The following is a 72,089-nucleotide window of genomic DNA, read 5'->3' as shown; positions in this document are numbered from 1 at the left end:
AATACTATGACTCCATGAAAGACATGAATCTGGAAGTAGATGTATCACAAAAGCAAGATGTAAAACCTACCAGTTCTGACTTAAAAGTTTGGTTATCTACACAAGCCAATGAGTCTGACATAGAGTACAAGACAGTAGCCCTGGCATTTGACATCATATTATCTTACACCAAATTATTTGCTAGAAAATTCACTGTTGAGATGGACATTAAGCTACTGGAAATGAACCGCTGTAACCCACTGGTGCCACATTTACAGCCTTTACTTGTCAAGATGCAAGGATGTAACTTCAGAGTCAGATACAAGCTAAGTACCAGGAGCAATTACATTTGATACATTGAGCAGATTGCTCAAATCACACAAAGACCAGGGTGTTCCTATTGCTTTATTTTTGAATACCCTATAAAGAGTATCTGTGAGATTGAAGGTGTTCTCAAGATGAACTTGCTACACTTTGGGTAAAGCTCATGCAGCTGCCAAAGGTGAACAACTACACAAGTTGCAAAAGGCTGTTATCCAAGGGTAGGCTCACAGTATTAAGGAAGTTCCTGAGAAACTTTATTGATTTTGGCCATAAAGACAAACTTGATCTATCATGGTAAGTCATTTTCAAGGACAAGCAAGTCCTAATACTAAAAGCACTATATCAAGATATCATTACCATGTTTCATGAAGGACAAAAAAGTGAGCGTGTGTGTACTAGCCAGGGATGAACCAAGATAACCAGTGACTCAAGAAGCAGGTGAGGCAAGACAACCATACTAATCCCAGCAGCAGAGGGAGCCTTTACATCTCTACGTGGTGTTTCTTCTACTCCTTGGAGAAAAATAGAATGGACTTATTCATGTGCCTGAGAAAAATTGTGTCTTTGTGACAGCTTACTTCTCATACTTGCCCATTTTTCAACAAAGTAGCAACACAATGAGAGCAGCCATCACTGAAACAATGGTGCCATTTTTAGCTTATTCTGAAGACTGAAGTGTATATTATCTAACAATGGGCCATAGTTCACTGGCAACCATCCCAAGACTTAAGTGGTTCATGGGCTGTGACTCATTTCATGTTGCCAGCCTAATATGCATGCTCAAGTGGTCCAGCAGAAATGTAACATAGCACTGTTACATTTTCATGTAACACTATTGGAGAAGGGATACCATCCCAAACACATTATTATGGGAAGGCAAGTGTAAATTACCTTGTCTAACAATCAATTGCCTAACAATTTAAAGACGCAAGACATTTTTCTTCAAGGACAAAGGAAAATAAAAGGCATGCATGACCGTGAGCCGATAGAGAGATAGAGAACAACCACAACTATGCACTGGACAGAGAGTGTGAGTTAGAAATCCAATCATAAATACCTGGATGTGAGCAAGGATTTCTAATAAATCCAATCAGGCCAGGCCAATTGAAACTGTTACTAAGTGTAGTACTACAATGAAAAGGAGTAGAAGACAGATCAGACCAATGTATGACATTCTAATCATGTCCACACAGAGTGAGGAAGAAAATTCCAGTGACAAAGATTATGCAATGATTTTGAGCATTAGCAACCAGCAAACCACGTTGTCAGCCAAGTGCAACTGAGAATAATACCTTCAGACTGTTATATTGAATTATTAACCTTGTTAGGAGTAATCTGTGTTTTTCGACATCTGTATAACTGTTGATTTGACAATGCCTCCATATATATAATGATGTATACCTATTGAGGATTTATTTTCTTTGAATAAAGGGGTATGTTGACTTGGGTCTCACAACAGATGTGCAGTATACTTTTAAGGAACATGTCATCGCTGCATCAGGGCATTTGACCTCATGCAATTAGTCTCCATTTTACTGAGATCTGCCCTCTTGCAGCATGACATGCTGAGGGAAACCAACTATTTTTAATCCAAATGGCTTAGATTGAGCCCACGCGTGAAAGTTTTATCTGTGATTGTTGTGTACATATGCAAAATACCAAGAGCTTTAATAAAAGTTCATTGAATTCTTCAGTTCAACATGGCCCATGCCTTGACCTTAACGTAGGTAATACATAAGTGTGATAGATGCTGATTTTCAGTGTGTCTCACCACTTCACATCAAAGAGTACCCTTTCTGTCCTCAGTGTTTCTTTCAACTGGAGTTTGGCAGGGAGGAGAATTGATCCAGCAGCAAAGGGTGGGTGGTAGCTATCAATTAATAGAAGGTTTCCCTGCCCATGTGTGACATGATGTCATGAGACTTCATTGAGCCAATATTGAGGACTCTCAGGACAACACCCTCCTGACTGCATACCACTGTGCCACCACCTGTGCTGGGTTTGTCCTTCCAATGGGAGATGCCATATCTAAGAATGTTGCAGGTGGTTTCTGAATTGTCAGAAAGTTCTGATTCGGTGTGTTTTTTTTCTCATGCTGTTGCTTACTAGTCTGCAGGACTTCCCTCTCAACTTTGGCATGTCTACAGATAACAGTACAGAGAACTTTCCAAGGTCAACACTGTTCAGTGTCTCTTTGTTGTTTCCATTGTCTAAATTGGTGCTAGGCAGTCTGTCTGTCTGGTTTTATTCCTTTTTGACTTTGCAGCAGCATGGTCTGACTGGGTGGCTTGCTGTACCATGTCAGAGAGCAAATAAAAGTCAATCACATTGCGGTGGCTCTGGAGTTATATGCAGACCACACCAGGTCTGTAGCAGATTTCCTTCCTTGAAGGACATTTGTGAACCAGAAGGGCTTTTCAGACAGTCAACTATAGATTCATGGAACTATCACTGAGACTAGCTTCCAATTCCAAATCCGTTATTAATTGATTAAATTCATTATATATTGAATTAAAATTCCTTTAAAGCAGTTTTGTGGAATTTGAACATGTGTCGTCAGGGCATCAGCCTGAACCTGGATATGGGTTATTAGTCCACACCACTGTCGCCCCGTAATATAATGGTGTAGAATCATAGTTTTGCTTACATTATAGTGCCTTCGTTAAATCATAATGTGGAATTTAATGCCCACCCCATGACAAACTTGATAGCATCTTTCACATCTCTGCCCTTAAAAAGTCCATACAGGAAAGCTTATGGATCGGTTTCATACCCCACCCACCAAATGAGGCACTCAAGTGGGCACTTAATGCCAACTCAACAGCCTGATTCTGCCACCGCTGGCATCTGCCCAGCAGTGGATGATGTGGGATGGAGGAAGCCTAAAAAGTAGACCGCACCAGTTTTGAATGCAGATCTCTGAGGTCAGGACATTGAGCGTGTTGTGGGCAAGGGTGGTTTCATCAATCAATCCCTGCTCGAGGCATGAGGAAGGATTGCCTGCTGGGAGTTATCACCATGGCCTTTTTGTTGGCCCCTTCCTCCCCTCTGCATGACCCTCAGCCTGCAATCTTTCTCCTGCCATCGCTCACCTATGTCTGGGATCATCGGTGACCATGGACAAGTGTAAATGAACCACCTCCATTAATCAACATCCCATAATGTTTTGGTTCAATGTCTGACTTTGTCCTATTTTGTGTTTAATTAATGGTGCTGTGACACCAGATAACACAATAAAGTGATTATGTGGAGCACTGACTCACACTAAATTGTTGGAAATGAAAACCCCTTCAGGGACTTTGTGCATCACTGTTCTTTCTGTGCAATCCCTTGAGGTTTACACACTGGTGAGCCATGTTATTTCATTCTTCTGATGAATCATTTGCTTTAATTATTATGACTAATATATAAAAGTTGAAATTTTGGCCATTGATCAATGAAGGCAGGTAAAAATGATTCCTCCATTATCAGCACCTTTTGGTTATATGACTCATTCTCTGTGCACAGTGATTGAAGACCATTATAAAACTGACTCAGAGCTCTCTAGCTAGTTGTCCTCATTGGAGTTATTATGTATTTTAAAACCCAATTATATCACTTAATTTTAAGGTTTTTGAAGTGCAGCTCTTTTGCATTATAAGCTGCACCCTGTCCCTTTTTGTACATTAGTTGCAATTTTTTTCAATTTTAAGTATTCAGATATGAGTGAGCATGCCTGTACCTTCAGATATTCATTATGAGTCAAGAAGAATGGGGCTGAGCTTATAAGAATTCAAGACCATAACACCATAAAATATAAGAGCAGAATTAGGCCATTCAGCCCACTAAGTCTGTTACACCATTCGATCATGGCTGATCTGTTTTTCAACCTTATTCCCCTGCCTTCTCCTTGTAACCCATGATCCTCTTACCAATCGAGAAACTATCTATTTCTCTATTAAATGCACAAATAACTTGGCCTCCACAGCCATTTCTAAACAGTGGCATTACATTAGGCCAATTCACAATCCCGTGGGACCCTCCCTGATCCAGCAATTCCTAAAAGATTTTCATCAATGCCTCCACAATCTCCACAGGGAATGTCACAGTGTAAGTCTGTGCAGAGACTTCATGATGAGAATCACGCAGTGGGTTTATACTCCTCCAAAAGGTAGAAAGCTGTAGAGTGATCGATGATATTGCCTGCTGGCTGGAATGCTGGTGACAGGCCCGTGATCCATTTTCTTTTTCGGGAGCGTCCACAGAACAAAAAAGTAATCAGGCAGCGACACGGCCACCAATGGGTCTTCTGTTGGAATCACGAACCCAGGCGAGGAGTCTCGCCTACATCAAGCTGCTGGAGAATCAGATGCTGGCAGCTCTTGGCCCTAGCAATGTCACTGGGTATACCATCCCTGATGCCAGGATGGCAGGCTCCAGAAGCCCCAAGGATCACACAGTGATCGCAGGCCAGAGGTAATACTGTCAAGAGGGGCGTTTACAAGGTGGGCACCACCTGCAGAGAGGTGCGAGGAGTTCAGCAGCAAGGGAAGGGGGCGGCTCTCAGAGGGCCCTGTTCATTGTGTCGAGTCCTTGGATCGCGTGCCTTTAATCAAGGAACACCCTGTCCTTGGGGAATGTCAGGTTAGCTGCACTGTTGTAGCTGTTGGGCAGGCTGCATGGCAAGATGCCTGTTTGCACCTTCAGTGGAGTGGGCTGAGACCCTCATGTTGCCTTTAACAGGAAACTTAAAGGCCTCAATTGGTGCAAAGCTGGAAACTGTGACCATAGGCCTTCCCAGCCAGAGCATAATTCAGATAGAGACAGAAAGATGGCAGGGCTCAGTTATGCTACCATCCTGCCTAACTAATTGTCCTTCCCACCATTGTGCTTGCAGAAACTCCAAAGAGAGAGTCACTGGGTAAAATTATTGCCACTCTAGCAACACATTGGAGATAGAGGGGGACTGTAATCATATGGGAGGCTGTGGGGTGAGATCCGCACCACCATTGCACTTCAGCCCAATAATGTTCAGAGTGGGCAGGTTTGTGGGCGGCCCTCTTGCCTGGGTAATAATTAATGCCCACTTAAGAGCCTAATCCCATTGCTGCCATATATTTCAACAACACCTTCCAACCCATAATCTTCACTGTCACTGGGTCGAAAGGATATGATAACTAACATTTTGAATAGAATGGCAAATTTGGGTGGTCAACATGGATTTATGAATGGGAAATCATGTGGACAAACTCATTGAAATGCTTGAGGATGTTACTTATGGATTGGACTTTCTGTAGGCTTTGGATCATCGAATCATCAATCATCAATCATCGAATCCCTACGGTTTGGAAATAGGCCTTTGGTCCAACAAGTCCACACTGACCCTCTGAAGAGAATCCCATCTCCCTACCCTATCCCCGTAACCCAGAATTTTCTATGGCTATGGTCCCACGTAGGAGGTGTGTAATGAAATAAGGGCATGAGAGTGGGGGGAATATGGATTGTGAATTAGTCTACAGGCAGAAAGCAGGAAAAGATGGATCATTCTCAGGCTGGCAGGCTGTCGCTAATGGGTTGTTGCAATGGTCAGTACTAAATCCACATTTTGCAACCTATACAAAAGATTTAGATGTGGGGACCAATTGTAATATTTCCAAATTTCCTGGTGACTCCAAACACTTTGGGATACGAGTAGTGAAAGTGATGCAAGGATGCTTCAAGAGGGCTTGGTCAACCTAGATGAATGGACCAGAACATGACAAATGGCAGATGGAATATAAATCAATGAGTGTTTGGTAGAAACAAACAGAAAAGCAGAATATCTCTTATATAATGAAAGTTTGGGAAGCAGGGTGTCTAAAGGGATCTGGGTGTCCTTATCAATGGGTCATATAAAGTTAGCTTGCTGATGCAGCAAGCAATTAGGATTGCAAAAGGTATGTTTGCTTTCATTTCAAAGGAATTTGAGTGCAGATGTGAAAAAAATGTCTTACTGTGTTTGTATTAAGTCTTGCTCTCACCTCACCTCAAGTACAATAAGGAAGGCTATATTTGTCACAGAAGGTGTTCAATGTGGGTTACCAGATTAATCCTTGGAATGGCATTTTTTGAGGGGAAATTGTGAGAACTAGGTCTATTATGAGAAGCGATCTTATTTAATCTAATGCAATTCTTACAAGTTGGGACAGTGTAGATGTCTACAGGATGTTTCTCCTCACTGGTGACTCTAAAGCAAAAGGACATAATATCAGGATAGGGGGTAGGCCATTTAAAACTGAACTGAGGAATAAGAGAAATTTGTTCACTTGACGAATCTTTGAAATTCTCCCTCTCAGAGAGCTGTGGAAATTCTATCATTAAGGATGTTCAAGTCAGAAATCAATAGGTTCCTGGAGACTAATGATGTTAAGGGATAAGGAGGTTATGCAGTTAAATGGCATTGAGGTGGAAGGTCAGCAATAATCAAGTTGAATTGTGAGGTAGGTTCAATGGGCTGACTGTCTTACTCCAGTTCTATGTTTCTATATTCTCAAAATCCTGGAACTTGTGTCCTAACAGCACCATGATGTACCTAATCTCCATAGACTGCAGCAACGCAAGACAGCAGCTTATCAGCACCTTTTCAAGTACATCCAGGGGTGAATAATAGATAATGGCCCATAAACTCTATGATGGACTACCTAAAAAAAGTCTTCATCTGACAAATGAGCGGCTCTCCAAAAGCTGGTGTTTTCAAATAAACCTGTTGGACTATAACTTGGTATTGTGTGATTTCTGACCTTAGCCACCTCAGTCCAACGCCAGCACCCCTACATCATAAAAAAAATCAACCAGCGGCTGATGGGGAGTCGCCACACGCATTTGCTTTCAGACAATGGGAGAAGCGAGAGGTCAGTTCAAACACATGCAGTGCCTGAATGAGGGAGTCAGCAATGCAAAGCTGGAGACCAATGATAGCCATTCTTCTGCTCTTGCTATTCCTACCTGCCAATTCCTACAGCAGTGTGTGTGTGTGAGAGAGTATGTGAGAGAGAGAGAGTGTGTGTGAGAGTGTGTGAGAGTGTGTGTGAGTGTGTGAGAGTGTGTGTGAGATTGTGTGTGAGAATGTGAGCATGAGTGTATCTGTGTGAGAGAGTACGTAAGCGTGAGTGTGTATGTATATGTGTGAGTGTGTGTGTGTGTGTATGTGAGTGAGTGAGAGTGAGAATGAGAGTGAGAGTGAGAAAGTGAGTGTGAGTGTGAAGAGGTGGAGGGTGTTCTGCCTCTGGGATCTTAAATCTCAGGAAAGAGCCCAGCTCTGGCTCTTTAAATGCATGGTTGCCGTTTAATTTCAATAGGCTTTCACCAATGGAGATAATGAAGGGCTTCCACTGACTCTCCATCCTGGAAATAAGCCCCTGTTCTTAACATTAAATTTTGCCCACAGAGTAGGTCTGTACTTATATAGATTCTACTCGGGGCATCAGAGAGTTGGTCGAGCATCCCACCTTATGCCCCAGCGAAATAACTGGTGGTGTATTTAATTATGGATTTGAAACCACACAGCTAATTAAATAAGCAGTCAGCTATTTGCAAGTAATTTTCAGATGATTTAAAATTTTAGAAAACTATTTGTTTATATATGGTCTTTTGGTTAATTAGGCAGAAAAAGAATAGAGCACAAGACATTTGAATGCATTTCACTCTTACCAGAGAATGAAAGGCCAGTTAGCACAGAATGTGTTGACCTCAGTGGATTGTGAAGGTAATGTGCTGCTCTCTAGCCCAAGTGTGAGGTACCTCTTCCCTGGATCTTCCTCCTCCTTTTCTGGTCCATCCTCTGCCTAAGGAATGCAGCTGCCTGCTATCTGATGAGGACCGTCCCTGTCTCTAGTGCACTTGTTAATATACTTTATTTCTAGGGCAGATATTTCATCCTACTTCAATCGTCTTTCTAACTAATCTGTTACTCAAAATGTCAGATTAGTCACCCCCGTCTTTGTCTGTCTTCTAGCTAGAGGTCAGTTTACATTTTGCCAGGAGTGTCTCCTGGCTGTTTCTAAACACTTGCCAACACCCTGGAATGCCAACATGGAAGCCTGACCCGAATGCTTCCAAGGACTGTTTTAGATTTGCAGAGCAAAAAAATTCAATGCTGTATCAGCAAATTTCAGAAGTTCTTTACAATACTGAAAATACCAATTTTTAAGTGGCCCAATTTCTTACAACCAAACCTTCCCCAAAAATTGTTACTAATGCTTATGTTGGCTCACGCTTTCCCTTTTACCCATGATGCCCCCATATGTCTGGTGAGAGCAGACGATTTAATTCAAATAAGCAGCAATGGAGATAGAAAGCTTAATAACGGCTGATTTTTCCTCAAATTTGGCCCCACTCACTAACCTTTGGGGATAATAGTTTCTTGCAAGGCCTTATAGCAGGGTGGCATGATGGCTCAGTGGTTAGCACTGTTGCCTCACTGCACCAGGGACCCGGATTTGATTCTGGCCTTGGGCGACGGTGTAGAATTTGCACATTCTCCCCCAGTCTGTGTGGGTTTTCTCGGGGTGCTTCAGTTTCCTCCCAGATATCAAAGATGTGCACGTTATGTGAATTGACCAGGGGAAATGCAACATTACAGGGACAGGGTAGGTCTGGGTGGGATAGTCTTCAGATAGTCAGTATGGACTCGAACGGCCGTATGTAAGGATGCTATGATTACATATAAAAATACTAGGATCACAATGGTTCTGCTGTTTAGGATTGTTTACCATTTGAAACATCCCTTTTGTCATGTTTCAGTAGTGCCTCTGGAAAAAGGAGTTCAACTGTGGCAGAGTCAGAAGATTGGTGGAAAATTTGTTGAGCAGAACTCTCCCATGCTAAAAAGAAATTCCAACCCTAAGCAGCATTCCCTCTAATTTTCTTTCCAGCTGTGTGGCCTCGAAGGCCCATGCTCGGAAGCAATTTCCAGAATCGGAAGTCAATGCTATGATCAGCATACCAACACCAATTAGAGGGAGTGTTGATCTTAAGTATCAACCTTGTACTTTGAGTCAGGAGTCAGATGGAGGCCAGAAGGGGTATCCTGAAGAGCAGTAATGTCCCTATTGTGAATTATGACAAAATGGCATTTATAGCAGTTATTTAAATGTTTCCTGTACTAGCTCACAAATTCCCAGATTCATTATTTCAATTTCATAACTAGTCATTGGTAAGCCATAATACCAAAGTCAACCCAGAATCATAATCATTAGATTAGCATACCCTACACAGTTCACCCACCTTTAAATGTCAAGGGATTTAATGTCAAGAGTAGAATTGTGTAATGTCCAGAGGGACTTTTGGTAAGAGACAAGTCAATATGACTCAGTGCTGTTTAAGATTAGTTTCAAGATCCTCTTACAAGATGTTGAATCTGTCTGAAATGTGGTCATCCTAGGTGGAAGAAAGGATCTTTGGATTGCTTCAACCCAAATTATGTTAGATTTTTATTTAAAACAAAAGTTAGAACCAATTTGAAATAAGAGCCCCTGAAATTGTAAGCTTCTGTTCCCAGTGAAGCTTCCCATTTGGCAGGGCATGTTTAATTCATGATTCTCCTGATTTTCCTCTCATTGACTCCTTTCCTGATTTAATTGAGCTAGGCTCCATGCCTGCAATTAACCAATATCACAGCACAATATAAACCGATAGAAAATGCCGCTGCAGGATGGTTGTTGCTGATTTTGTAAAACCTTACCATTACACAGCATCTTAACACATTGGGATTTAGTACACATACTGTAATCACTATCTCTACTGGAAGTAAACCATTTAAGGTGCAACAATCAATGAAAACACAAAAATTAGAAACAGGAGTTAGAAACAGGCCCCTCAATCCTAATTTACCAATAGAAAAGGTCGTGGCTGATCTGATTATGACCTAAGCTGCCGTTTTCTGTCTGTCCCCTTTTTTTTAATCCATTGGATGTGGATGTCACTGTTATTCCAGCATTTGTTGCCCATCTCCAGTTGACTTCAGCTGAGTGCCTTGTTGGATTATTTCAGAGGGAACTTAAGAGTCACCAACATTGCTGTGAGTCTGAAGTCACGTGTAGGCCAGACCAGGTAAGGAGTGCAATTTTCCTTCTCTAAAGGACATTAGTGAAACAGTCATATTTTTAAATGACAATTGATAATGGTTTCAGAGGCATCACTAGACTTTTAATCCCAGATTTTTATTGAATTCAAATTCCACCATTTGCTGCGTGGGATTTAAACATGAGGACACTACAAACTTATGATCTGTAGCTAGCATTTAAATAGTTTTTGTAATATGCTATGAATTAAAACAAATAAGTAAAACAAGTTTCTTTCGGCCTTTGACAGGATAAAAAAAAGTTCTACAAACTGCTTAGTTTCCTGGGAAATCACTTCCATCTACCTTGCAGTGTAGCTCCAAAGAGTGGAAATACAGGGAGCTCCATGCACCTTGCCGGTGGAGTGGAAATTTTAAGTAGAATGAGTTTGGTGAGTGATGAGTGTAGAGATACTTGGTGCCTTTTATCCATTTTCTGCTTTTTTAAAATCTATTTTCACCATTGTGGACTATTTTGCTCAGCACAGCAGTAGGAACTGGGTGGTGAGTGACTGGTAAGCCATTTGTAATAAGTGGTCAGTAAAGTTAGAAAATGACAGGGCAGCTAGGCCCAGTGATATGTACGGCTTGTGGAATTTTTAGGAAGTCATGGATGCACCCTGTGTCCAAAATAAACACATTGGCAGGAAGTGTCACCATTTGCACAAGCTTGAGCTCCAGGTTGCTGAACTTTAGTGGCAGATAGCTAGAGGCAGAGGATTAGGTGCATAGTACATTTAAGGAGATAGGGTCACCATAGCTTGGGGAGGGTGTGGTGGGGGGGTTGAGGTTGCAATCTAAGAGAACTAGGCAGGTAGTATTGGAGTCCCTTGAGACAGTCTCACTGAAGATTGGTTTGCTGCTTTGGATGCTGGTGAGCAACGTTCCCTTTGATGTCTCTTTCCATTGCCTGGACCTCCAAAGTCTGTGCGTGGCAGCTGCTTCGGGAATATGAAGCCAATGCTTCACCTTGGCAATCAGCATGAAAAAGAATTCATTATTAACCTTGGTGTAAAGGAATATTTGGGAAATAGTGATTGTAACATGATCCAATTTTACATGGCATTTTAATGTGATGTAGTTCATTCTGCACCTAGAGCCATACAAGTGAGGAGGTGGTGGAATAATGGAACCTCTTGGCAGATGCACTGTCACACAGTTTAGAGGGAACATTGTTGGGAAGGGTGATGCTTCCTCTAAGGTGTGCAGCCAGAGCCAAGTCAATGGTACCTGTTGTAAAGGAGGGATGAAAGAAGAGTGGAAGGTAAGCACAGATGGGACTCTTCAGTTAGGGATAGGTTTCTCTGCAGTGGTAAACATGACTGCAGGATGTTGTCTTCCTGTGCCAGGGTTAAGATGTCATAGAATGGCATCGAGACATTCTCCTGAGGGAGGTTGAACAGGCAGAGGTCGTGATTCCATGTTGGTGCCAAAGACTTGGGTAGAAAGGGGAATGAAGCCCTGAAGGCAGATTTCAGGAAGGAGATTGAAAAGCAGAACATTCAAAGTAGTAATCTCAGGATTGCTCGCAGTCCCAAGTGCGAGGGAACATAGAAACAGGAGAATTAAGCAATTGAACACGTGGCTGGAAGATTGGTGCAGGAGGGAGAGCATAGATTTCTGAGATTCGGGACTGGTTCTGTATCAGATGGAACTTTTACAAAATGTACAGGCTGCATTCTTGGCAGATCTGGAACTCCTTGAAGGGAGATTTACCACTGCTGTTGAGGAGGGTTTAAACTAGAGTGGCAGGGGGATGCGACCCAAAGGATGAGGCGAGATCCAAGGGAAGCAAAACTAGTAAAAGGAAGTAGGAGAGCAGTAAGCAAAAATAGAAGATGAAGTAACGGAGAGCACGAAACGGGATCAAAACAGAGTCATTTTAGGAAGCGTGAATTAAAGGCATTCTTTCTGAATGTGGATCACAAAAAGGTTGAGAATTTGAATGCTCAAATTGAAGGAAATGAATATAGCTATAGAATAACTGTGATTGGAAACTCCATTTACAAGGCAATTCTACTTTTAGGAAGGACAGGCAGAAATGAAATGTATGTAGGGTAACAATCCAAACAAGAGATAATACCAGTATATTTATAAGAGAAGATCTTAGATGAGAGGACCAAGATGAGAAATCAGTTGGCTGGAGCTAAAAAAAAAATGACAAAGAGACGCAAATGGTGGTGGAACTGTTTTTATAGAGCAGAAAACTGTATGACTAACGTTAGGTACATTATACACCAGGAAATTAGAGATTTATGTAAAGCAAGTAGCACAGTAATGGTAGGTGACATGAATTTGCATGTAGACTCAGTTAACTAAGTCAACATGATGCTGTGGTTGATAAATCCCTAGAGTGTATATGAGTGAGTTTCTGGAACAGTGCGTTGAGGAGTCAATGAGGGTTCAGACTATTTTGGATTTGGGGCTGTGTAATGTAAAAAAGAGTTCATTATTAAGCTGTTGTAAAGGAACCTTTGGGAAATAGTAATCAAATATAATAGAATTTAACATGACCATTGTAAATGTTCATTCTGACACCACAGTCTTGCAGCAAGTGAGGAGATGGTGGCATAGTGGTCATGTGACTTGACTGGTGATCCAGAACCTAAGACTAACTTTCAGGAATGTGTGTTTAAATCACACCATGGCAGATGGTGAAATTTACATTCAATATTTTAGAAAAAGCTAGTCTAATGATGACTATGTAACCGCTGTCAATTGTCATAAAACGCATCTGGTTCATTAATATCCTTTAGGGAAAAAATCTGCCATCCTTACCTGTTATGCCCTATATATGACTCCAGACTTATTGCAATGTTATTGACTTTTAACTATTCTCTGGGTAAATAAGAATGGTCAATAAATGCTGGCCTAGCCTGTGGCAACCATACCCTATGAATTAATAATTGAATGAGTAAATAAATCTGAACAAAGGAAACAATGACAGTATGATGAGCAAGTTGGCTATTGTGCATTTAGAAAATAAAAATTTAATCCTACGCAGGCAATGGCAAGAATTTATGGAAGTAATTCAATAGATATACATTCCTCTAAGGCACAACATCCAAGTGGAAATGTAAATTAACCATCATTAACAGAAGAAAATAAAGATTTTGTAAGGTCAAAGGAAGTGCCTCTTAAGAATGTCTGAAATAATGGTAAGCCTGTGAATTAGAAGCTATTTATTAGGCAGTAAAGAAGAGTCAAAACACTGATAAGAAAAGGGAAAAGAAACTATGAATGCAAGCTAATGAGGTTCATAAAGGAGGGCTGGATAAACTTCTAACAATATATGAAAGGAAAAAGATTAACAAGTTCAAACATTGACCATTACGGGGAGGGAAGGAGAATTTATAGTGGAAAACAGAGATTAGAAGCTAAACAGTTACTTTGTGTCTGTCTTTAGAGAGGAATATATAGAAAATCTCCCTGGAATACGAGGCATCCAAGGGACTTGTGTAACTGAAGATCGAAGAAGAATGAGTATTACCAACAAGTAATATGTGAAAAATTGGCTGGATTGAAGGTTGACAAATTTCTTGGACCAGAAAAGCTTCATCCCAAAGTGTTGAGGGAAGAGATAGTGCATTCATTGATGACTATTGCTATTAATTCTATACATGCTGGAAATCTCCCTCCTGGATGGAAGGTGACAAATGTAGCCCTACTATTTAAGAAGGAGGGAAGGGCGAGAGTGAAGAACTATGCCATATTGTTTGATATTAGTAATAGGATAAATGTTGAAATGTATTGTAAAGGATGTAATAACTGAACATTTAGGAAAAAACAGCAGAATTGGACAGAGTCAAATTGCAGTAATAGTTTACAAACTTGGAGATTTTTGAGGAACTCAATTATGTCATTGACTAAGGAGAGCCAGTAGAAAAGGCAGGGCAAACAAAGGTAAGCAATTTCAATTGACTGGGCATTCAAGAAGTAGAGGGTGTAAAAATTAGTTGCAGGCTGTTCAGGTGAAATGCTAGGAAGCACAGCTACACACAAAGGATGGGAGAGGTTTGGAACTCTCTTCCAGAAATGAGAGGTAATGTTAGAGCAGATGTTCCTTTTAATCTGAGATAGATAAGTTTTTGTTAAGCAAGGTTATTAGGAGAATTAGACTACAGACCAGCCACTGAATGGTAGAACAGATTTAAGTGGCTGAATGGCTTATTTCTATTTGTATGTTCCCACGGATGTTGTCTATTTGGATTTTCAGAAGTTTTTTGACAAGGTTCCACATAGGATGCTATTTAATAAATCAGAGTGAATGGGATCAGGAGGAATCAATGAGCATGGATTGAGAATTTGATATTTAAAACATAGATACATTGAAGGTAGGAGTAGGAGTCGGTCATTGGACCCTTTCAGCCTGCTCCACCATTCAAAATGATCATTGCTGATTATCCAACACAGCTTTCTCCCCATACCCTTTGATCTCGTAAGCTCTGAGAACCATATCTAAGTTTGAGTTGAAAACATTGTGTTGGCCTCAGCCACTTTCTTACCACTGGCTTACCTCTCTCCGAATGATGAGACTTTTCCTCATGTCGTTCCAGACTGGCCTACCCTGTATCCTTCAACTGTGACCCTTGGTTTTGGACTTCCTGGTAATCGGAAACATTCTTCCTGTGCTTACAGTGTAGGAAGAAACAAATCCTCTCAGGATGGCAGGCTCTAGCAGTGGGGTAGTGTAAGGGTCAGTGCTGGGTCTACAATTTTCTAAATTTGCTGAAGGCATCAACCTAGGAAGGAATGTGAAGTATGCAAGGAGGGTTTAAGAGGAGCTGCATAGCTAAGTGACTGGACAAGAACATGGCAAATCGAATATAATGTCAATAAGTGTAAAAGTTATTCACTTTGATAGAGAAAATAAAAAGATAGAATATTTCTTGAATGATGACAGTTTGGGAAGTGGAGGTATCTAAAGGGATCATATCCTTGTCCAAGAGCATTAAGTGATAGCATGTAGCTGCAGCAAGTGATTAGAAAAACAAATAGGATGTTGGTATTCATTTCAAGCAGATTCAACTATGAGGAAATGATTTTCCCAATGACAAATGTTAGATATTAGGCTAACTGGTTTATATATTCATAGTTCTTGTTTCCTGTTCTCCCCAAACCCAACATGCCAACCTTTCTTGAATAGAGGCGTCAGATTTATAATATTCCTGTTGGACTACCATTTCAGAATCTAATGAATTTTGGAAGATTACAACAACAATCTCTGTTATCAGTCAATAAATGTGGAGCTGTGGTTTCTGGGAAAGGTACCGGGTGTGGAGGAGGGATTGTTGGGGAATGTGGAGCTGTGGTTGCCGAGAAAGGTACCGGGTGTGGAGGATGGGTTGTTGGGGAATGTGGAGCTGTGGTTGCCGGGAAAGATACCGGGTGTGGAGGAGGAATTGTTGGGGAATGCGGAGCTGTGATTGCCGGGAAAGGTACCGGGTGTGGAGGAAGGGTTGTTGGGGAAATTGGAGCTGACGAGGGAGTCACCAAGTGAACGGAAATCTCTCCACCTCCACTACATCTGGTCCCAGGGTGAGGTGTTCTAGTCTAGGACTTCCCAGATATCCTCCTGCTTTAGGGGCCATAGTTTCCCCTCCTCTGTTATGAACTGCATCTTGCCCGTTTCCCGCACTTCTGCCCTCAAACCCTCCCCCCTCAACAAAAATAAGGATAGCGTCCCTCTAGTCACATACCACCTCACAAACCCCTGAATACAACATATCATCCTCCGATATTTCCGCCGCCTACAATCAGACCCCAACGCCAAAAAGATATTTCCCTCCCCACCCCTGTCCGCTTTCCGCAGGGACCATTCACTCGGCGACTCCCTCATCAGCTCTACACTCCCCACCAACCTCTCCACCACACCCGGTACCTTTCGCTGCAACTGCAGGAAGTGCTACACCTGCCTCACACCTCCCCTCTCACCTCCGTCTGAAGCCCCAAACAATCCTTCCTAATTCGGCAGAGATTCACCTGCACTTCATTGGACCTCATCTACTGTATCCGTTGCTCCCAATGTGGTCTCCTCTCTATCAGAGAGACCAAATGCAGACTCAGGGACCAGTTCATGGAGCGCCTGCGCTCTGCACACAACAACCAACATGACTTTCCATCCACTTTAACTCCGCCTCCCACTCCCCTGGTGACATATCCACCCTTGGCCTTCTCCACTGTCAGAGTGAGTTCAAACATAAAGCGGATGAACAACAGCTGATACTTTGCCTAGGGAGCTTACAGCCTAAGGCCTGAACATTGACTTCACTAGCTTCAAATTTCCACCCCACCCTCCCCCTCATGACCTGACCCAACCTGTCTATCTTCCAACTCACCTATTCGCTCCACTCTTCCCACTGACCAACCATAATACTCTCCCTACCTGCATCTACCTATCTCCATCCAAACTACTCTCCCCCCAGCCCCACCCCCTCCCTCTATTTATTTCTGGGATTCTTTTCCCCTCCCCAGTCCTGATGAAGGGTTTAAGCCTGAAACGTTGACTTCCTTGCTCCTCAGATGCTGTCTGACCTGCTGTGCTTTTCCAGCTCCACATTTATTAACTCTAGCTTCCAGCATCTGCAGTCCTTACTGCCTCCATAGTTCTGTAGTCACTTCTTCATAACCGTAGAATACAGACTATATGATCCTGTGGACCTGCCAGTGTTTAGTTCTAATAGTTTGAATGGTACATTTGCCCTTGGGATTGTGATTACTTTAGGTTCATGTTCCAGTTTACCCTTTGATTTTGATATATTCTTGTGATGGTTCTTATGTATTCTACAGCAAGGACAGACAAAATACCTGTTCCACGCTTCCACTATTTTAAATAAAAACCAAAAGAACTGGAATGCAGTAAATCAGGAACAAAAACAGAAATTGCTGGAAAAGCTCAGCAGGTCTGGCAGCATCTATGAAGAAAAAATCAGAGTTAACGTTTCGGGTCCGGTGGTCCTTCTTCAGTTCTTCCTCAGTTTCCAGCAACTTTGTTTTTGCTTCTACCATTTTGTTGCTTCCCATTATTTATTCATTAGTCTCACCTTCTACAGAGCTACTCTTTCATCCTTTTAAAGTATTATTAGAATCTCCTATTATCCATTTCTATATTTTTAAGTAGCTTTCTTTCATATTCTAATTTCTCCCTTTTGTTTAGTCATTCTTTGCAGGTTTCTAAAATTTATCTAATCATTTACTTTATATAATCAAGTAATTGTCAAATTCATATAAAAGTTGACCCCCTACTTTTGGCCAAGAAATCTGGAAATTTTCCATATATCTCATGTAAATGTCAACCCCAGTTCTTCACAGATAACAAATCAACATTTGTTGATGGCCTTCAGTCCACAGGCCATCCGCTCCGCTCTGGGCCTCCAGAATTATTGTAATTTGTTGTGTTTTTTTTTTCCATTCATTTAGATGTCACTTGGGCTTCTGCTAATGATATGGTATGAATTTTGACAGGCATGAATTTCAACCCCTCAAAAGTAGCATCCATGTAATAGTCGGCCTAATAAATTAAAACATAGTCTAAACAAATTCGACTTTTACACAAATATATATGGTAACATATTATTAAATCTTGATCTGTTGTATTATTTTTCTTTCAATTTGACACAATCCTTATTGTTCTTAGTTAGCCATGGAAAGTGCATTACTTTCACAGAGTCTTTCATATTGGAAAATATCTTCGCTGAGTTACAAGATATCTCCTTAACTGTCTGTCACAGCTCCTCTACTATCATACCTTTTAAACTAATTTTCCATGTCAGCCAGCATCTGTGGAGAGAATGTTTACATTTTGGGTCCAGTGATCCTTCTTCAGAATGGTCTGAGTTCTGACAAAGTGTCACTGGACCCCAAAAGTTTAACTCATCTTTCTTTCCATAGATGCTGCCAGATCTACTGACTTTCTTCAGTGACTTTTTGAGATTCCCAGCACCCACGGCACTTGGCATTCCCTTTATTTAAGTTGAAGGTGCTAGTCTTAGACCCACACATATCACCCCCAAGCTGAATGTAATATTCTGTCATGCTTAGAACACTGTTGCCTTCAGGCTCCATTACTATGAAGTAATTAGTGAATTTTGTTTCATTGCACATTATCCAGTCAAAAATATCTTAGTGCTCATCTCTGTGCTAACTATCCAATCTGTTAATCTGCTCCTTGTGACATTATTTGAGGTGACAACTCCTTGCTCTTGCAGAAGAAGATTGGCTAGCTCACATGAAACAGGGTAGGCATATGTAGAGCATTTTCTGTTTGACAAGTTGCAGCAACTGTTTTGCCTTAGTAATCATGATTGAGGACTCAAATTTTTACAGATTATATAAATAGCTTGGAAGAAGAGACCAAAGGTATGGTTGGTAAAATTGCTGATGACAGAAAGGTAGCAAAGAAAGTAAAGTGGAGAGTACATAGGAGACTACAAAGGAATATAAAATAAAAACTGAAAGAACAAAAACAGAAGTTGCTGGAAAAGCTCAGCAGGCCTGGCAACATCAGTGAAGAAAAAATGAGAATTAACGTTTCAGGTCCAATGACCCTTCCTCAGAACTGATGGTAGCTAGAAAATGGCGGTTTGTATGTAGAAGATAGGGAGGGGGAGGGGGTAGAGAGTAAACAATAGGTGGGACTAGAGCTCAAAGAGAGAAGAGCAGTTTGATAGACAAAGAAGTTGATAACGGTCTGGCTAGGAGAGTGAATAGCTGTTAGTGACGAACAATAGGTAGTGCGTAATGGCAGGCTATGTGATAACAAGGCCTGGTGTTTAGGGTAGGGGGCTAGGACATGGGAGAGTTTAGGCCCTAAAATTATTGATCTTGATATTGAGTCCGAAGGCATTTCAGCCAATTAGGGGTAGTGTGTGGGGTCAGGGAAATGTCATTGAACAGCTAAAGAGTTTCATTTTGGGTCAGGCTTTAAGGAGTTTAAAATGAAATCCATAAATGTACATTTGCCTGAAAAAGCACCATTGGTTAAAGCTGCACAATTTCTGCTGCAATTTTTTTTCCCTCTTTATTCATTTATGGAATGAGGGTGCCACTGGCTAGGCCAGCATGTAGTGCCCATCCCTAATTGCCCATTGGGCATTTATGAGTCAACCACATTGCTGTGGGTCTCGAGTCACATGTAGGCCAGACCAGGTAAGGATGGCAGTTTCCTTCCCTAAAGGACATTAGTGAACCAGATGGGTTTTTCCTGACAATCAGCAATGGATTTGTGGTCATCATTAGACTCTTAACTCCAGATATTTATTGAATTCAAATTCCACCATTTGCCATGGTGGGATTTGGACCCTTGTCCCCAGAACATTACCCGAGTTTCTTGAAAAACAGTCCAGCGATAATACCACTAGGCCATTGCCTCCCCTAACACTAGCATGTGTGGTACTTGCTGCATGCTCCAACCAACTGTACATTAAAATTCCAAAATTGTAGGTTCCTACAGTGGTATTGAATCAAATTTGCAAATCTGAACATCTTCCTGATCAAAATACCCCTTTGAACTTCTGATCAATCCTCTTTCATAGCACTGCTCCTCACCAGGAACATTCACACACATGGCATATGACTGAAAAGATAACAGACTGCATGCAGATCTCACACTTACAAGAGAATGTTGTCATCCTGTTGCCACTAGATGTCCCGTGGCCACCACAAACCTAACCTTACAGTATGTGCTGTGTGATCTTATAATCATAGTTGGACAGTCCAAAAGACGTTACAAACCCATAAGCAAAACGTGAAACCATAATTACTAAAAATCTGAAATAAAAGCAAAGTAATAAAATATAACAAATTCGACACTTTTTCCCTGGAACATGGGAGGCTAAGGGGACCTTGTAGAAGTTTATAAAATCATGTAAGGATATCGTTAAGGCGAACAGCCAAGGAGAGAGTCCAAAACTAAAGGGCATAGGTTTAAGGTGAGAGGGGAAAGATTTAAAAAGGGATCTGAGGGGTAAATTTTCCACACAGACAGTGGTACGTACATGGAATGAGCTGCCAGAGGAAGTGGTAGAGGCAAGTACAATATTTAAATGTACACTTATGACGCCAAGGCTATGGGCCAAGTGCTGGAAAATGGGATGAGAATAGTTAGGTGGTTACTTTTGACCAGTGCAGACCTCTATGATTCCGTGCTAAGGGGAATGATGAATCTTTTCATATGTCAAGAGAAAATATTAAAGAACCAGCAACTTTAAATCCTAAATTCTTGCTGGTATTTGATTTGACAGAGGCAACCCCCTGTGAGCAGGTCAAATATCCAGCCTCAATATTAAAATTAGACAGGAGAAGGCCACTTTAATAAAGCAATGCTTTGGAGATATTCACTGACTCTTAAAAAGACAAAACTAGAATCATTCACAGTCTCAAAGTAAATAGATTACAAATGATCAGTAAAGACTTTCAAGATATGCTTCCATCATTCTTGTATCTTGAAGTATGCCATCTGCAGGTTTTATTTTGTGTTCAAAAGTGTATAAAGGATTTTGTTTTACCTGCTTCACTGCCAGCCTATTCCTTCACCTTCATCTGTTGCCCTTAAACATGACAGAGCAGCTCAATGCAGTACCCAGCTGAATGTGAAACATATCAGAAATCAAAAACAGCTCCGTATACAGCATTCCTGTAGCTGCAGAGGTTGTTTGCCAGTGGAAGACTTTACTCGAAGTAACAGTTCAAATTCTCTCAGTGTGTTCTCAGGGAATTCACAGCTGTTCTCAGCCACTGAGACTTTTAAGTGCAATATCCTCAGTTATGACCTTACAAACAGTCTGCCTTTTTCTTCAACTAAGAGGAAAGAATGAGCAACTCAAAATTCCCTGATTGTACAACAAAGAGAGGCCCTTAAAAGGCTCCTCTGCCTGTTAGATGTTATTTAAGACTGTGCCATTTCATTTCATTTTGGTCCTCACTCTGAAGCTGCCTTTAACATGTAACTGTGTACCACTAACTTGGCACAATTCCTCTGAAATGCCAAAGAGTGGCCGTGGGAGAGGGAAGAGAATCTTGCAGCTGGACCATTCTGTCCTGAGCTTGGGATTGAACCCAAGTATTGGGGTAGAGTGGAGAAAGCTCACCTATGAATCCATTTGCTCAAGTTTGATGGTTATTAAAAAGAGAACACTATTTATTGAACACCATCAGACCTGATTTTAACTCAGTAAAAGTGAATGTGTTTCAAGTCGTATTGCAGTAGCCCCATCCCCAAACCAAGGCAGGTGCAACTGAGAAACACAAAGCAAGAGAAAAACCCCTTACGTTATCTTAGCTGGATCTTTAATATCTTGGAGACAGCTTTATTATAGAGGAGAATCTCCGCAGGTCTGGCAGCATGTGTTGAGAAAGGAACAGATTTAACGTTTCGAGTCTGGAGTGTGCATTGTTTTGCCTTTATTCTTTATTTAGTTTCTGCTGAGTACTTGTTGTTTCTGCACGAGCACAAGAGTGAAATTAAACAATGTTATTCTCATCATCCACTAAGTGACAGCTACAAGTTTAATTCAACACATTCCAAGAGGCTATGTATTTACCAATGACATCATTCACCAACAAAGCGAACCTTTGATTCAGTAACAGCCTCACACTCTAATCCACTTGGACAGACCAAGCAGCCTCAGGGACAGTGAATGTGCAGATACCCACAGCCCAATGTACTCAAGCCCAGTCTCTCAATATGCAGGTAACAGAATTGGCTGAAAGCACATGATAAAGTGTAAACTATTCAATTAATGTTATATTGGGCTTCTACTAGGAGCTTTTAATTGAAAAAAACTGAGAAAGAGAAGCAGCCAGAAGTATCCTCTATAAATTATTTAGCAAAATAAAACAAGATTTCTTTTTAACATAAATCCTAACTCCACAAGAAATTCCAGATGTTAATCAATTGCATGTTTAATTCCATTTCCTCGTTCCTTGCTTTTTTGTTTTATTTCCTTTCTTGTCCATCTATTGGCCTGCTGCCTGACATGATTCAACTTCATAATCTTCAACACTCTTACCAAGTAACAATCTTTCTTCCAGCTTCATTCCCTGCTCCTATGCTGAGAGTTTTCTCCTTACTGTTTGTGACTGATTTGTGCAACATTACAGTGAGCCTCTCCTTGAATAGTCATATCTCATGTGTCCCAGCCTGCAGTCCAGTAATGTAAAAACAAGCCAAGAATATATATAAACAACTTACCTGAAAGGCTAACTTCTCTCCAGGTCCTGTCTGTTTTCTTTTAGAGTGCCCATCAGAGGAAAAAATGGGTGGAGACCCATTGACCCAGTATTTGCCTGGGGGACAGTTGCACAGGTTCTATTAGGAATGAGGAATGCATTCACTGGAATAGGTGACCTCCCACCCACAGCCTCCAACCTCATCGTTCCCCAACCCCGCACCGCCCGTTTCTATCTCCTTCCCAAAATCCACAAACCTGACTGCCCTGGTCGACCCATTGTCTCCGCCTGCTCCTGCCCCACCAAACTTATCTCCATGTTTCTCGACTCCATTTTCTCCCCCTTGGTCCAGAAACTCCCTCCCTACGTCCGTGACACCACCCATGCCCTCCACCTCCTCCAAAACTTCCAATTCCCTGGACCCAACACCTCAACTTTACCATGGATGTCCAGTCCCTATACACCTGCATTCCCCATGCAGATGGCCTAAAGCTCCTCCGTTTCTTCCTGTCCCGCTGACCCGACCAGTCCCCCTCCACTGACACCCTCATCCGCTTAGCCAAACTCGTCCTCACCCTCAACAACTTCTCTTTCAATTCCACCTACTTCCTGCAGACAAAGGGGATGGCCATGGGTACCCGCATGGGCCCAGGCTATGCCTGCCTCTTTGGAGGTTACGTGGAACAATCCCTCTTCCGTAGCTACACTGGCCCTAAACCCCACCTCTTCCTCCGTTACATTGATAACTGTATCGGCGCCGCCTCATGCTCCCATGAGGAGCTCGAACAGTTCATCCACTTCACCAACACCTTCCACCCCAACCTTAAGTTCACCTGGACCATCTCTGATACCTCTCTCTCCTTCCTGGACCTCTCTGTTTCCATCTCTGGCAACCACCTGGAAACCGATATCCATTTCAAGCCCACCGGCTCCCACAGCTACCTAGGGTACACCTCCTCCCATCCACCTTCCTGCAAAAATGCCATCCCCTATTCCCAATTCCTTTGCCTCTGATGCATCTGCTCCCAGGATGAGGCATTCCACTCCCGAACATCTCAGATGTCCTCATTTTTCAAGGACCGCAACATCCCCCCTCAGTGGTCGGGAACGCCCTCAACCGTGTCTCCCGCATTTTCTGCAACTCATCCCTCACATCCCCACCCTGCAATAACAACCAAAACAGAATCCCCGTCATCCTCACATACCACCCCACCAACCTCCAGATCCAATGTATCATCCTCCGACACTGCCGTCATCTGCAATCCGAACCCACTACCAAAGACATTTTTCTCTCCCCACCCTTATCTGCTTTCCGGAGGGACCACTCTCTCCGTGACTCCCTTGTCCGCTCCACACTCCCCTCCAGCCCCACCACGCCCGGCACTTTTCCCTGCAACCGCAGGAAGTGCTACACCTGCCCCTACACCTCCCCCCTCACCCCCATCCCAGGCCCCAAGAAGACTTTCCACATCAAGCAGATGTTCACCTGCACATATGCTGATGTGGTATACTGTATCCACTGTTCCCGTTGTGGCCTCCTCTACATCGGGGAAAACAAGCGGAGGCTTGGGGACCGCTTTACAGAACACCTACGCTCGGTTTGCACTAAACAACTGCACCTCCCAGTCGCGAACCATTTCAACTCCCCCTCCCATTCCTCAGACTACATGTCCATCCTGGTCCTCCTGCAGTGCCACAACGATGCCACCCGAAGGGTGCAGGAACAGCACCTCATATTTCGCTTGGGAACCCTGCAGCCCAATGGTATCAATGTGGACTTCCCAAGCTTCAAAATCTCCCCTCCTCCAACCGCATCCCAAAACCAGCCCAGCTTGTCCCCGCCTCCCTAACCTGTCCTTCCTCCCACCTATCCATTCCTCCCACCTCAAGCCCCACCCCCATCTCCTACCTACTAGCCTCATCCCGCCCCCTTGACCTGTCCGTCCTCCCTGGACTGGCCTATCCCCTCTCCAACTCCCCACCTACACTCACCTTTACTGGCTCCATCCCTGCCTCCTTGACCTGTCTGTCTCCTCTCCACCTATCCTCTCCTTTATCCATCTTCTATCCACCTCCCCCTCTCTCCCTATTTATTTCAGAACCCCCTACCCCTCCCCCATTTCTGAAGAAGGGTCTCGACCTGAAACATCAGCTTTCCTGCTCCTCTGATGCTGCTTGGCCTGCTGTGTTCATCCAGCTCTACACCTAGTTATCTCATCTATAATAAGTAAGGGGAAAAATGAGACCTCCTCTTACTGTGGAGCTGTAGACTGATACATTTAGTTTGGGGTGCATAGCAATCTGCAGTTAAGAAATTGTCTGCACTTCTGAGCAGTGTAAACATGCAAACTGATGCCAATTGGACTAATTTCAAATTTCATTTCGTGAGTTCTGCTGCAGGATTCAGCAAAAATCCCTATCATCTAAAATACTGGACAAGACCCTGGACATTTCTACTATCTAAAATACTGGGCAACTACCTCAACTGAACAACAAATGCACACAGAGCCAGAATAATTTCAGTCTGGGACTCTTGTTCAACGTGGAATTCCAGTATACACCTCTGCTCGAAGAGAACAATCAACCAAACCTAACACTCTAGAGTGAAACTAACTTTTACTTCTTGGGCTACCAAACACACGAACCTATACAGTTCTGAGGAAGGATCACCGGACCCGAAACATTAACTCTGTTTTTTCCTCTACAGATGCTGCCAGACCTGCTGAGCTTTCCCAGCAACTTTGTTTTTGTTCAAGAACTTATACAGATACTGGACATTCAACTTCAACCAGAACCCATTTATACATACACTTAACTATCAGGAAGCCAATTGACCTCAGAAAGTAGCACCAGAAACTCAATGGACAACACAGATGAGGGGAGATAATGGGGTACACAGTCTGTTTAACTATTAGCTCCGATCTGACCTGGAGAGAGAGAGACAGAGCCTTTTAAACAATAAGTTTCTGTAGAAAAAACTTCCCACAGGCTCCAGCCCCAACAAGCAGCTTTGGAACCAAGAATCAAATTAGGCCAAACAGAGAAGTTGAATCGCGAAGACAAACCAAGAGCACCATCTCAACAAAGAACATCTGAGAGGGGGGGAAGCCAACCAAACACTTTCCGAACAGGAGCTTCCAGACACAGGCCTGTTCCGAGCCAAGAGAACCGACGGCAAGAACTTCAACCTGACTCATTTCAAACTTGTATTTTCAGGTTAATCAGTTGTGTATTTAATGTTTAAATTACCCAAAAGTGGTGTGGTTTGTGTATCTTTATATTTCTGTATCTTTTTGTATGACTGAAAGTGTTGTGACACATACTAATCACATTGCACCTTATTTTATTGTCCATTTCAAAGCATTGCATGCATTCTTGTAATTCCAGTTCACTGCATTACATGTATCATTTTACCAAAGATGATGCTGTTCAATAAAGTGAAAGTTAGGAAGACTATGTTGGGCATTTGGAAAAAGTTTGATTTTCTTCTAATCCACCATGGACTTGTTTCACCTCCATGAATCCTAATAAATTGTCCCAAGAAATGGTGACTGAAAAGTGATTGGACAAATTTAGGAGACAAAAAGCACTACCTACATAAAATAGCACATCATTTATGTGTGCTATAATCCTGAACCTTCTTAGGACCAGAATTTGTACTGACAGTAACAGTAATGATTCTAATAAATGGGCCAATTGTATATTTTTAAACAAATATTTGTGAAATCATATTGTCATTGGAAATGAATTACAAATATTAACAATTTGTTGGGTGCTTTACCAGCTGGTGGATGGATCCGTGTGGGTTCCGTGCCAAGTCTAATCACTACATTTTTCCTCCCACACAGATGAATGAGTGGCTTTGTACTAAAGACCCAATTAACTTAATAAATGTCAAATCGTCCATTTGCTCTATGCTGCAGCTGATGACTGTTGACACATATGCACAAAAATTAAAAACTTGCATAGCGTTTGTGTATGGCTCACTTAGTAACTTCCACAATTTCAATTCCTCTTTCCCTGAAGGCTGACCATCCTTCTCAGAATTGCAATGTTATATTTCTGAATGAATGACTATTTAACTAAGGAGGGATTTCGGAGAGCTTTATTTTTGTTGAGCAAGATTTGTTGATAAACCCATAAAATACCATAAAATATCCATTCTGGAAATATTACTTGAACTGCGTCAAAGTATCTGACCACAATGTCTCCTGTGTACTATATCAGTGTGATTCAATGGAGGCTTATTAAGACAGTCCAGTAAATATTTACACATTCTGGGTGAGATTTTATGGTCTTAATTCAAGACTACACCCAAATTAGGTGGGATACAAAATGGTGATCAAAGTGTGGATCGAGAAGTCCCATCCCACTTGTATTTCAAGTGATTTTCAGTTGTAGGGCAAGAAACCCACATGCTACTATTTCAAATTTATAGACACAACTTGGAAGTGAACATTTCAGAGCATGTAAAATTTCCTTGGATAAAACCTTGCTTTGAAAGGCTCTAAAATCATACCTGGTGAGTGGACAAATTAACCACAGATTGGAGGCAGGGCTTTTATAAAAGGTGAGCAAAAATGGTATTGTCCTATTTTCAGTTCATCATTCAGTGTTGTAAATTGGTGGCACGGTTACACAGTAGCTAGCATTGCTGCCTCAAGGTGCCAGGAACCCAGCCTTGGGTGGCTGTCTGTGTTGACTTTGCTTGTTCTCCACGTGTCTGCATGTGTTTCTGTCAGGTATTCTGGGTTAGTCCCACAGTCCAAAGATGTGCAGTTTAGCTGAGTTGGCCATGCTAAATTGTCTAGGGATGTGCAGGCGAGGTGGATTAGCCATGGTAGATGCAAGGTAATGGGGGTGGTGGTGTCTGGGTGAGATGTTCTTCAGAGAGTCGGTACTAGGTTGAATGGTCTCTTTCTACTCTAAGGATTCTTTAGAAATTTCTACTTTTACTGCTGTTGATGACAATAGGTGATTACAAAAGGTATGGTGGCCATTAAATAATGTGTTTGCCAAGTTGTTACTTGTTAATTCTGAGAAACAGCAATGTGTCCTGTGAACAGGACTCTAAAAATGGCAAAATTTTATTAGATCACCAGTGGGATGAAGTGATATTCTGTATTGTACAACATCGAAAGTATAGGCTAATGAGAGTTTAGTTGTTAACTGTTCACATTTCTCCCATAGCTATCAATCATTCTTCACAAAACAGCTCAGCCATCTGTTTTGCAGTTTGAATTATTTGACAGATTTGAGACTTTGGCTATCTTCAAATGCACTGACAGATTCTGCATCACACATTTATTTAGAGAGCCAGCTTGGCAATAATAGTTGATGGCTTGGCTGCTTTGAAAGGTATGAATGGATTTTGCACTTAAGGGTTTGATTTCACATTTGTCTCGGGGAAATATAAGCTTGTTTATTTTGACAAATTTATGATCTAAGAGGCTGATTTTTTTTAAGTATCTCTTCAAATGTTTTGGTAACTTTGAAAGAATTAAGGTTTTTGAAGAGTTACAGTTTTTAATAAAGGGCTCCTGAGTTCTATCTCTAAATTGGACACTGGGTTTGGAAGTTAAGAATGGTGAGGGGTTAAAAAGATGAATTGAGGCAGGAGGTGAAGGGAAGGCTGACAGAGGTGAGGATGAGGGAATAGAGTGAGCAGGACTTATACAGAATTGAGCTGATGTTGCAGTGCCTGGGGGTCGAGGTTTTAGTCTGGCCCCTTCAACATTAGCAGGGTTATGGTTGCATGCCATGTATCTGAAAACTGAAATGTAGGCCTCTCTCAAACCTGTTTTCCAGGATCTCCAAATCTCCAGTTAGTGTTTCTGCTGGAGAAAAAGACCAGGAAGCTACTGGATGTGGATTAAGGGAGAGTTACAGCATGCAGGAAGTTGCCATCTTTATCTGCAACAAATAAAAAAGCATAAGTGGTGTGTATGCAGATAGAAAATATTTAAAAATGGGAGCGCAAGATGAGAGCAAAGGCACATTATCCTACGTATTATAAATAGTAATATAGGGAACAAAAGCAGGGCCAATTATGTGCTTTTACAAATAATTGTTTATAAAAATTGCAGTGAGGAAATAAAATCAGGCAGATAATGGAACAGGTGACTGGTTCACTGGTACAGTGTTCACTACCACCCAAGATGTAAAACCATGAAAAGAACATTATGTAAACAAATTATTTGCTTGTCTGTTTCAACTCCAGAGCATCTTCCCTGCCTGTCATTTTCAGTTGCTGCACTAAGCATGGGCTGATGAGGGGTATGTTTTCTGTGAGTGCAGGAGAAACATCAGTTGTCGGTCTGATTATGTAAGCGCCCTTGAGCTATTTATCTTCAAACAAGTGGAAGTGGAGAGCACGAGTTCAAGTCAGACTGCAGTGCCAATTGCACGCACAGTTCAGAAGAAGCAAGATGATGAGCAGAGAAGCAACTGTGATAGCTCTGCTCCTGCTTCTTTGTGCAGCTGCTCAAGGTATATGGAAACAGTTACATTCCCTTTCAGAATCAGGAAGGATCATTCTCCGTGTGATGAATGGAAGTTGATTGTGAACCTAAAAATATTTTTTCAGTATTCACCTTATTGTTTGATATAAGGCTTGATTGAAGGTTGTGAAAGCTACAGTTCTTGAGATAAATCTAGAATTAGAATTTTACCCTGGTTGTGGCAGACAGGCAGGTAATTTAGGGTGGCTGCGGTTTTGACGCTATAATGTATGTGATCCACATGTTTTCATGCCACAGTGAATGCAATCTTTTATCCAGGATTCCTAACCCAAAAGTGCTGATAGATTTAACTTCCAGTTAAATAGGGAGAACCCTACAGTAGGCCATAGCACCTACATAGTTCCTGTAGGGAACCTACAGCTGCCACTGAACGTGTGGAACAGGGGTCCATTCTCTGACCTCAAGGCTCCCTAATCCCTGACACCCAAGGGATCTTTGTTTTGTGGGAGGGTTGGGTCACCATCTGAGGGAGGGTGGGTTGTGTTCCTACATTCCAGAAACATGAACCCTTCCCTCCTATAGTATCCAGTTATTGCCTCATTTGAAAGCTTGTATATCCAAAATCCATGGATATCAGACCCACCTCAGTAGTCACACTTTCACTTTTGAATCAGAAGGTCTTAGATTCAAGCTCCCCTCCTGAGATTCATGTCTGTATCTAAACTAAGTCTAATGGAAAACTGAAGGAATCATGCACTGGAAGAGATGTCATCCTCCCAATGAATCCAAATCTGGAGCATCCTCCTGTTATAATAGTCAATATTAAATAAAAACATTTTAAGAAACAGATTATCTGAAGACGTCTCGTTGTAAATTGTAGGTCTTAGTGAGGGTAAGTTGGCTTTTCCAGTTTCCTATATTGCAACAGTGACTGAATTTCATTGGCAGTAATAGCACAAAATGTTCTGAAATCATGGCAGGTTGTACTTACATTAAGGTTTGTTCTTTTGTTCCTATTTATCATCTAGAATTTTTAAAACGTGGGTGGGTAGACTTCCAGCACACTCAGTGTCAGTGAGATTAAATTTAAAGCTTGCATGATCTCTGTGTCTGCTTTGGAGAATTTTATTCATGTGTCCACGTGGCTATTCTCAATGATATCAGTGAAAAAAGTCGGGTGATTCATATAGGTAGCAGTCTACAGTGCCTCTTATACTCAGGCAAATGATGTAAATCTGTTTATACAAATTACATTCTTCTCTGTTGACTACTATCCAGATAACCGATATATACCAACGATAACAGGATTTTCACAGAAACCAAAATTTCAGGATTAGCTTGATTTTTTTTTGACCAATATGGAACCCAAATCCAATAAGATAGATGAGAGTGAACTAAATTTACTGCTGGGGCACCAAACATATGGAACAGATTGCCCACCTTTAAGGATTGGTCTTATCATAATTTAATCTCCAAACATAGGTGAATAAACTCCACAAAGGCCAGTAGCCCATCACCAAGCCACATTTTATTTGCATCAGATACTGGTGGCATGTACCAGACTGTAACATGCCTCTTGCATCCAGAGCAGTTTGGCAGAAATTCATCTTCAGGTAGTTACTGTGTCAAAGCTGCGACATCTGCCGTGTCCATCTAGTCCTCAGAGGTTTCTTCAATACTAGGCAGAGGGGGAGGACCCATGGGTTCTGACAGCCTTGCATGACATTCTGACGGACCAGGTATGTTTTGCTCCCGCCCCGTTTGCAAGGTTGCAGCTTTCATGTGGCCTACATGCTTGTTCAGGGCCACCTCTCCTACCTGAACTTTGCATGTCACCTTGCATTGAACATGCCCCTTACCCATACAGGGCCATTCCCGTAGTTTTGACACCAAACTTTGTCCCCTGAAGTAATCTGCCTCTCTAGCTTAGAGGAGTCTTGTGTCCAGCATTGGCATTCCCGATGCTGTTCCACCCTCCTCCTCGCAGGTCTGGGAAGATCAGGTTTAACTTGGTGCAGAGTCTTATCCCCATTAGCAACTCTGCTGGAGCTGTCCCTGTAGTCGCATGAGGGGTGGTCCTATAATCAAACAGGAACTAGGACAGTTTGGTATCGAGTGAAGATGTAGAATGTTTCTTTAAGCCTGCCTTCAAAGTTTGGACTGGACTGCTCTTTCCACCAGACTGTTGGATGATGGATGATGTAGAGCTGTCATTACATGCTGAACGCCATTCGACTTTGGGAAATACTTGAAATGCTTGCTGGTAAATGATGGCTCATTGTCTGAACCAACAGCTCCGGGAGTGCGTGCATTGCAAAAGATACTCACAATGTTTCAATCGTCATCCCCGCATTTGACAAATAAACTCTATGCATATCCAACCACTTTGAATGGGTGTCCACAATGACTAAAAACTTACAGTCCATGAAAGGAACGGCATAGTCAATGTGCAGTCGAGTCCAGTGTTTACCCAGCCATTCCCACAAATGTGGGGGAGCCCTTGGTGGTAATTTTTGTCCATTAGAACTGGATGATCATTTAACCAGACATTTATTTTGATTGAGAGAGATAGTAGGAACTGCAGATGCTGGAGAATCTGAGACAACAAGGTGCAGAGCTGGATGAACACAGCAGGCCAAGCAGCATCATAGGAGCAGAGGGATGCTGCTTGGCCTGCTGTGTTCATCCAGCGCTGCACCTTGTTGTCTCATTTATTTTGATTGGTTCTGATTTGGATGTTGTTAAACAATTTAACTGTTCCAAACCAGCTGTAAGTGGACTTTCCAGGATGCACTCTCCTGGATACCAGCCTATGAGTTCTCTTACTTAATTCAGGCCTGGTGGCACTCTTTTGCTATCTCAAGTCTGCTTACAGGCAGCAACTACAATGGCCTGCTTGCCTAGATCCTCAAGGAAATTTTAATCATTTGACTTATTGTCAGGTTTTATTTTCAGATTTTTCTGTGGGCTGACCTAGGGAATCTGCTCAGGATATGTCCTGAGTGTTCTTATGCAATTGTCTTCACTCAGATGGTGTTCTCCAAGTGCAGTCAGCCTGGAGAGGGTGTTCACTTCCATCGGCATACCCTGTATGTTCCACGTGCCACATTTTCTAATGTCAAAGACAGTTTGAAGCCCACATAGGCTTCAGCGAGTAGACTCATTTACATGGTCACAACTACCCCTATAAACCAGTGCCCACATTGTACAATCCCATTGATACCTGGTCTAGGGGAAACCCCTCACCAGTGCTTTCCAATTCAGTTTTGTACTTCCCCTTGTTAACCCATGAAACAGAATGGGAAACTGATGGATGGAAATCTTTGCAGATATCATTACTTTTAAAACAACAAAAGTTCACCACAGTCACTATTCATGTGCTCGTCAGGTTTAATTTAGAGATAGTAGGAACTGCAGATGCTGGAGAATCTGAGATAACAAGGTGTAGAGCTGGATGAACACAGCAGGCCAAGCAGCATCAGAGGAGCAGAAAGGCTGACGTTTCGGGTCTAGACCCTTCTTCAGAAATGGGGGAGGGGAAGGGGATTCTGAAATAAGTAGGGAGAGAGGGGGAGGCAGATAGAAGATGGATAGAGGAGAAGATAGGTGGAGAGGAGACAGACAGGTCAAGGAGGCGGGGATGGAGCCAGTAAAGGTGAGTGTAGGTGGGGGGTTAGGGAGGAGATAGGTCAGTCCAGGGAGGATGGACAGGTCAAGGGGGCGGGATGAGGCTGGTCGGTAGAAGATGGGGGTGGGGCTTGAGGTGGGAGGAATGGCAAGGTGGGAGGAAGGACAGGTTAGGGAAGTGGGCCGAGCTGGGCTGGTTTTGGGATGCGGTTGGTGGAGGGGAGATTTTAAAGCTTGTGAAGTCCACATTGATACCACTGGGCTGCAGGGTTCCCAAGCGCAATATGAGATGCTGTTCCTGCAACCTTCGGGTGGCATCATTGTGGCACTGCAGGAGGCCCAGGATGGACATGTCGTCAAAGGAGTGGGAGGGGGAGTTGAAATGGTTCGCGACTGGGAGGTGCAGTCATTTGTTGCGAACCGAGTGTAGGTGTTCCACAAAGCAGTCCCCAAGCCTCCGCTTGGTTTCCCCGATGTAGAGGAGGCCACATCTGGAACAGCGGATACAGTATACCACATTAGCAGATGTGCATGTGAACATCTGTTTGATGTGGAAGGTCTTCTTGGGGCCTGGGATGGTGGTGAGGGGAGAGGTGTATGGGCAGGTGTAGCACTTCCTGCGGTTGCAAGGAAAGGTGCCGGGTGTGGTGGGGCTGGTTGGGAGTGTGGAGCGGACAAGGGAGTCACAGAGAGAGTGGTCCCTCCGGAAAGCAGATAAGGGTGGGGAGGGAAAAATGTCTTTGGTAGTGGGGTCAGATTGCAGGTGGCGGAAGTGCCGGGGGATGGTGCGTTGGATCCGGAGGTTGGTGGGGTGGTACGTGAGGATGAGGGGGATTCTGTTTTGGTTGTTATTGTGGGGAGGGGGTGTGAGGGATGAGTTGCAGGAAATGCGAGAGACATGGTCGAGGGCGTTTTCGACCACTGTGGAGGGGAAGTTGCGGTCCTTGAAAAACGAGGACATCTGGGATGCGGCGGAGACAAAGGAATTGGGAAGAGGGGATGGCATTTTTGCAGGAAGGTGGGTGAGAGGAGGTGTACTCTAGGTAGCTGTGGGAGTCGGTAGGCTTGAAATGGATATTGGTTTCCAGGTGGTTGCCAGAGATGGAAACAGAGAGGTCCAGGAAGGAGAGAGAGGTACCCTGCAGCCCAATGGTATCAATATGGACTTCACAACCTTCAAAATCTCCCCTCCCCCAACCGCATCCCAAAACCAGCCCAGCTCGTCCCCGCCTCCCTAACCTGTCCTTCCTACCACCTATCCATTCCTCCCACCTCAAGCCCCACCCCCATCTCCTACCTACCAGTCTCATCCCATCCCCTTGACCTGTCCATCCTCCCTGGACTGACCTATCCCCTCCCTAACGCCCCACTTACACTCACCTTTCCTGGCATCAAGCCCGCCTCTTTGACCTGTCTGTCTCCTCTCCACCTATCTTCTCCTTTATCCATCTTCTATCCGCCTCCCCCTCTCTCCCTATTTATTTCAGAATCTCCTTCCCCTCCCACATTTCTGAAGAAGGGTCTAGACCCAAAACATCAGGTTTCCTGCTCCTCTGATGCTGCTTGGCCTGCTGTGTTCATCCAGCTCTCCACCTTGTTAAATCATATTTGATGATGTCCACTTGGCTGATCACATTCCAATCACTACAACAGTGATTTTGTTGTAGCAATTGACTATTCAGCCAATTAAGAAGGGAATTTATTGTTAAAGATGCTGAAACGCAACTACTTTGACAATCAGTGTGGACTCAAAGCTGAGTAGCATAGCACTACTTCGAGCAGCATTGCCAAGGTGACTTTCTCTATCTTAGAGTTGCTACAGAGCTCAACACAGCTAGTGGATGAGTTCTATTGCAATGTAGTTAGTGGAAGGCTCCCAGTTTTCTGTGTAGGCTTCAGGGTAGACTTCACATTGCGTCAGAGGATACCTCAAACAGTTCTGGACTTTGATGATCCAGTTTCAGACTACATTACCTTGGCATGAGTGATAAAAGTGGAATCGATGGGATAGCAATGAGCACAAATTCTGTTATTACCAAGAGAAGTCAGCAGGTTGGTGCTCCATGCAGCTACTGACATTCCAAAAGCGTAGTACCGCAGCAATGCTGATAAATCTGCTGGAGCACAGATTTTTGGACCATTGCAGAAGGTTTCAAGTACCTTTGAGCACTGGTAGCCACATTCATGATGGCAGCAGTATGTGTTTGGATGACAGTAATCGGAATGTAATGATGTCCATCTGAACTTCTGCTGCAGCAGGTAACCATTGGGAGATCAGAACCTGTGCTACACTGAAACCTAAGACAACAGCGAGCAGATTCTCTATCAGAGGTACATATATCAGTGAGCAGTGACTATAGTAAATCTCCATCAAACAAGAGAATATCTCTGCTGAGTCCCTAAGGTAGGAATCATTGATAGATCGTGGTCTAAAAGGTGAATGAATAACCTATTCTTCAGGGCTGAGAATTCTCACTTCAAACTCATGTGCCATTGTCTGGTTTATTCATAGATTTTTTTTAATATATAGGATTCCTTTTAAGGAGAGCAGGACGTTGTCATTGTCCAAGAGCGACAACAGCCTCCATTCCTTTGCAGTACATCAAGGACATCAAATTTATCTCCAGGGGCCCTCACTGCTTCAAAGAACAAGTGATGTAAGTAATAATTCCAATCAGTTCTTTGGAATAAAATTCTAGCATTATGCACCCAGCTGAAACCAGGCAGGACCCTGCCATCTGCAATTTTAACCTTCTTTGCTAACAGGCAGCTAGGTTAGCCACATAACAGTGGCAGGTCCTTCTTATTGGAATCCAGCTACAATTTTTACTAAGGCCTGAGCAGGGAAGATTTGAATTTTTCAGCCTGATCAATCTCGAATGGACGGGGTAAACCTCCAGATGTGGCTGAGAAAGTTAACTTTTGCTTTCTTTCCTTAATGAAGCCAGGAGCACCATAAATATTCCTCCAAAGGCACTCACAAAAAAATCCCAGGCTTTCAGTGAACCAGCTCCAGTCCTGCCATCTACATTGTATTAGCAGTGTCTTCAGGCCTCAGGATACTCAAAGACTTCTTGTAATCGCCACCTGTTTTGATCATGAAGTGGAAAAAGTGGCAGACTGATCAGCTCTTAGAGTTAAAATGGCTTGAAACTGATAGTGACATTTCACCAGGCATGAGCCTGGAGTTAATATTGTAGCCTTTGTACCATCCATCTCCAAAACTGTCTATTTTAAGCAAACGAAAATGTCAGGCAGACTATTATGTTCTCGTTCGCAATAGTTGGAGCACATTGCAGCTGCATGTGCTATCCATTCACAGTCTGAGCTGTCAAACTAACGGCGGGCCATGAAGAGAGTAATTAGACCAACTAATACACTAATATTACTGACTCTTATTTGAAAGCAGAAAACAATGTAATCTGGCTTGTTTTTTTTTGTTTCGTTCAAATTTTTACTCGCCATAAAACTGAGAAATGTAAAATTTTCAATGTAACGGAAATCTAAGACTCACATTTTGATTCAGTTGTCCAAACAAATCATTTATGACTGACTGCCTGAAATTATCTTCTCATATTTAACCAACATCAGTAATATTCAGGCTCTACCCATCCATGCACATTCATTGCCATTAGCTAATCTGCTGATAGCTAACAACATTTTACACAGAGGTTGAAGCATTCTGTATCACTGCTTTAATATTGTAACCATTTTGCTTTTTAGTGCAGCACTTCAAATGAATTCTAATTGTTACTGCTCACCCACTATATGTACAATTTCTGCTCCTTCCAGTGCAGTTTTAACAACTGGAGGTGAAGTCTGCATAAAGCCTCATGCAAACTGGTTGAAAAAAATTGAAAGAAGGTGGGTCCATAATGTTATTTCTTAATAGAATACAAATTGGACTGATGAAGTGCAAAAATACTTCAACAATGCCCATGTCTAATATTAAATTCACGAGGTCAGGGACAAAAATCCATGCAGTACCTGCTATGCCAATAGGAGACAGCAGTGATCTATATTCTCAACCGAGCACTGACACAAGAGCCTGGCTATTAACAGACAAGGTTAAATAGACCAGGGAAGGTTGGAGTTTTGGATGGGAAATCTGGAAATCTATGATTCCCTGGATGCTGTGGTGTTTGAACTACTCCACAACAGCTGTCTTTTGTCAAGGTTTGCCGTTGCCTTGAAGTCAGCGAGATAGACAGACTTGGCTTGCATCTGGATGGGGTTAATATGGAGAGAGTCGTATTCCTGATATAGTGGGGGGTTGGGGAAGGGCAGCTGATTAATTCCTGACCTCTGCAGTGAAGGTCATTTGATCCTTAGCGAGTCTGATCCCTGATCCCAGCAGTCTTTTGAATGGAAGTGCTGATGATTCTGAAGGAATTCTGGTCACTCCTGACCCACAAGCAGTGCTGTAAAAATGCTTATCTTCTTCGCAAAGCTGGCCTCACCTCATTACAGCTGCCAGGTCTCCTGAGGCCTAGACAGCCAGGCTGATCATGTTAAACTAAAACTGGTTAAATCTGAAATTAATTATAGAATCCCTACAGTGTAGAAAGAGGCTGTTTGGCCCAATGAGTCTGCACTGACACTATGAAAAAGCTTCCTACGCAAACCCAACCCTACATTTTAAAAGGGTAATCCACCTACATACTAGGGGTAATTTACCATGTCCAATCCACCTAACCTGCACATCTTTGAAACAGGAGCACCTAGAGAAACCCCACACAGATATGGGCAAATGTATAATTGCCACCACACAGACAGTCATCTAAGGCTGGAATTGAACCCAGGTCCCTGAGGTTATGAGGCAGCAGCACTAACCACTGAGCTGCCCATTGCAATTTTGTAAATTGCTGGCCTCACTCCTAGAAGTGGGTGGGCCTTCAACCCCATGGCCCACCCCTGTAAATCCTACCGTGGGCATGTTAGAATTCAGATTGTTAAAAATGTCCCCATTTTCATGATGATAAAACATATCCATTTTTTTTTGAGTGTTAAAACTCACCCAAGAAATCTTAGAGCACAGAAAGAAGCCCACTCAGCTCATCCTGCTTGATGCAGTCCAAGAAAGAGTTTTCCAATTAAACCTGCATCATCGCCCTTATGTGTTCTGCCCTCTGCCCTGCTTTTGGAAGCAAGCCCCACCTCGGAAAGTTGCTGACCAACTCCTGGTCAAGTGTTGGCCAGAGATGTGGGAATACCCACAGCGTGCCCGGTGTTGGGAGGCAGTTGTGAATGGAGACTCGTAACCCGAACACTCCTGCCCCTCCCCCCATCAAGAGAGAGGGGCAAAAGGGACACTTTCCAGGCTTCCCCTGTGCCCTTGATCTCCTCCCACCAGTGCGAAAGTTGAGATTGGAAGGGATCAGCCCTTACGTGATTACTTATTGGCCACTTGGTCAATTGGAGCAAGGAAGGGCAAGCCGGATGAGGCTTCACCTGCTCTGCTGCAAAATGATGGACAGGTTAGGGTAGGAGTGAACCCAGTGGGAAGGATAACTGAAGAATTTTACTGCTCCCTCCCTCCCCACTTACCTGCCACAGGGATATGTGAAACTCTGCCCTATCAGTAGATGACAGATTTATTTTGTGTCTTGCTGTGAAAGTTTGTAATAAAAAACAAGCGTAATTTAGGTGTTTGTAACTCCAATGATCACATAGTGTAGTTGAAATTGTTCTTTCAGTCTCCCCAAATTGAAATACTTGTTTCAGAATCTATCCCATTTTCCCCTTTGTAGTTGAATTTTAACCCATGATTCTAGTTTTGCAAGTCAGCATTTAAATTCTTATAAAAACCGAAAGAACTGCGGATGCTGTAAATCAGGAACAAAAACAGAAGTTAATGGGAAAGGCTCAACAGGTCTGGCAGCATCTGTGAAAAAAAAAGTCAGAGTTAACGTTTCGGATCTGGTAACCCTTCCTCAGAAAGTTCTGCGGAAAGGTCACTGGACCCGAAATGTTAACTCAGATATTTTCTTCACAGATGCTGCCAGTCCTGTTGAAATTCTTATTTTTGGAGCCAGTGCTGTTTTGTATTTCCAGGCCATTTGACACTGTAACCATTAGGAGAATCCAATTCTAAGCTCAGATCCATGATATAATATGCCAATCACTGGTTATCCTAAATTTTTGCAGATTATCCCTCAACCTTGCAACAAAAACTGTATTTGTGACTGTCTAACTCCTTCCCACTGAGAATTCTTCCACTGCCTTCCCCACAGTGCATTTTTCCACTGATGGATTCCTTCCCTCAACTTCCTTTTTGGAACCAGTGCTTTGTCTTCCCCATGGAGTCTTCTTTGTCAGCCTAAAAACTATCCCTTCATTCACCCTCCTTCCTCATCATTGAACTTTGCTTGGCCTTATGACTGTATGTGGTTTTTTACTTCAGGTTCTTTCCAATGTCGTTTGATTGTTATTGTTAAAAATGTGACTGTCTATTTAATATTAAAATGCTCATATTAAAATATTGTACAGTTATATATAACACCTACATATAAAACTATACAGGATGTACACCACTGAAACAAACCATTCAGCCCAACTGATCCATGGCTGATCCTTCCATCCCTTTTCATCAAATTCAGCCAGCACATTCATCCTTTTCCCCTCATCTTGCTTCCTTTTAAGTACTTTTATACTAGCCATTCCAACTTACCTCAAACTATTCCTTCAGAAAGCAAGTTCCATATTCTAACACGCTCTGAGGAAGGAAGTTTCTCCTTAATTCACATTGGACTTATTATTGATCATCTTTCAACTTGAAGTCCTGTTGCTTATTCACATGCAGTAATTCCTTGCTAGGCCAGAATCCACTTGTGTCACTGCTCCTCCAATGCCTTACCGAAGCTCTGGATAAAGTGGGAAGATAAACTGTCTGTATCTTCCATTGCAGTTTCCAAGGAGGGATACTCTCCCTGTGATATTCCAGATCATTCATCCATCATTCCAACTTCCAGCTGCTCTTGCTGGCAGCTTCCTATACAGCTGCAAAAACTTCTATTGACCTCTTCCCACACCACGGCCCAAAGACTTACTTGATGAAAATGAATAATTTCTCCATTCCCCCTAATCAAGTGCACTGTATTCACTATTGATAGTGCAGTCTCCTCCATACTAAGGAAGCCATGTGTAGATTAGATTACTGCTTTGCCGAACACCTCCATTCCATCTTTTGGCCTAACCCTGAGATGTTAGTGACTGTCCATTCCCACCCTCTGCCCTGAACCTTTGTACACAAAGTGCTTCCGTAATAACAGAGGAAATTCCAGCCATCATCACATGCTTGGTAACCTGGCAGGTCAAATTATCTGTCAGTTCTAGAGCCTGTCTATTGTCTATTTCAATGAATTTATTCAAATAAAACTCACACATGTAATAGAATAGGTGGGAGATCTCCTCTGGCAAGTTAGTATCACCAACCTCTATTCTCCCATCATTATGCTTTACTTTGGAAATTTAGGTAAATACATTTACCTTATTAAAAATTCAGAAGTGCAGGATATGTGTTTTATAGAGCATTGCAGGGATGTGGGATTAAAGTTCACTTTTAAGGTCTTCGCAAAAATTTGTAGCTCGGGCTGTGGATGCAGTTGTTCGCTCGCTCGCTGAGCCGATTGTTCTGTGGTGTGCAAAAGTTTTGTCACTCTTCAGTGCGACCTCTAATCGAAGCGTTGGTGTTCTACTTCCTTCCGGATTTATATGACCCACTGGTGGGACGGTCTTGTCACTTCCGTTTCTGGTGTTTCAGCAGCATTTGGCACACAGTGTATATTTCTATGTGTTTGTTAATGGAGTCCCATGTTGAAAATCAGGCTTCCAGAAATTCCCTTACATGTCTGGTGTTCACTTGTCCCAGTATGGTCACTTTGTCCCAGTTGAACTGATGGCCCTCATTGTCTCTGTGTATTGAGACAAGTGAATATTGGTCGTGTCTTTTTACTGTTCGTGTATCCTGGTCATCAGTTTCCTCCCTGTTTGTCCAATGTAATGTTTATTGCACTCGCTGCATGGGATTCTGTATATCATGTTGGTCTTGTTTACTGTTGGTATGGGATCTTTAATCAAACGCACAGAAGTAGAAGATCCGGAAACAGAACACCAACGCTTCGATTAGAGGTCTCCCTGATGATGTTGCCTAGAAGGGTAAAGAAACATCTACACACCACAGAACAAATGGCTCAGCGAGCTAACGAACAACTGAAATTAACTTTCTTCCTTGCTTCTCAGTGATGGACCAGAATTAGGCTGTCATGCGATGATGGCAAATGGAGACCAAGCATCACCTTCGGGCGTGGGGAATATCGATGTTCTCGCAATTCTCGAATGCTTCATTTTAATTGGCTTGAGCATTTCCATTGATAGAGGTACTAGGAACAGGCCCACAACCCATCATCCCTGCTCTAGCGTTGCAGAAGACCAGAAAGTGGACAAAACTTGGGAAACGGGGAAGAGCAGAATTACGAGAAATAAAAGTATCTTTCTCTCTTTTTGCTTTTAGGCATCCAGAGCCAAGTACAGGCTGAAGAAAGTAAACAATAATGAATGTCATGGGATGCTTCAGGAATTTATGTCATAAAAATTGCTGAACACAATCTTTATCTCAATGTTTCATACAGTAATATTTTGTATAGCTACGAATGACAACTTTACTTGTCCCTTGGGTAACAGTGAAAATATTTTAATCATATAACAATTTCAGAACATGATTACCCTTCTCCACATCAGTTAGCTTCACTGTACACCCCAGGCCCTGCATTGTATGGGTTGCTCCCTGCAGAGCCAACTCATTTTCAATTATTCACACTTCTACTTAGCACCCTACTCTTTCTTGGCTTATCATCAGCTGCCTCTTTGTTTGCCCATCCCCTTTTGCCTCACATGCTCTTTCTCCATCTTTTCTCAGCCTCACTCCTTCTTTTATTTCTCTTTCTCCTTTTTTTTCTCTCTCTGTCTTTTCTCTCCTCTTCTCTCTCTCTGAGCTCTGTCCCCATGTACACTATTCACTCCCCTCCAGCACATCACTGGACACAAAATGTTAACTCTTTTTGTTCCCTCAACAGATGCTGCCAGACCAGTATGGTTTCTCCAAAACCCTTTGCTTTTGTTGCAGATTTCCAGCATCCACAGTTCTTTGTGCTTATTTGAGTGAGAATATTTTGTTGTTCATGTGAGCACTAGGTAAATGGTAAGATTTATAAGAAGTTATTAAAATACAAAATGTACTGTCAGAAATCTGTGACAATGTTAAATAAATATCTCTGAAAAAAGAAGTAGTCCCTAGCCCCATCACTAATCTCAATGAAGTGTTGCGCTGTCAAAGGGTCAGAGGGTAACATGGTCTACAATATCCTTGGGGCCCTGTGGAACATCTATAGCTGCTCTGCCCATTGTCCAAACTGATGATGAATCAAAAGTTCAAGACACCTGTTCAATAAAATCCAAAGAATGCCAAGATAGAAGTGTTTATCAAGAAACTATAAGCAGAAAGGGAACAACAAATGCAATTGCATCAACAACTGCATACTAATCTATGCCCATTTGGGAAGGCCAGAATTTGGTTCCCCTAACCTTAATCCTTCCCGGGCATTTCAGGTTTACAGTACAGGAAATTCAGATAGAAATACAATAGATCCAGACTTTACCCTAACTTTTATACTGTCCCTGACCCCTCTGAGCTTTGGTCCTAAGTAAGGACAATTGAGTTGATGAGTCCAATAATAGAGCAGGAATAGTTGAGGCTTGTAAATTAACTTGTAAATAAGCTCCTGAAGGGAATCGTGTTTATTCCATCCTGAATTCAACTTTTATGGAACTCAGACGTGAATGCAAGAGATTAGGCTGAAGTTTTCAGAATTGGTGTTGAGTAGAAAATACAGCATGCCCTCCTTTTGAGGTGCCCCCCCAACCCCGCAGCGAAGGTACCTAACCAATTCAGATCACTTAACACATGACGTGAGGAAGCAGCTCTATTCACTGAACACAGTACATGCCAGCACCCAGCTGAAATACACTTAGCTCACGGCTCACCAACCTGGGTCAGCCCAACTCTGATATGGATATCTACCTAACAATCTGCAGAATTCCAGGTTGGTAATTTCCACGAAAATAAAGCAACCAGGAAACGGTTTTTGTTTCCAACTGATAAATTAATTCTGTACCCTCTATTCTGAATTCAGAAGTGAAACATGTTTCTATGATTTCATCGTGTACAACTCTACTGACAGTTCCATTAATAACTAATGAATCCAGGATAGACTACATGAGCAACAGGATAATTTTGCCCAGATTTGGACTGATACATGGGAGTTAGGCTGCAAAACATACCTAATCCATTGCTATCACAGCTTGTATTAGTGACAATGCACTGTGCGCCCAACAGACAAAAAATCTTCAAAATTTTCAAGCGTCTTCAAAGTACTGGATCACACATGATCTGTCAAATCAGTGTGATATCATCTCCCTGGGTCTTCAGTAATGTGCTCCAGTTCACCACCACTTGCCAACTATAATGGAAAATAACCAGAGAAATTAACCGAGCCAGAGACTACCATTAATATAAATGAGTGATAGGATTGGATTTCAGGAACATCGCACGAGATCTTGTATTCAGGAATTTCAGAAGTCAGGATCTTACCTATTCTGTGGATTTTACTCCTAACTTCACAAAGGAAATAGAAATGGCTATTATGATCTTTTCTGTTCTGGTTTATTGCATAGAGAGTGATTTCCCCTGTTCAATATTAAGTCAAGTCCTGATAACATCATCAGACTCTGATATTCATCTGTAAAGAGGACTCCACTGGCTTTGAGGGGGTGGTCAATGACAACTGTTAGCAGAGCTAGTTAAAATTATTGACACTCGTATTGTAGTAGTTTATGACACTTAAATAACATGGAGTATTTAGTTATGGGACAGCTTGATAAGTTCATCATGTTGCACAGTGGATAGTGTGCTTGTGGATTGGGAGGCAGGAAGTTAGATTTTGGGTGTTTGTAAAATGTTAAGGGGGGAAAGCAGGGTGTGGTCCCTTTAAAAGCTGGTATGCTTTTTCAATGCTTAGACGTTCAAAAGGGATGAATGTGAACAGTTTGTGGGTTTTCAGGCACACAGAGAGGGCCTGAATTGGATGATTTGTATCACAAGACTATACTGTTAGCAGACCAAGCTGCAGTTTTGTTTTGTCACCAAACCAACAAGTTTTGAATTTAGCCAATCAATTTGAATCAGTCACTTAGATACCAAAAAACAATTGAATTCAAATCTGATTGTTTTGACAACATAGGGCCAATCATACTGTAAGAAACTGATATGTCGTCAAGGGTATAAAAGAAGCGGGCAGTTGGATAAAGATGGGAGAGTTAACTGCCATCTGCCAAAGTAAACAGTCCTCAGCTCTCAAGAGAGGACAGGCTCTCACAGACTTCTTTAAGTCTCAGAGAAAGCACCATCTAAATCAATGGTACCAATAGCACTACTAGTTTATATTCCTGACAGAAGAATTGACAGAGAAGGCATTCCTGACAGAACATTTGACGGACCAGGCACAGAACATTCCAGAAGACATGCAACCTAGTTGTGATTTCAAGAGACTAAGTTCTATTTTTTTGAAATTTTATATTATATAAGTAGGACCTGTATTTATTGAAACAGCATACCATTAGAATCTTGTTTTATTTGGGAATAGTTAGTAGTTCAAAGGAGTTTATTCAGTGCATTCATAGGTTAGTTAATTTGTTCACTGTTAGAGTTAGTTAAATAATTTGTTACTTGTTGATTGTAAAGTGATTGTCAGGGATTTGTTTTACTTAACCACTAGAAGTTGCTGAAAGGCAGGTTACACCACTTTTCACACTCCTTTTTAACAGATTATGGGGTGAAGCACTCCTCTTTGGGTCTTTTGGTTTTAGTTATCAGACCAGGGTCAACCTCCACTTTATAACAATTGTTTAGTGATACTGACTGATTGCTTCAAATGTTGGTCCGTGTCTTTGATAAATGCAGGCACCTGGAGAAAGTGTTGCACCTTTGTGAGCTGCTGCTTCCTTCGTATGGAAAGTACACTGGGGGAATTGAAAAACAAGACTCTAGTGCTGCATTGATGTATGGACATCTTATTGATTGAACAAACATTACAATTTGAAATGAACTAAAGATAGGGTTGATGTACCATGGCTACAAAGATAGAGACACTATCACTACACCGCAAAAACACTACTTATAGATAGTTTCTGTTCAGAGATTTTATTACAAATCTCTGGAGTAAGTGGGACTGGAACCTGGACATCCGGACTCAGAGATAGGGTCACAACCACCTCGTCACAAGGTGGCCAGTTGATTTTTAATCATATTATTCCTAATCAACCTTTTCAGCGATATGATTACACATTCCTGGAGCCCGTGGGTCTTGAACCCAGGCCTCCTGGCTCAGATGTAGAGTCACTACCACTGTGCCACAAGCCCCCTACTCTTCTTTCACTCGTTGCCAGCTGTGGTTCTTTGAGAAAGGAAATCAACACCTTCCAGTGACACCATCCACCTTCCAGAAACGCCTTGGCACACTGATTTGCAGCCTGGCAGCAGGGATCCCCAATGCAGGGCTCTCTACATGGGAGTCCTCCCTCTTACCATTGGGGACCCAGGAGGGAGGATGTTGCACGCAGCAGTCCCTTAATACCACAGACTGCGGCAATTCACTCCTGGTCCAACTGTTTATTTTACGTGTTGTGGATTCTGTGACCATGTATATATTGGTTGTTTGCACTCCTTTTTATCGTTATCTGAGAAATCTTTCTTTGCATTTTTGGTCGCACTTCAGACCCATGCTGCTGATCTTTGGCACCAAGTGCAGAGGAGTGTGGGCAGATCGGAGGATCTCCTCATGGACCTGCTCCCGTGCCTGGCCAGGCTGGCTATTAACTGTTCCAGGCAGTGGGATGTGGAGGGGGTTGTCTGCCGACTGCCTGTCCCTCTTCCGCGGTTACGTTCGTAATCAGGTATAATTGAAGAGGGAGCACTCGGTGTCTGCCAAGGCTCTCGATGCCTTTTGAGGGAAGTGGGCACCATCGGGGGATACAGTGCTTTATTTCTCCCTCCAAATCCATTTTGATTTAGTTCCCTCCCTCTGTTCAAGCCCTTGCCACACCCCCCTCACATTTTGCTGTTAGTATCACCCCCTTAATAGACTCTGCTTGGAAATATCCAATTGGCCTCAACGTTGTTTTCCTGGCAGTGGAAAATAAAGCATATATATTAAATCCAGAGGGGATCTTGTGCCCCTCTGAGCCATGAAGACTTGGTTCAAGTGCCACCTGCTCTAGTCGTGTCTCATACCATGTCTGATCAGAGAGACGAAGAAAAAGTACATTAAATCCACTCTACAGAGTGGGACATTGGTTCCTGGTGGTGTCAGAATCTATCCGAAAAGAAATGTCTAAAGTTCTACAAGTAATGCTGAGGAATCTCAATTAGTCACTGACACTAACTAAAATTCTTTTATCATTCAGGAAGAGTCGGACAGGCCCACAGGTAGGCAGTAGGAGATAGGGGGAAAATAAACCCTGATAACTCACTCAACTAATACAGCAAGAGTTAGAGAAGTGAAAGGATGGCACCCACACAGGCTTTGTACCATGTACTAATGGCCATAGATTTTTTTTCTATTTGTTCTTGTTATTTACTGCCCACCCTCCCTTGCAGTAAACTACATGAAAGAATCAAAGTTGGGACTAGAGTCGCATGTATATCAGGTCAGGTGGGGGAAACAAGTTCCAATTTTAACAGAAGCTGATTTACTTCATCAATGGCATTGTGAGTCTACCTACAACTGGACAGCAGTGGTTCAAGAAGGCAGCTCACTACCAGCTCTATAAATTTTCACCCAGCCAGCAACATCCGCATCCCAGGAATGAATGAAGAAACAGATGTCTGGAAATTCTTTCTGGCCTAAATGCACGGCAAAGGATGAGTCACTGAAGCTATAGTGTCAGCACCTGGCAAAAGTGGAAAATGAAACTGATGTTCAAAAACATCAATGGTTACTTTGGAAATTAAAGGGAAAGACAATTACTGATAAGAAAGCTGAGATCATCAAGACTATCAAAGGCTTAATGACATAATGCAAGGGCATGCAAGACATAGGCTCGCGCTGATTTTAACTTGAGGTGCATTACCCCTGGGAGATAAGTGGAAGAGGGTATTCGTGTCCATGGTTACTGTAGTACTCACTGAGCTAGATCATTGTATAGAATGGGCTGAAGGGCTAAAATTGTTGATGATATTCGACAGCTGCATGACCTTTAATGAGTCCTGTGAATATTCCTGTACGTGCTACAATTTGACCACGTTACTATCACCTTTATACACCGTTACTTGAAAGAAAGCTCAGTTCGAATGGGACGATGAATGACAGAAGACATTTATGCCCGCTAAAGAGGTTGTAGCACTAGCGCTTCCCAGGCTACATGGATATTCAGCTTACCCTTTGAATTACAAGTATCAGTAGTACAAGATGTAGCTACATGGAACTTATGGCAGAGACAAAAGGGGAAAGCAGTACCTTTGGGCTTCTGGTCCAGAAAACTAACTGAGGCAGCTATGCCTTACACACCATTTAAAAAGCAACTTCTGGCATGCTACTGGGTACTAGTAGAAACAGAGGGCAGACAGGTGAGGACCAAGTGCTCCTCAGACCTGAGATACCAATTCGGCAGAAAAACAGAAGTTGCTGGAAAAGCTCAGCAGGTCTGGCAGCATCTGTGAAGAAGAAAAATCAGAGTTAACATTTTGGGTCCGGTGACTCTTCATTCTGATATGGCAGTTATCAAACATTACAACCAAGGTTGGTAGAACCCAACAAAGCTCAAATGTAAAATGGAAATGGTACATGGCTGATCGAGCCAAGAAGGGAAAGGAAGGGGATGCCAAATTCCATGAAAAAACGGCTGAATACCCACCAGGTGAACAAACTCCAAGTCCTGACTGGACCATATCCTGACCATCTCCCAGTCAATGGAGCATTCCATTCAAACAACTGCCTGAAGATACTCGTCACTGTGCTTCGTTCAGTAGTGGATTAGCCACCTGGAAAACTGGCCAAAGGCGGTGGTAAACAGTTGCATTTGATCCCTCCAGACAGATGATTATCCACAATGAAGGAGATGAGGGATTGAGCCAGTATGCTGAATTGACAACTGTACTCCAGTCCTAGTACTGGAAGAAGATATTCAGTGTTTGCACATTTGTACTGACTCATGGGCAGTGGCCAATAGAATGGCTGTATGGATGCCAACCTGGCAGTCACATGACTGGAAGATTGCTGGAAAGCCCTTGTCAGGAATAAAACTTTGGGAACAAATATGGGGCAAGCACGGCACAAGAAAATTACTGTGTACCCTGTTGATGCCCATATGAAGGATGATTCAAAATCTGCTGATCACAACAATACGGTGGACGAAATAGTAAAAAACCCAGAATGGTTAAAGATGCATTTGAAGAGTATCACACTGGAAAATGGACTCATAAAAAAGTCAGGACACTTAGGGTATCACAGCACTGCGCAGCGGGCAAGAGATCAAGGTTTACATTTACTCGTCAACCTGGCGAAAGAAGTCATTGGTAGGTGTGAAATATGTCAAAAAGTAAAACAAGTCTTACTGCCAAAAAAGCCAATGGCACAAATCAAGCAAGGAGACCAGCCTGCTCAAATCTGGCAGATTGACTATGTGGGCCCATTCCCATTACAACAACGATATCGATATCTGTTAACCATGGTAGACACTTACTTTGGCCTAATGTTAGTTTTCCCAAAGCAAATCAGAGTAACACCATTAAGGGCTTAGAACAGTTGAGTTCCTACTATGGTAAACCATCAGAAATACAATCAGATAATGGCTCACACTTTACAGGTCAACAGGTGCAGCAATGGGCTGCAGACAATGGGATACATTGGATGTTCCACTCTCCCTATTACACTCAGGCAGTTGGCCTTGTAGAATGAATGAATGGGCTATTAAAGCAACACATTAAATTACTGACACCTAATCATACACTACAGGGGTGGCTCAAAGTGCTGCCACAGGCACTGTATAATCCGAATTATCAGTCTCTGAAAGGAGGGACACCCATGCGTAGAATGTTTAAAGGAGGTGGCCAGTTACATCCTCCCAATAAACCTACAATGTCTGATGACCTTCGTACAGGGGGAAAAGTGTGAGTACATCACCCACAAGCCTGGTGAGATACTTGCCCATGGACAAGGTGTTACCTATTAGGTATTGATAATGAAGCAGGAAGCACCAGAGTGTATAGACAGAGGGAAATTAACGAAAAGAGAGCGAGTTGTCAAAGATTATACACTGATAAGATATGGTTTCTTCACAGAACCATGCGAATTTATGGATGCTGCTGTGGATGATTCATCAGCTGACATCAGGCTGGAATTAAACCCCGGTCCCTGGTGCTGTGAGGCAGTGGTGATGACCGCTGAGCCACCCTGCCTCCCCAGTCAACAAATAGGTCATAGTCGGATGAATTCAGCAAGCCAGAACTTTGCTTTTTTGGGTTGGGAAGAGCCACTGGATTCACCCGATAATCCTGGGTCTTTATGAGCAAACTAAAGTTTCCCTCTGAGAACAGCTAGTTGGACTACTCAACCCCTGGAACAAATCAGATCCATCCATTTTTACCTTAAAATTGTGGTCAGGGTCGTATAGCACTGCAGTTATTTCATACTATGGGATATGGCCTGATTAGCCAAAAATGCCTGCATCCTAAACAAGATATCAATGGCCTGAACACTACTGTAAGTGGAACAATACATTTTTAACACGTTTTCAGGTTACCTCTGGCCCAATTACGCTGCATGTGGGCATTTACCAATTGTCCTTTATGATAATTTTTCAGCACATTTAACCCAAATGATGTTGTGCCACCACAGAACTGGCACTTACTGGTTGTGTTCAATACCAGTGTATTCTCCAGGAAATTTTACAATTGTTTTGGAGTTCCATTGTCTTAACTCTGTTGTTTATGCAATAAATTTTGTTTTAGAAATAACACGTACAATAGCAAAGATATGAAGTGATGGACTTTATGTTTTTAATCTGAGATCCCAAACTCTTATAGAATCTCTACAGTGTGGAAACAGGTCCTTTGGGCCAGCAAGTCCACACCAAACTACAGACCATCCCACCCAGACCCACTCCCCTGTTACCTACCTAATCTACACATCACTGAACACTGTGGGCAATTTAGCATGGACAATTTACCTAACCTGCACATCTTTGGACTGTGGGAGGAAACTGGAGCACCTGGAAGAAACCCACGCAGACACGGGAAGAACATGCAAACTCCACACAGACAGTCGCCCGAGGGTGGAATTAAACCCAGGTTGCTGGCGCTGTGAGGCAGCAGTGCTAACCACTGAGCCATCATGCCGCCCCATGTGTATGGGTATGGTTCTTGTGTATATGGGAACAGACACCTAGCTATGACTTTTCCTGAATTGGCCAATAAGTGGTCAATTGGCATTCTCCCCATCCAATTCAGGATAGGAGATGGCTCTAAGATTCTAGCGGCACTGTCTGAGCCAGGAGGCCTGGGTTCAAGTCTCACCTGCTCCACATCTGTGTCATAATATCTCTGAGCAGGTTGATCAGAAAATATCTGGGAGATTAGCTGGAAGGCTAATCAAAGGTCCTCCAACATGGAAGGTGTAGTCTGTAGCTCAGTTAGAGAGAGAATCCATTTAAAGGCTCTGCACATTTTGAAAGGTTTAAATTAAAGAATGGGCACAGCAGCAAGGTCACCATTGTGGTGGGAGAACCTTTTCATGGAATGACCTGTAGTTTTAATCATGTTGGTAGAGTAGGCCTTTAGCAGAAGCTTTCTGAAATATAAGCCTTTGGGTTACTCATCAAGAAACCCCTTCATTGAAACACTACAGTGTGGAAAGAGGCCATTTGGCATATTGAGCTTGCACCAACTCTCTGAAGGGCATTCCAGCCAAACCTAGCCCCTGACCCCATCCCTAAATTTGCCATGGTTAAACACTTAACCTGTAAATCTTTGTACTGTGGGAGAAAACTGGAGCACATGACAGAAATTCCCTCCAACATGGGGAAGAGCATGCAAACTCCATACAGAACGTTGCCCAAGGCTAGAATCTAATCCAAGTCCCTTGCGCTGTGAGACAGCAGTGCTAACCATCGTGCCATCCCCAGTCAGCTGACTTATTCCCAATGCTGGTTGGAGTTTGAGGAATGTCTGCAGACTGACAGGAAAATTCCAGTTAGCCTCTGATTAATTGATCCACCCCTAGATTAATTGACTTACATGTGGAGCGGATAGTTCTCCCAACTCTGATCCCACCTCCAGGAAAATGGTCCAGGAAAGGAATTGTGCTCACCTGTGTCTTTGCCCTCTAAGGTCCTCCTCCATGTTGAAGAACACAGTTCTGCAGATGCTGGGTTTGTAGACATGCATAATAGGGGGTTGGTTAGCTTGCTTAGTGGGATTGAAATGCTGATTGACATTAACAGCACAGGTTCAATTCTCTCACTAACTGAGGATTCCATGACAGTCCTACCTTCTTAACCTTGTCCCTCACCCGAGACATGCTGACCCTCAGGGTAAACTCACCACCATGCTCTCTCTCTCTCTAATCAGATACCTTATTAGATATTTCAAATGTCTAATTTGATCTTTTGAATCATCAACCTGAAACCACACTGAGAGGAAAAATTCATCATGACTTGAAAGACGCATTGAAATAATAATTATACTATAAAAATAACTACAATTTTGCAACATTACCAATTTTGGTGTCACAGTGTGTAGCTGATGAAAGAAAGGGTATTCCTGTATTTGCAGAGATTACTTCTGCTGTCTGGTCGGAGCTCTCTCTTTTAAAATAGGAAAGTCTAGTGTACAAAACAGAGTGAGGAATTTCCCTTTGGGTGACATGTAAAGTCTGGAATTGAGTTATCTTGCAGTTCATGTGAGTCTACATATCTGGGTACATCAATAATAAGCTAAGCAATATTTAATAAATTGACAGTATTAGTTTTATAATAATAAAATATACTTTTAATTGTAGCAAAACATTTTCATAAGAGCTTTGTATTAAAGTACTGCAGTCTGAATTAAATAAGTTAATCCATACTTTTAAATGAATTATAAACTATCACAAATATCTGTGTATTGCTACTATGCAATTCCTATAAATGGAATGGAAGTTTGACCCAGGGCAGGGAAATTCCCTCTCACAGCATGTTTGGTAGCATTCACTGCTCAGGTTTGAAAGATTGTCCTTTGTTATTTTTGTTGATTTTTTACGGAACAAGGTCAATCATCTAATGCTTTAATCCATTTAATTAAACAATTCCTGAATTTTATTGCTTATGATATGCTGGAACATTTGCAAGAACCATGTCTTTCTATTTTTGTGTTTTTAAAAATTCGGAAGCAAAATGAGAAACAGTATTTGAAAGAGTGGAACAAAAACAGAAGTTGCTGGAAAAGCTCAGCAGGTCTGGCAGCATCTGTGAAGAGAAAATCAGAGTTAACGTTTTGGGTCTAGTGATCCTTCCTCAGATCCTCAGTTCTGAGGAAGGATCACCGGACCCAAAACGTTAACTCTGATTTTCTCTTCACAGATGCTGCCAGGTCTGCTGAGCTTTCCCTGCAACTTCTGTTTTTGTTCCTGATTTACAACATCTGCAGTTCTTTTGGTTTTGAAAGAGTGGTTGCAGTTTTGAAAGCAAGTGGCTTGGCATTCATTGCAAGGACTGTGTAAACAAGCAGAAAATTGCACTTTGAGTTGCAGGTGGTTTAGAGCTAAGGGGTGTATTGATGTAACTTTTGTTGGTGACAAGAAGCTGATTGTTCTATGGATTAGTAAACAATTATAAATGACAGAGACTTGTTTCGCCTGCCAAAAACTGTTTGATTGGTTCTTGGGAAACCAAACGTTTTGGAGCTGAGAACAAGTTAGAGACAGATTTTAGTACTTCCCCAGCTCAGAAGTGGTCTCTCTATTCTCTGCAGTCAAAATTCACTGTAAAGCTGAAGAAAACAGATATTGTCAACTAAGACTTTTAACTGATAAATCAGAGACGTTTTACAAGGGAACCAGCCACCTTATGTCTCTTACCATCCAATGGAAGCATGTGGAGAAATTTTAACTGAAGCAACATGTTGGCCAGCATAAGAGTCACAAAGGACATCACAAGAACAGAACCTGGGGACAAAGACTACTGAACTGCCTTTCCAGTTCTTCTCCTCTGTCCATAACAAATTGTCAGCTTGTCTGTCCGTGCATGAGATGGGGTTTATAGGAGGATAAGAGTTTTAATTAGTAACGTTAGATGCCGATGTTGCATACTTGTATACCTGTAGGTAAAGTTTAATTACTTGTAATAAATAATGATTTTTGTTCAGTACAGAAACTTAGTCCATGTTTTCCATCAACCTATAGATGGAAGTCAGGTAAATTGGCAAACTTTGCATTCTTCTTAAAATATTTAACTTTTGTGACAACTGTGGGAATAGGAGGACTTGATTTCCAGTGTGCCATACCAATGAGTTATAACACATTTAATTATGTCCGGTTGAGGAAGTATAAATCAATCATATTCTCTTAATCTCCTTCAGCAGGTCGCAACAAAGATTTTGTTTTGTTTTTATTAAACGTACAACTATCTCACACTTCAATTAAAATGTGAATAATTTGTTCAAAATTTAGGGGTAAATTACACAGTTTCCTTGAGTGAGAGAAAAAGGAATTTTATTATTCACTAACTTATGTATTAATCTATTACTCATAATAAAACACAACATCAAACACACTTACAAACCACAGGCGAATTTGACAAAGCAAAGAGTGTCTAGTAGATAAAAAGATATAAAAGAATTTGATGTTTAAAAATCTTTAGAGTCATTGAGGTGTTAGGTTTTAACATGAGAACATAATGACTTGCATCCACTCTGGAAGTGAAATGTTTGGATATGTTTGCATATTTGGTGAATGAATGTTTATTTTAATTATTTATTTTATTTTATCAACATATTTTTCACAAGGAGTTCATTGTGTTCCAATAATCTGAGAGGAAAAATGGAGAGAAAATGTCTTTGAGTTCTGCTGTTACAAACCCCTTTTTCTTCTCTCCGTTCTTTGCAAAACCACTCACCTGAAATACAGATTAATTGTGTACTCCTGTGTCAGTCATCATTGTCTTCCCAAGCTGAATTTCTTCTCCAGTGTGTAAAACAGAAAGATGCAAATCAAACTCCATACCATCAGCACCAACAGCAAGGCAATGAGGGATGAGAGATCTTCCTCGCAAAGGGTCAGGGCAGGGCCAGTAGCCACCCAACATGCAGCCTTTAGCTCTTTTTAAGCCACAGTGGGGACATTAGTGGCTGAGAGCAAAAGGTATCTGTTTGATAGTCTTACATGATGATTTACTTATGTGATCTTTGTTATAATCAGTGTAAATGGCTCATTGATGTAAAAATGTTCGTGGCTATACCCAGACCTGAGCAATTCTAATCACTAATGATCTTAACACAAATAAATAATGAATGGATGGGGGAAGAGGTTCCAAGTGTGTCACCTGTAAAAGTGCTGTAGTTGCAGACCTGTATTCCAGTCAGTTTGCGTAACTGTGTAAATGTGCAATTGCTTGGTGTTTGATAATGTGTGATTGCACATCATCAATGTTCTGGTGCTATTACTTCAGGAAACAGAAACAAAACTGGAAGCAAGAAGTTGGAAGCGTAAAAATGCAGAAGTTCTAGAAGCAGCACTATAAATAGAGCTCATATTCTGACATAGAAAATGGTGTGCGGTTTCCGCATATCTCTGAGCCATATAATATAACAGCAAAAACGTATTCTATGTGCCTTGGATATTTTTATGCCCTCCAAGAAAAGTGAGTCCTGGGAAAGTAACGGGGAACTGGGAAACATAACTGGGAAAGTAGGCCATTTTGCCCATCATATCTGCTCAGCTATTCAATAAAATCATGGCTGATCTACAATCCCCAAGTCTACTTTCTTGCCTCTTCACCATAACCCATGATTCCCTTATTGATTAAAACGCTATCTTTCTCAGCCTTGAATTTAGTTGACAGACTTTCCAGTCCTCAGTTTGAGACCATAATACGTAGGAAGAGACATCAGTACATCAACTCAGTATTCACATCAACTAAAACTGTGGTAAATGGGTTAGGAGGTTGTTAGGAAGGAGGGGAGAAAGTCGAATCCCTTTGATGATCAAAACAAAATACAAGGACAAAAGTAGAGGTTCCCTTCTAATAAATAAATCCAAAACACACAAAGAGGTTCACCTTAGAGACAGTAGGAACTGCAGATGCTGGAGAATCCGAGACAACAAGGTGCAGGGCTGGATGAACACAGCAGGCCAAGCAGCATCATAGGAGCAGAGAGGCTGACGTTTCGGGCCTAGACCCTTCATCAGAAAAGGGGGAGGGGAAGGGGGTTTCGAAATAAATAGGGAGAGAGTGGGAGGCGGATAGAAGAGGGATAGAGGAGAGGATAGGTGGAGAGGAAACAAACAGGTCGAAGAGGCGGGGATGGGGCCAGGAAAGGTGAGTGTAGGTAGGGAGTTAGGAAGGGGATAGGTCAGCTCGACGGCAGTTGGAGATGAAGAGGTCGAGGCTCGACGGCAGTTGGAGATGAAGAGGTCCCTCCAGCTATCCTCTCCTCTATCCCTCTTCTATCCGCCTCCCACTCTCTCCCTATTTATTTCAAAACCCCCTTCCCCTCCCCCTTTTCTGATGAAGGGTCTAGGCCCGAAACGTCAGCCTCTCTGCTCCTATGATGCTGCTTGGCCTGCTGTGTTCATCCAGCCCTGCACCTTGTTGTCTCAAGAGGTTCACCTTGCTCTTCCTAATCCATTAAAAGAGTAGTTAAGGGAAAGAAAATCCTGATCTCCACTTTATAAGAAACAAGTAACAATTTATTTATTTATCCATAACAATGAACAAATTAAAAGAAACACTAACAAACTGAACAATTTACCCTCTTTGTACTAACTACTTCCTAACTGACCTAAATTCTACTGGAATACTGTTCAAATAAACACAAGTCCCCCTTAATAAAGCTAATTCATAAGAGAACAATGAATTATAATTTAATCTCTCCAAGTTTGCACAGACTATCTGCTGGAATATTCTGTCTTCTCTGGTCTCTTTACAAACACCTTTCTTCTGCTAATTCTGCTGTCAGGAATGTTTTATCTCTATAATTTCTTCAATGAGGACTTTGAGCGAAAATACCATGGTACCTTTGAATAATTAGATGGGCTTTCTCTGAGAGCTGAATGGCGCTAACTTTGGCAGGTGGCAGATGGCTCTCCCCAATTTTCCAAATGCACTCATTTTATATATCCATAATGACATAATCAAATTATTATAAATAGGATTGGTTTAGGTTGTCAACACCATCAGATTTAAACTTACTTTGGTTGTGGGTAAAGTGTTGGAAAGGATCATAAGAGATAGGATTTATAATCATCTAGAAAGGAATAATTTGACTAGGGATAGTCAACAAGGTTTTGTGAAGGGTAGGTCGTGCCTCACAAACCTTATTGAGTTCTTTGAGAAGGTGACCAAACAGGTGGATGAGGGTAAAGTGGTTGATGTGGTGTATATAGATTTCAGTAAAGCATTTGATAAGGTTCCCCAAGGTAGGCTATTGCAGAAAATACGGAGGCATGGGATTGAGGGTGATTTAGCGGTTTGGATCAGAAATTGGCTAGCTGCAAGAAGACGGAGGGTGGTGGTTGATGGGAAATGCTCATCCTGGAGTTCAGTTACTAGTGGTGTACCTCAAGGATCTGTTTTGGGGCCACTGCTGTTTGTCATTTTTATAAATGACCTGGATGAGGGCGTAGAAGGATGGGTTAGTAAATTTGCAGATGACACCAAAGTCGGTGGAGTTGTGGATAGTGCGGAAGGATGTTGCAGGTTACAGAGGGACATAGATGAGCTGCAGAGCTGGGCTGAGAGGTGGCAAATGGAGTTCATTGCGGAAAAGTGTGAGGTGATTCACTTTGGAAGGAGTAACAGGAATACAGAGTACTGGGCTAATGGTAAGATTCTTGGTAGTGTGGATGAGCAGAGAGATCTCGGTGTCCATGTGCATAGATCACTGAAAGTTGCCACCCAGGTTGATAGCATTGTTAAGAAGGCGTACAGTATGTTAGGTTTTATTGGTAGAGGGATTGAGTTTCGGAGCCATGAGGTCATGTTGCAGCTGTACAAAACTCTGGCGCGGCCGCACTTGGAGTATTGCGTACAGTTCTGGTCACCGCATTATAGGAAGGATGTGGAAGCATTGGAAATGGTGCAGAGGAGATTTACCAGGATGTTGCCTGGTATGGAGGGAAGGTCTTATGAGGAAAGGCTGAGGGTCTTGAGGCTGTTTTCGTTAGAGAGAAGAAGGTTAAGAGGTGACTTGATAGAGACATACAAGATGATCAGAGGATTAGATAGGGTGGACAGTGGGAGCCTTTTTCCTCGGATGGTGATGGCTAGCACGAGGGGACATAGCTTTAAATTGAGGGGTGATAGATATAAGACAGATGTCAGAGGTAGGTTCTTTACTCAGAGAGTAGTAAGGGCGTGGAATGCCCTGCCTGCAAAAATAGTAGACTCGCCAACTTTAAGGGCATTTAAATGGTCATTGGATAAACATATGAATGATAATGGAATAGTTTAGGTTAGATGGGCTTCAGATTGGTTTCACAGGTCGGCGCAACATCGAGGGCCGAAGGGCCTGTACTGCGCTGTAATGTTCTATGTTCTATGTTCAATTGGCCTTCTCTATCAAGGTGCTTGGTTTAAGTTAATTGGCCAAATTCAAACTTGTCATGTTGGAAAAAATGCTGCTTGGCTGCTCTATACAATATGTTTCCATTTGGGCACTCTCTATGCACCTGCACTTATAAACTTCCAAACACAGACAAAACACAAGCTCTTAAATGGATCACAGCACCCTTTTCCCCACGACTGTTTTTAACAACAAATTCTAACTTCCTGCCTTCCAATTCATGAATACTCTATCTAACTTCGTAACACCTACCCCCTTAAGAAAAAATGAACCATCATTACAAAAAGATGGCTTCATTTTTTTTCTAACTCTTAACACTATTACCATGAAATACATAGCTCAGTACTCTAAAGGTAAACCTGTCACACTAATTCTAAATATATACGACATTGGATCATACCGATGCTATCTTATTTACAAATTTTCTTTTAAACCCCTGATAATGCTTCTGCAATAACATTTTTCCATCTTGCAACATGTACAATTTGTAAGTTAAAAGCCTGTAACATATGCACGTAACATAATATAGTCTCATATTTTTGTCCTTAATTTTTTCCAAAAAGGTGAGTGTTGTAGTCTGTATACACAACTGTCTCTCAAATATAGTTCATAACATAAACATTAAAATGTTGTAAGGGCAGTACCAAAACTCAATAATTACTTTTTAACGGTGAAGTATGTTCTCTGATGAATATTGAGTTTCTTTGAGAAGTAACTAATTGAATTTCAATTCCACCATCAGCCTCCTGCATGAACACAGCTCCAGCACCTATTTCGCTGGCATCGATAGAAACTTTAAAGGGTTTTGAGAAATTTGGTGTAGCTAAAACTAGTGCGGTGGTTAATACGGCTTTTAAATTCTCAAATGTCTCTGCTGAAATTTCATGTTCTTTAGCAAATCTGTTAGCAGTACCACCACACTACTAACGTTTGGCACAAATTTCCAGTAGAATCCTTCAGTCTCAAAAATCAAAGCACCCCTTTCTTCAAAGATGGTCTTGGGAATTCCTCAATGGCCTTCGTCTTCACATTTCTCGTTCCTTCCGTGTCCGATGTAATGTTCCAAGATCGTCGCTTCTGCCTTTGTGAATTCAGTTTTCACTAAATTTATAACCAGTTTTGCCTCCCATAATCTTTCAAAAAGGTCTGCCAAGTGCACCATGTGATCTTTCCATGAATAGCTAAAGATCACTAAGTCATCTAGATGGATGGTATAATTAGTCAATTCTGTCACAACTCTGTTCATATGTCTTCAAAATGTGGCTGGTGCATTCTTCATTCCAAATGGCATTATTTTAAATTGATACAGCCTATCTGGAGTTACAAACACTGAAAATTCCTTCGCTCTCTCTGACAAAGGTACTTACCAGTATCCACAGAGTAATTCCAACATTGCAACATAAGTGGCAAGTTAATCTTTTTCCATGCAACCCACCAGTCTTGGAATTGGCTATGAGTCTGATTTAGTTACAACGTCAACCTTCCGATAATCTATGCAGAACCTTTGAATACCATCAGGTTTGGGAACCAACATGATCAGCAAACTCCACTCACTTTGACTCAGCTGAACAATGTCTTCCTGGAGTATCATTTCCACTTGTTTGTGTACCTTTGCTGCTTTGAGAGGATTAAGCCTGTAGGGATGTTGTTTTATCGGAACAGCATTCCCTACTTCAACCTTATGCACTATAGTATCAGTCCTCCCCATTCTATTGCTACATAGGTCCTCAAATTGCTGCAACAAACCTTTCAGTTCAGTTCTCTGTTCCTGAGACAGATAACTCATTATCCTATCCCATTCTTTAAGGACTTCTTCATTATTTAATTGATTTTGGGGCACATCAAAATCCACATCATCTGGATTTAATTCCTCATTCTGAGGGGAAAATCCACATCATTTGGATTTGATTCCTCATTCTGAGGGTCAGTAACTGATACCTGTTTCACCTGTTCCCTGTCCAAAGGCATTGGTTTTATTCCCACCTTTGGCTTTCCTACCATTTGACATGGTACGGCAAAATTCAACCACATTCTTATGCAATCCACGCCAATGGAAGTGCTTTTGTATCTTAGCCTGAGTCTTCCTCATTCCTAGATGACCTCCTACAGGTAATTAGTGTGCTATCTGTAATACTTCCTGTCTGTATGGTACTGGCAACACAATCTGGTGAACTTGCGCCCATTTCTCCTCTGCACTAACCTGCTGAGGTCTCCATTTTCATCTTAGGATTCTATCTTTGAGATAATAGCACTCGGGAATACATTCTGATTCTTTTTCCATGTAGGCTTTATAATATAGATCTTTTATTGTCTCATCTTTTTGTTATAACTTCAGTAATCTTTCAGAACTAAACACCTCTGCCTGATCCTCTACCTGTTTACGTTTTTCCTTTACCATATCGTCAAACAGGGTGTCAACTAACTGGACCTCAACTCCTTCGCCTTTCTCTTTGGTTTTCCCTTCTTGTTTTAACCTATGACTGTGTGATCTTGTCACACACAGTCATGAAAAATTCCAGGGTATTTTTCTTTTAAATCCTCAGTTCCCTGGTTTTCCTTTGGCTTCTCCACTACAATGGTCTTCGATCCCTGCTAGGTCATTTCCAGGAACAAACTCTATTCCTGGAATTGCCACTCTTTCAATCACTCCCACTTTCACTTCTCCAGTCTTTATTGAACTTTCCAACCTAAACTTACACAGGGGAACACTAAATCTCTGTCCATCTATTCCATGGATTACTGCTCTCTCGAGTAAAATTTCAGAAGGAGTGCAAATACTTTCATCTCTTACTATTAGTGACTGACCAGCTCCCGTATCTCTTAATATTTTAACTTCTTTACCTTCTACCCCTGTTCTTCCTGAGTAAACCTTACCTACAGGAGAGGAAGTCTTTGCAGAGATTGGGCACTGTCTCACTATCCAGCCCATGTCTAGGCTGTGCACTCTCCTGCAGCTCCTCAGCTCCTTTTGGGATTTCCTTTGCTACTTCAACTGATCCCACTGGTTTAGCATCTTTTACCACATGCTTTTTCCCAGGGCCTTTCTTAAACCACCAGCACTGTGACTTTATGTGTCCCGCTCCATTATGGTGAAAACTCCTGAGGTCTTTCACCTCCTTTTCACCTTGTTGGGTTTCTATTTTCACCTGTAGTAAACTGTTCCCAGTGTGATCTACTTTTTGCTATTCACTGAAGGATCTCCCTTTTTCCAAATTTCAATCCCTCACGGAATGAAGTTACTGTCGGAAGCTAAATTTTGATTTATGCACTGATGCATATTCATCCGCCATCTCTGCAGCTCCTCTTACTTTGGTAACTTTCTGTTCCTCAATATGAGTTCTTTCCATCTCTGGAAGTGATTTTTTAAATTTCTCCAGCAGAATGATCTCTCTAAAACCCACATATGTCTTTTCAATCTTTAATGCGCTCACCCATCTATCGAAGTTGCTATGTTTAATTATTTCAAACTCGATATAAGTCTGAGCTAGTTCCTTCTTTATGTTTCTGAACCGTTGTCTGTATGCTCTGGTACCAATTTGTAGGCTCTCAAAATAGCCTGCTTAATATCTTCATAATTTCTTCACACCTAATTTGACAGTACTGCAAACACCTCACTATGGCCCTGCCTATCAACTTGGTCTGAATTAACATTACACACACAGTCTCTGGCCAATTCATCTGTCTAGCCAGTTTTTGAATGGAAATGAAAAAGGTTTCTACATCTTTTTCATCAAATTTTGGTAATGTTTTGATATGTTTATATATATCCCTATCAAGTCTTTGGCTATGATGGGTCTGCTCACCACCACGGTCCTCCTCGCTAAACTTACCTTTTACCTTCATCTCCATCCTGTTAAATTGTCTTTCATGTCTAATTTGCAACTTCTGAAGTTCAAACTCTCTCTTTTTCTCCCACTTCTCTCTCTCTTTTTGCTTAGCTAAGAACCTTCTCTCCTTCTCTTTATCTTCTAACTCCAGTGGTCTCATTTGCAACTTAATTTTTTCCAACTCTACTGCACTTGCCTGTTTCTCTGATATACCTAAGTGCTTGGCCAACTCCATTACAATTTCAGCTTTCCTTTTATCCCTAGTTAAACCCAATTCTAGTCAGTTTGCTAAGTCTAAAAGTATATCCTTCCTCTGTCTTTCTAAACTTTTTGTTGGCAAACTTGGGAAACATCTTCAAACCTCAAAACCTCTTTAGCAATGTTAAGAGCTTTTTCGCTTACTTTTAATTTAATGACAAGTAACCAAGATTAAATAGAGTCTTCTTTTACTCACCTACGTTTTATTTAACAATCTAAGACACTAATCCCCAAGACTGGTCCAAATCCATTCAGACCCCATATACAAACTGGGCAAATCCTGGACTTGAGCCCCCAAAACTGTTAGGAAGGAGAGGGGAAGTCGAAGCCCTCTGATAATCAAACTGAAATACAAACCCCAACCTGTTAGGATGAAAGTAGCGGTTCCCTTCTAATAATTAAATCCGAAACACCCAAAGAGGTTCACCTTGCCCTTCCTAATCCATTAAAAGAGTGGTGAAAGGAAAGAAAATCCCTGATCTCCACTCTATAAGAAATAAGTAACAATTTACTTGTTTATTCCTAACAATGAATAAATTAAAAGAAACACTAACAAACTGAACAATTTACCCTCTTTATACTAACTACTCCCTAAATGAACTAAATTCTACTGGAATACTGTTCAAATAAACACAAGTCACCCTTAATAAACCCAATGAATAAGAGAACAATGAATTATAATTTAATCTCTCCAAGTTCCCACAGACAGTCTCCTAGAATATTCTGTCTTCTCTGCTTTCTTCACAAACACCTTTCTTCCGTTAATTCTGCTGTCAGGGATGCTTTATCTCTATAATTTCTTCAATGAGGACTTTGAGCTAAAATACCATGGTACCTTTGAATAATTAGATGGGCTTTCTCTGAAAGCTGAATGGCGCTAACTTTGGCAGGTGGCAGATGGCTCTCCCCGATTTTCCAAATGCCCTCATCTTATATACCCATAATGACATAATCAAATTATTATAAATAGGATTGACTTAGGTTATCAATTCAATTGGCCTTCTCTATCAAGGTGCTTGGTTTAAAATAATTGGCCAAATTCAAACTTGTTGCCTTGGAAAAAGTGCTGCTTGGCTGTTTTATACAAAATGTTTCCATTCAGGCACTCCCTGTGCACCTGCATTTGTAAACTTCCAAGTACAGACAAAGCACAAGCTCTTAAAACTGACCACGGCACACTTTTCCCCACGTCTGTTTTTATCAACAAATTCTAACTTCCTGCCTTCCAATTCATTAATGTTTTACCCAAATTCATAACAAGCTACACGCTTGGATTCATGCAATTCCTCAAATAAATGCTTATAAGTTTAATGATTGGTTCTACTTCCATCCTTCACCATCTGGCTTTCTGGAATAGAAAATCAATCATATTGTAACTTGACTAGAAACACATGTAAGCCAAATGGAATAATGATGACAGAATTCCTTTTCTAAAGGGTATTTTGCATCAATAAGTTTTAACAACAATCTGATAACTTCATAACCATCAATACTGATGTGCGATTTTATTCTAGCTTTATTGGATTAAGTGAAGTGACCACTGGGGCTGTTAATTTTCTCTAAAAATAATTTAACATCTTCCAGACAGCTTTCAAAGGATTTCATCCAGCTGATGTGTGTGGTGAATAATTTATAAACTGGTTCTGGATTGTTAATGGACTGATTTCAACATTTTGTAATAATTACTTGTGCACGTTAAATAATAGTATTCATGAATGAACCAGTTTGTTTGGTTAGTGTCCTACACCAGCTAGGCCAGCATTTATTGCCCAGATGGCAGTTAAGAGTTAACCAAGTTGCTGTGGGTCTGGAGTCACATTTAGACCAGACAAGGTAAGGATGGCAGTTTCCTTCCCTAAAGGACATGAATGAACTAGATGGGGTTTTCCCAACAGATTCGAGGTCATTATCAGGCCTTAATTCCAGATTTTTATTAAATTCGAATTCCGCCATGGCAGGATTTGAACCTACGTTCCCAAAACATTACCTGGATCCCTGGAGTAACAGTCCAGCAATTATACCACGAGGCTGTCACCACCTGTGACTTGCACCTTAATCACCATTTAGTCTGTTAACTGCAGAACTCTTTTTTTTCCAACATGAGAGCAAATTGTTATTAATTTCAATTCCAATAGTAAAAACTTGATAAGCAAAACAACTCCTGGCAGATTATTCTTGTACATTAATTTGTACAAAAATGTAATTATCACAGCTGAAAAGATTCGTCATTCATCACAACTGCAGACGACTTCATGCGGAGGTAACACTTTCATACATGGTGGGCAATCACTAATGATAAAACAGACTTTCTGAGCTGGATATAAAACTGACATTGGGAAATGGTAAGAACTGGAGCACAACTAGTCTAAAACCTAACTACTGGATGAACAGAGACAGTAGGAACTGCAGATGCTGGAGAATCTGAGATAACAAAGTGTAGAGCTGGATGAACCTCTTCGACCTGTCTGTTTCCTCTCCACCTATCTTCTCCTCTATCCATCTTCTATCCGCCTCCCCCTCTCTCCCTATTTATTTCAGAACGCCCTTCCCCTCCCCCAATTCTGATGAAGGGTCTAGGCCCGAAACGTCAGCCTTCCTGCTCCTATGATGCTGCTTGGCCTGCTGTGTTCATCCAGCTCTACACCTTGTTATACTGGATGAACACACTATTTTGGTGTAGTTTGAGAAAAGTGGCAACACGTGTTTCATTAGAAATAGGGTATATTTGAATCTGTTAGAGAAACATTGCATTATTGATTAATTCACATACAAATCATGTGTAGCACCTCTTCTGAGTGATAGTTAACATCATGCTTAACACACCTCCAATATAAAAAATGTTAAACCATATGTTCTGTGCCAACACAATCCTGCAGAGGGTGCTTCAAACCAATACTAGGCACCTTATTTAAATATAAAAGGACCTAAAAGCTTGTTTCAGCTGTAGGCATTAGATGACTGTAGCAATATGACAGGCAGCTCATTTACTTCTTGTAATGAACATGTTCTTCTTACAGCCAATTTGAAGGTTTGGGATGCCATTTAGCTCCAGTACAATGAACAATGCATGGTAAATCTCTAGGCCAGTTCACTTTACTAGACAAAGATCTTTTGAAAATGTAATGACTTTGTGCAATAATGCAAAGTATTAAAAATCAGTAAAGATGTATGGCAGGTTGCCCATTTAGTACTAACTGTTACACACCATCGCACAAAGTCAGAATTGACCCTTTTCAGTCAATTGGGCAGTTGGTTAAAAACTCCTCAGTTTAAAAAAATACAGAGAATGGTTCTATCTACAAATGCTGTCCTTCTGATTCATCCAATAAAGAACATTGCCTTCAAGGTAAAGTTACTTTACAAATATTGACACCTCTGCAGAGAATTTACGTTGCACAAAAGTCAGTTTTGGATTAATTCTAATCTCCAGTATTTTACAAAAACGGACACAAGTTCCAATTAAAAGTCATTCCCCAAATAAAAGTACGGCAAAATAGCATTAAAATAATTGACAGAAATGTTCTTGTTGCATTTTTATATAAATGTTTTGCTCAAATTAGCTGTAAATATGTCTGATTTAATTACAAAATATTTGCCTTGCTACCTTATCACTTAAAACAAAGAATCAGCAGGCAGGAAATGAAAATCCATCCAAATTTGATTTGTGAATGGTTCTGAAACTAAGGAATATTTTAGTATATTTACAAGTAACAAAAAGAAGGTGGTTTATTTAGTTGATTAATTTAATGGCAAATATCTTTCAAATCATTTTAATAGATAGGATAATTATTCCAGATTCTACAGATTTTCAACATCTCACACCGAGAGCTTATGAGGTAGTGTGTAATAAAGGTACAAGTTCACTTTGAACAATATCTTCATGCAAAATGGAACTGAAAAATTGAGTTATGCAAAAATAATGCCCATGTCCCACTTCACTTGAAACAATAAAAGATAACAACTAAAACTCTGACTTATTTAATTTTTCAACAGCTTTACAAATATACTTCATTTTACTCCTGTACCTAATTGTTTAGGTAATTGGAAATTACTTTCCAAATGTTACTGAGAAGGGAAAATGAATTGAATGCAGTCATAATACAATTTGTAAACTATAATGTATTACTTCCTGTGAAGAAACCTCAACCAAGAACGTATTTGATTGCACATTTTAATTGATTTCTTTCTATGATTAAAATTCTAAGATGCAAAAGCAACAGGCTTGAGAGGTGGAAACATTTTCAAAAAAAATCAAACAGACAGTGATAGAGCAAGCCATTAGGAGGTTAACATGAGTAACGTAGCAGATTGCTCAAAGCTTTTTCATTGCACTATTCACGATAGTTCAGATGACGTATGCGTGGAAATCAGTCCTTTCCATCGGGATCATACATCTCAGTTCTGCAGTCCGCTAACTGAAAATATAAATTGAATTTTCAATTGCAAATTTTTTTATCACTGTGTTGTACTCCAAAATATCTTCAAAAATTTTATGAAATATTGCAGATACAACTGACAATAATGAAATGAGCAACACTATCAACATCCATGCAATTTGCAGAGTTAGAAAGAGAATCTCTCCCTTCTAATAAGAGACATATTACAACAATAGTGCAAGTTAGAAGTTCATTGATAAGTGTTGTCAATACTGAAATAATTTGTGTATGAAACTGCTAGAAGCAGAACAAGAAGAGAAGGAAAGAGGAGAAATTTCAGAAATAAAATCTATATTTTGCAATTTTAGTTTGTATTCACATGAACAGACACATGTATGCAGACATTCGATGCAGGACTAAGGGAGTGATAACACAGTGTGAAGCTGGAGGAACACAGCAGGCCAGGCAGCATCAAAGGAGCAGGAAAGTTGACATTTCAGGTCAGGACCCTTCTTCAATGGAAGTGCTACACCTGCCCCTACACCTGCCCCCTCACCCCCATCCCAGGCCCCAAATGACCAACCCCCACCCCCACTTCTTACCTACTAGCCTCATTCCCACCTCCTTGACCTGTCCGTCTTCCCTCCCATCTAACTGCCCCTCCCTCCCAACTGACCAAACCCCATCCCAACTCCCCACCTACACTCACCTTTACTGGCTTCATCACCGCCTCCTTGACCTCTCCGTCTTCTCTCCACCTATCTGCTCCTCTATCCACCTTCCATTATCGCCTCCCCATCTCTCTATTTATTTCAGAGTCCCCTTCCCCTCCCCCATTTCTGAAGAAGAGTCCAGACCCGAAACCTTAGCTTTCCTGCTCCTCTGATGTTGCCTGGCCTGCTGTGTTCATCCAGCTCTACACCTTGTTATCTCAGACTCCAGCATCGGCAGTTCCTACTAATTCAAAGTCCGGACGATGTAGTTTTCCAGACTTGTTTTTCAGCTGGCCAACCAATTCAGTATGGCTATATTTGGAAAGCACTCAGTTGTTTTGTGTCTCTGGCTTATTCACACAGCTTCCCAGGATTGGGACATTTTTAGCCAGCTCACACAATACTTCCACATGCTCCTATCTCCTCTTATCTCAGACAAAAAGGCTGACCTCTTTCTGAGAGGATGTGGATCTTCTGCTCACAAGAATTGTGTATTCTTCTTTTTGCCTCTGTTTGCTTTCAATTTGTGCTGCAAATGTGTATTCATCGCCTTCACCATCCTGTTCCTTGACATATAGCTTCCTTCACTTCTACAAGTCACACAGTTTGTTTGTATCTTCCTTCCAGTTTGTACTACTTTCAGGTTAAGCGTCATTAGATCATGGTGATCAGTGTTCCTTATAATCCATGAAAATCACAATTGAGCCCTTTACAAGTGATCCAAACTCTTACACATTCTTTCCAAACATTCTCAAAATCAATTACAGATTCCACAAATCTTTGAAAGAAATTACATAGTGTCCTGACTATACTGCTTCTGGGATCAAAGGTTATCACACTCAAACAACATCATGTGTTGATGAGAGTTTACTGAATGCAAAGTAACTCCCATTTTCAGACATTACAACAATGATTATGCTTCAAAAAGTACTTAATTGACTGTAAGGCTCTTTAAGATGCATTTTCTTTTTAATTTGAATTCTAGCAACACGAACCTTTTATGGCTTTAATGAAATTCTTCATCCATTGGACCTTAGGATTCACGCATAATTTCTTCCCATTTTTCATGGTAACACTGTAAAAAGGTCAATTTTTAAAAAGCTAATCCTCAGAAATTGCAGATGAAAATTCAGTAAAATAAAAGACACTTAAAAATAAAAAAAACGTAAACTCCCAATCACTAAGTAATCAAAAGTAGTAAAGAGTCCATCTTAGTAAATGAACATAGCAAAAGACAAATTAAGATTTCAGTTCTTTCATTACAGCAGAATGTTCTGATACATCTACTCACATTATCTCTGTTGCCACACAGTGAGATCCTCTTGGAATGTACTTTATGCTGCGAATTAATTTTGGGTCAAAATGATTGGCAGTAGTCCGGATACACTTACAGCGTCCCTGGATTCCTGGGATTGGAATCCCTGTGAATAGATATTTTAATTTATATTCAATTATTAGTTGAAACAGAGAGGAACTTTGTGTTTTTGTCCAGATTGAAATTTTCATGTTTGTTCTGTACATGACCTATTTTGATAGAGTAATACTCTAATATGCAAACACCACAGGGATTAATTTGAGCCTACCCAACACACAGTCCCTGTATTGAACCTATAATTTGTTGAAGCCCTCCTCAGTATTGACTATTCACTACTACCCTTCATCCCTAATTTGGTATCACCTGCCAATTTAGAAATTATGTTTTAATTTCAATGTCCAAATTGTTGATCTAATTTGTGAATTACTGTGATCCTAGCAATGGATCCTTGTGGAAAATGACTTCCCATTTTCTGCCACTCTGAATAATTAGCTCTACTCCCATTCTCTGTGTTCTATCTTCAGGCCAGTGTGCAATCCATTCTGTCACTTGTCTCTAGCTCAGCAATCTCTCACCTCATTCATTAGTCAATTGTCCACCACTTTTGAGAATCCAGACAAATTGCATCCACTACATTACCATTGTTTACTGTCCCTAATACCTCATCAAAAGTTCAACAAGATTGGTTAAACATATTTTTTCTTTCTTTTGAATCAAATCTGACTATTTGCTATTCTGTTTTTCCTCTCTAGATTCACTCTTTTCTCTTTTTCAGAAGAATTCATTTTTTTAACCACCAATATTAAACTGATTATAATGCCATAATTCCCTGGAAATGTTCTGTTTCCCCCTTTTAAAGATAACGTTACATTTGCTAACCGCCAGTCTTGTTATCAATGGTATTATTCCACCTCTTGTTGGTCCTATTCCCGTAACAGCGTCCTCTTCTGTCACTATTTTGCCTTATGTTCCTTGATAATTTGATTTCATAGTTCCTCTTTGCCTTCCTAATTGCATTTTGCGTGCATCTTTCTTAATGCTGAATCGGTTCGTTGTCTTTATGCAACCTCGGAGTCTCAAAGTCCTTTCCATTGCAATTGAGTTGTTAATAGCATGTTCCACCTTAAAATCAACCTCACTGACGCCGAAATTTAATGCTTGCAAGTTTTGAAGCCTCATTCCTTCAGATTTTAATTGTTGCACATTTAAAAATAAAAGCAATATTTTCAACCACTTTCACTTTCATTAACTACTCACAATTTGGACGTCTTTTACTGCAGCTTGACAAAACTTTGTTTTAGGAAAGTGCTGGGACATCACGTCCAACCAAATATTGAACGATTGAAATAATTATGAATTAGGCATGTGTGTTAAACATGAGGTATGTTACAGTATCACTGTATGATTCCTGAATGACAGTGTATATGTAGAATAAAAGGCACAAAATACTATATTGTCCGTAAACTGTTTTTAAACCGATAAATTAGCTTATTCAGTCAGGAATTAATTCATTTCAAGCAGGGAACTTCACTGGTGAACTGTACCAGAACTAATCTCGGAGTTATTATTTGACATGCTGAACCAATAACAGAGAGGCGCGGGTTAACTTCTAATTACACTTCTGATTTTCCCGTGATCATGAAGATTGATGAATTGTGAACAATGTCCGACAGAATATCAGAAATAGATATGGCAGCGAGATACGTGCTAGCTATAATCCAGTTTCCTGTTTTTTTGTCTATATAAGCGACAACTGGATTGCGACAAGCACCACTGTTTTTGTATGTACTGAGCTGTCTACAATATGCGGTTCCTGTTGTTTCTGAGCAATAAATAGCCACTTCAAAAGCTGGGATCGTTTCTGCCGTGGATAACTTGCCTGCGAAATGTTAGCTTTGGATGGAGGTGATCACCACCATAAATAACACCAGTTCACCAGAATCACACGCTACAAAATGATCAATTTCCTTTTTTTTTGTTGCTTGATATGTTGTAAGCAGCTATACAAGACAAATGTCAGAAGTAAACACTGAAAACAAAAAAAAATGCTGGGGGATCACAGCGTGTCAGGCAGTATCCATGCAGAGAAAGCAAGCTCACATTTCGAGCCTAAATGTCCTTTCAGCTTAGCTTGCTCTCTCCCGATGGATGCTGCCTGAGTGGTGTGATCGCCAGCATTTTATGATTTCAGTGCAGATTCCAGCATCTGCAGTAATTGCTCCTATACTGTCAGGAATAAACAGCCTGGAAACTGCAGAGTCGTGCAGTGGGTCGTGATTAACTTTCGCATGTTACATTCCTCCAGCTGCTGCCTTCTCCTTCCCGAAAGACCAGCGGGAGTCTTGAACCAGGTTTTCACTCCTACCAGAAAGTCTCCTGCACGCCATGAAGTTTCAGGGAATTAAAAACCAAGCGGGATGATGTCCTTCCATCTCGCTCGATATTACAAATGCAGACTATAGTCATAACATGAACGTTGTTCAATCCCCATTGTGTTCCAATAGCTGTGGAACACACGGGGTACATATTGCTAGAATGGAATAAACAGTTACAATTGAAATCAAATAAAAGTCGTTTTTTTTCAGTCTAAAGCAGAAGTTGACAAATATCGACATACCCTGTGCAGTCATGGCACACAGAAGCAGGGCCAGGATGATCAGAGTAACTGCTCTTTTCATCTTGCACGCTGGGGGTACTGGTGAGATTTAAACTGAGGGGCTTCTAATTACTGTCTCTGCACCTCTCAGTTGAGTGGAGTCGAAGTGAAGATTTCTCCGGGAACCCTCTATTTATCAAACATGTCCACTTTCATTTTGCACGACTTAAAGAGGTGGCCATTAGTAAATATGGGAAACTCCTGAGGGAATCTCCCTTCCGAATTAAACATTCTGAGCTCTTCTTTACGTGAAATAAAATGAAACTGCTGTCAATAACATTCCTTGGGACAGGCTTGATCAGATGACCCTTAGCAATTCAACTGAAAGATCATTAACCCATGATTCTCTGTCCATTGATGTCACTTGCCCTGCTGGAAGTTTATGGCATCATCTGTTTTATTTAGTTGTGATAATTCTTACACATTTACCTCCTGGCAACTTTTTTTCACGGCAAAGATAATCGAATTAATCCCTGAATCCGTTGTGATAACTAACGCCATCCATCTCCTTGTGTTTTATCGCCCTCCCCATTGGAGGATGATGGGGAAAAAAAAACTTGTTTTTCTGTAGCACCTTTCAGGACCATTGAATGTACGAAGTCGTTTAACAGACAATGAAGCTCTTTCCAGATGTCATTACGTACTTTCCTATGTTGTAACATAGGAAACAAGTCAGCCGCACAGCTAACGCTGCCTCTAAACTGCACTTTTCTGAAGAAGGGTCCCGACCCGTAATGTCAACTTTCCTGCTCCTCTGATGCTGCCTGGCCTGCTGTGTTCCTCCAGCTCCACACTGTGTTCTCTGTCTCCAGCATCTTCAGTCCTTGCTATCTCTGCGCTACTGTGCTGATGCTTCCAGGGCCTGTGCACGTTGTTTGGCGTGCCAACACCTGTCACAGCATTGATTTCCAATTCCAGAATTCGCTGCTGCTGTGAACATTGGAGCTCCACGCAGAAGGAAACAAAAATAGCGTGAACGCTGCGCACTACTGTTAACCACAGGCAGTTAAAGAGGAATTAATTAGATACGTTAAAAAATTAATCACGAATAGCAACAGGTCAGCAGCAGACAATCCAGATCCAGATCTTACACTTGGCTCACAGGGGAAAATCCTCAGACTTTTTTTACTCACTATAATTTTCTCACTATAATTATCTCACTATAATTTTAAAAACAAACACAATTTAGATGACAGCGTTAAAACCTGTGACTTACAGGAAACATTTCTCTTTTCCACTGGCTGTAGTTTACATTATAGTTCTGAGGACCTTAATGTTCGCAGTTACAAACTATTTGGAAATAGTTCCAATGATGCACATATAAATTACAATGAACATGTGCTTATATTGAGTACTTATTAGGTCCCGTCACTATTCCAATGTAATTCCAAAGTAGCTTACAGTTGCCACCAGCAATGGATTTCAAATCTAATGATGTA

At 41.5% G+C, this 72,089-nt stretch overlaps 2 protein-coding genes across 2 annotated transcripts in view; one reads left to right on the top strand and one right to left on the bottom strand.

The window, feature by feature from the left end:
• Window positions 1-28,973: 28,973 nt before the first annotated feature.
• LOC109932532 (interleukin-8-like) lies at window positions 28,974-41,190 on the top strand. The gene is made up of 5 exons (XM_020531688.2): window positions 28,974-29,038; window positions 35,168-35,294; window positions 36,430-36,501; window positions 40,879-41,015; window positions 41,150-41,190. The coding sequence occupies exons 1-5, from the start codon at window positions 28,978-28,980 to the stop codon at window positions 41,188-41,190; spliced, it is 438 nt and encodes a 145-aa protein (XP_020387277.2). The 5' UTR covers window positions 28,974-28,977.
• A 24,535-nt stretch (window positions 41,191-65,725) lies between these two features.
• LOC109932598 (interleukin-8-like) overlaps window positions 65,726-72,089 on the bottom strand; it is a 32,965-nt gene continuing 26,601 nt past the window's right edge. The window contains exons 4-6 of the mRNA XM_048602738.1: window positions 67,971-68,100; window positions 67,675-67,754; window positions 65,726-66,005 (exon numbers count right to left, since the gene is read on the bottom strand). Of these exons, the coding sequence (XP_048458695.1) occupies window positions 65,986-66,005; window positions 67,675-67,754; window positions 67,971-68,100 (230 nt within the window). The 3' untranslated portion in view covers window positions 65,726-65,985. The remainder of the gene's footprint in view (window positions 66,006-67,674; window positions 67,755-67,970; window positions 68,101-72,089) is intronic.

The sequence above is a fragment of the Rhincodon typus genome, chromosome 1 (genome assembly GCF_021869965.1).
Source record: "Rhincodon typus isolate 14 chromosome 1, sRhiTyp1.1, whole genome shotgun sequence".
In the NCBI taxonomy this organism is placed as follows: Eukaryota; Metazoa; Chordata; class Chondrichthyes; order Orectolobiformes; family Rhincodontidae; genus Rhincodon; species Rhincodon typus.
The sequence above is the reverse complement of the archived record's forward strand: the minus strand, read 5'-3'. Positions and strand labels throughout refer to the sequence as shown.

Bases quoted from the DNA above. Each gene is read 5' to 3' on its own strand.
- LOC109932532 (XM_020531688.2), top strand. From the start codon at position 28,978: ATGATGAGCAGAGAAGCAACTGTGATAGCTCTGCTCCTGCTTCTTTGT. The intron at 29,039-35,167 runs GTATATGGAAAC...TTTAATATATAG, and splicing joins TCTTTGTGCAGCTGCTCAAG to GATTCCTTTTAAGGAGAGCA. The intron at 41,016-41,149 runs GTACTAGGAACA...TTTTGCTTTTAG, and splicing joins GAGCATTTCCATTGATAGAG to GCATCCAGAGCCAAGTACAG.